Source organism: Vulpes lagopus, chromosome 22 (genome assembly GCF_018345385.1).
Source record: "Vulpes lagopus strain Blue_001 chromosome 22, ASM1834538v1, whole genome shotgun sequence".
In the NCBI taxonomy this organism is placed as follows: Eukaryota; Metazoa; Chordata; class Mammalia; order Carnivora; family Canidae; genus Vulpes; species Vulpes lagopus.
The window spans coordinates 4,610,406-4,682,494 of NC_054845.1; the positions used below are offsets into that span (position 1 = coordinate 4,610,406).

General features: G+C 34.9%; 1 pseudogene; it reads right to left on the reverse strand.

Annotated features, from left to right (window-relative positions):
* Nucleotides 1–35,538: 35,538 nt before the first annotated feature.
* On the reverse strand, nucleotides 35,539–36,297 carry LOC121480516 (annotated as a pseudogene).
* Nucleotides 36,298–72,089: the final 35,792 nt, after the last annotated feature.

Sequence of the window (72,089 nt, forward strand, 5' to 3'; positions counted from 1 at the left end):
CAAACGGAACCTAAGCTAAATTAAATGAATGTTTAATCTTTCATTCCAACACAAAGGTTATTAGTTGGTGCAAGTGTGTACATAGTTATAAACAGAAGAAACAAGCAGTTGATTACTTTAACTTTGGAAAAGTCTAAGCTTAACAATTTGAAATGTCAATAAGAAGAAATACAGAATTGCATTTTAAGCAGTTTGGAATATTTTTAAATGAATTTTTCAGTGCCTGCTTATGACTGTGTGGGTTTAGTAAAGAATGAGTATATCTGCTTGCAAAGAACTCTTTATTTGATGCTTTTCTGAGGGTTTTTCTAAGAACATAAAGTGTCTTCCTATTTAAATGAAACAAAACAGTAAAGGAGTTGAGCAAACTCTTGCCAAGGACAATATGTTCATGCTATAATTCTTTCAAGAACTACCTTATCATTTGCTGTGACAATTTCAGAGACTTTTAATGTGAGTTTTCTCAACTGTAACTTCATTTTCCCCATACCTGGATAAATTTATTTTTCCAACCCCAAATTTGCCAGAGGGTTAAACTTAACCCAAATCTAAGTTATTCACTTAGATTAAAATTTAAACCATGCTCGTTCTTTTCCTTCCAGTGAAGACTGGGATATCTCTTTTATTCCTTCTCCACGGAAGTATATATACATTTCAGGGTTTTAGGAGCATCAGGGAAAGGTGAGTAGTGATCCTTGGCTTTAAAGTCTGCACTAAGTTCTGAGACAGCTTTCAGTTTCACAACTTGGGCTCAGCTAGAGGGCTCAAGTGAAATGCTCTGGACTTGCCTCATCAGATCCTTCTCCTTAGGACCTCCATGCAACAGTCAATCACAGAATTGCTGACTTTCCTCCAACATCCTGGGAGCTTTCCCCTGTCCAGAGTGCCAGGTATGAAGAAAAGCATAAGTTTCTTCTCTTCTAGATCCCCACAACCCTGCGCATATATCCCCCCCGTCCTGAGGATCTGTATTCTTGGAACATTTTAGGACCAATTCAAACAGTTCTAGGCATGGCTCAAGAATGCAGCCACCAATTGTTGTGAAAAATGGTCAATTTGAATTCTAATAAATGCTAGAAAAATTTAAGTTGGTAGATATGATTAATGCAGAAACAAAATACTTAACTCTATGCAATTAAGTTGAATATATTTTAATATATGTGTTCACATGTAATGTACCTTATTTCCAGAATCATCTGAGGCAGGAACACTACCCAGAAATCTGTAACAAAGGGACATATAATACTAGTACAATGCAGGATTTCCACTCTGCAATATGCCTGATTGGAAAAACTCTGTGTAAGAACAAGATTTGTTAAATCTTGGACTTCCCTTTCTGCCATTCTAATTCCTATGTTTCAGTGTCTAATGTTGTGCCTAAAACATATCAGACACCAAAAATTATAAGGATGAATGGTCTCATAAATCAACAAATAAATGTTTAGTATGAAGGAAATAAGGTATACCATTACTCTGTATTTAGAGATAATTAAGAAAAAAATAGAGGGACGCCTAGGTGCCCAGGGTTAAGTGTCTGACCCTTGGTTTCTGGTCATGGGGTCAGGATCGCAGGGTCCTAAGGTTGAGCCCCATGTATGGCTTTGCACTCAAGTCAGCTTGGGATTCTTTCCCTCTTCCTCTCCCTCTGCTCCTCTCCCTGCTCTTTTTCTCTCAAAGTTTGTTGAATTTTGAAGAAAAGGATGGAGTCAAACACTTCTTTATAAAGTAGGTAGATTTTAAGTTGGATTGTCACAATGAGTCAGAAAAAAAACATGGTTAATAAACAATGGTAAAATCCAAATGTCTCAAAATGCTGGAAATGATAGCCCAGGATTGTAATAACACAGACAATTTGCAGAGTTGCTTTGGGAAAATCTTTCTATTAAGGGTACTTTTATTTTGTTAGTTTTATTTGCTGAGACATCTACCTAATTACAATGAAGAAGTGAGATTTTTCCAGAGTCCTAGAAGGACTTTGCATTGATCTGACTCTGGCTGGAGTACTTGGTTCACTTCTGAACATTTCATTTGGGCAAACTGAAATGCCCATCAGAAGAGTGAAAGGGAATAGAAAAAGTTGGCAAACAATGAAATTCAGGAAAGTTGCAGGAGGTTGAAAAGAAGCTTAATGGGAATTTGACAGACATTTAAAAACATCTGAAGAGCTGTAGTGTAGCAAAGGTTTATTAGACTTGTTGATCAATGTAGTGCTGCAGGACAAGCAATTGGCAATTTTAGGAAGGCAGATTCTAGCTAACACTAAGTGGGGTTTTTCAAAAATTAGAGCTGAACAATTTAAATGGAAGAAACTATGCTACAAAATATTAAATGCTCTAGGTAAAGGCTTGAAATCATCTATCCAAATATTTAAGAACGAATATTTACTGAGTAAAAATGGGAGTAGAACTCAGGCAGCTTCGAATTCTAAGATTCTACACAGTCATTATATAAAACTTTCTCAAAAGAAGATTTTGATGAGCTTGTGTTGATGCTCAGTGTTTTCATCAAAGTTAGCCCCGGGTACTCTTCATTTAATGGAGGCAGAGAATGGAGATATAAAAGAAAATCTATTTCTCTGTATATCTCTGCCACTCTTAACACATAAATTCCTTTTAATTTGAATTAATTTGAATCTTCAAATGTGTGGTCCAGAGAAAACAAGTACACACAAATCAAGGATTTAGGGAGCTTGTGCTCAGAATTTGGATTCACTTCTTCTACAATTTTCTAAAGTAAGCTATTAATTTTGAGAGTAGAACAAAGTTAAAGAATTTACACAATCTGACTACAAGTCTTACTATAAATTTACAACAATCAACAAAATTTGCAATTTAAATAAAAATAGATATAAAGGTCAATAGACTAGGGAATCTAGAAATAGACATACATGCATATACACAGCGAATTTATCTTTTATAAAGGTACCAAAGTAAAACAATGAAGATGATATCCAAATAGTGCCAGTGCTTTAATAGTGCCAGTGCATTTGTTAAAAAGCAAACAAAAAACCAACTAAGAAACCCTCTATCCTTTACTTCACACCATAAACAGAAATTAACTTGAAATGAAACATAAAGCTAAGCTTATGAGCTACAACTATAAAACTACTAGAGGAAAGTATAGGAGAATATTTTGTGACCTATAATTAAGCAAAGATTTCTAAAAAGGATACAAAAAGCAAAAACCATAAAATTAAAAAAAAATTGATAAATTGAACTTCATTAAAATTAAAATCTACTCTTTTAAAGACACTACTAAGAAAATGAAAAGACAAACCATAGACGAGGATTAAATATTTGCATAACCCTTACATGATAAATAAGTTGCATTAAAAATATATAAAGCACTTTTGCAACTCAACAATAAAAGATAAACAATCCAATTAAATAATGGGCAAAAGATCTGAACAGACACTTTATCACAGAAACTATACTGCTGGCAAATAAGCCCATGAAAAGATATTCAGAATTATTAAACTTCAGGGAAATGCAAATTGAAACCACAATAGGTTGGCACTCCATACTTACTGAATGGCAACACACACACACACAATCCCTGACTCTACCCACTACTAGGGAGGAATAAAAGCAAATGGAGCTCCTGGATATTGCTGGTGGTGATGAAAAATTCTAAGACCGCTTGAAAAATCTTAGGGAAGTATTTTATCTGGTTAAACTTATTGGGATGCCTGGGTGGCTCAGTGGTTGAGCTTTGGCCTTTGGCTCAGGGTGTGATCCTGGAGTCTCAGGATCAAGTCCCACATCAGGCTCCCTCACTTCTTCCTCTGCCTGTGTCTCTGCCTCTCTGTGTTTCTCATAAATAAATAAAAAAATAAAATCTTTGAAAAAAAATTCACTTATTATACAATCTAGAAATCTCACTAGTTGGCATCTACCCACAAAACATAAGAACACATACCCAAACAAAGGCTTTGATCTGAATGATCTGAATGTTAATATCAAGTTTACTCATATTTGTCAATGGCTTAAACAATTCAAATGTCCATCTACCAAGGGATGGAATAAACTCCCCATATGATGGAGTTCTATCAATAAGTAAAAATAAATGGGCTTTTAATATTTGTAACGGGATGAATGAATTTCAAATGCTCTGTGCTAAATGAAAGAAACCCACAAAATGATTCCATTATATGACATATGACATATGGAAAATGCAAACCAGAGAACAAAATTCAAATAATGCTTGAGGTGGGGAAAGAGAATAGAGGAAGAGAACTGACCACAAGGGCACAAAAAACCTTTTTGGTTTAACAGACATATTCTCTATCTTAATAGTGGTAGTTAATAGATATCTTAATTCTCTATCTTAACACCACTATTAGTTGAGTTGATGAGATAACTCATCAACCTGAATTCCAAAAAAAAAATTAATTTTACTGTATGCAAACCATAACCCAATAAAGCTTTCCTTAAAATAGCAAACATAGAGAATACACATTATCTATTTAAAAAAATACAAAACTGGGATCCCTGGGTGGCGCAGTGGTTTGGCGCCTGCCTTTGGCCCAGGGCGGGATCCTGGAGACCCGGGATCGAATTTCACGTCGGGCTCCCGGTGCATGGAGCCTGCTTCTCCCTCTGCCTGTGACTCTGCCTCTCTCTCTCTCTGTGACTATCATAAATAAATTTAAAAAAAAAATAAAAAAAAAATAAAAAATAAAAAATACAAAACTGATTAGTATCTTATAATGAGTAACAGCAGGTCAGAAGAAATAGATGAGTATCCTTAAGTGCTAAGGGGAAACACAGGTCAATCTATAATTTTAATAACCATCTAAGTTCTTTCTAAGAATAGGGGCACAACAAGAACATGATTGGATAAATGGAAAATATAGCAAATAGCAAACTGAACTGTAATCAAAGAACTACTAAAGAATGTGTTTCAGTAAGAAGAAAATTAAATGTAAGAGAAAGGAGTCAGTTGCAGGATATACATGCAAAGACTGCAGAAAGAGCACCTGGAATGACACTAAATATTGCTATAATAAGTGAGCATCACGAAACTTAATCATAAAAATTGGATTGTTTCTGATCCCTCCCTACATATTACTCTTACATCAGAGATAGCCTTAAGTGAATGCACTTTAGATTTAATTCCTTATTTAAGGTACATACTGAACCCGTTACAATCCATAATTTATCTCAGTGCTGTCACATTGTCCTACAATTAATTTTCTCTAACCATGTGTTTCTGTTCACCACAACCTTGCATATAACGTACATTGTCATCAACCATCAGTACACTTTCAAGAGTTAATTTACTCTTCAAGAATTTTGAAAAGATAATTCCTTTTTTTTTTTTTTTTCCTGGCCTTTCATTGTCTCATTCTCATCAAGCACACTCTAGCCTCAGGGCATTTGCACTTGTTATTCCCTCTGCCTCAGAGAGTTCCATGACTGGCTCCTTTGTGCTATTCAGGTCCCAGGTCTGACATCGCTTCCTCAGAGAAGCCTTCCCCAGTCACCCTATCTGAAGATGCCCCACACTATTTTTTCCTATCACATCTGTTTTTACTGTCCTCATACTTTTCACTGACTAAATTGGTTTACCTGTCTCCCATTCATCTCCAGGATGAGCTCCTAAGGGCATGAAGTTGCTTGTCTTAAATGCCATATGATTTTACTCATCTGTGGAATTTAAGAAACAAAACACATGAACCCAGGGAAAGATAAAAGAAAGGCAAGCAAACCATAGGAGCCTCTTCAGTATAGAGAACAAACTGAGGCTTGATGGAGGGAGGTGGGTGGGTGATGGACTAAATGGATGATGGGCATCAAGGAGGGCACTTGTAATGAGCCCTTACCTATAACACTATAGGTAAGTGATGAATCATTATAGTCTATACCTGAAACCAATTTTACCATATATGTTATCTAACTAGAATTTCAACAAAAGCTTGAAAAGGAAAAAAAAAAGATAATCTCTAATCAGAATTTTATTTTTTTTTATTTTTTTATTTTATTTTTTTTTTATTTATGATAGTCAGAGAGAGAGAGAGAGAGAGAGAGAGAGAGGCAGAGGGAGAAGCAGGCTCCATGCACCGGGAGCCCGACGTGGGATTCGATCCCGGGTCTCCAGGATCGCGCCCTGGGCCAAAGGCAGGCGCCAAACCGCTGCGCCACCCAGGGATCCCCCCTCTAATCAGAATTTTATTATATATTTTTATACTTAATTCTTTTAGTTTTAAGTAAAACTTCACTTGCCAGTGAAACTCTAAAAAGTTTATATTGGTGAACGATTGACTACATATATGTTTTTTTAAAAAATGATTTTAGTGTGAAATTAATTTTTGAAACTTTACTACTTCTGTCATTTACAAACATAGACTAAAAGCACTTTGACATTTGAAAGTTGTCAGATTGTCTTATCCTGTTTTTAAGATAGATAAACACTACTTAGTTCATGATTCGAAGCTATATTTACAGCATTTACAGCATTGCACAGAAGGCTTTCTCTTCCTCAAACCAAAAAAGTTTTAAGTTTTAATAGATTTCAAAGTCTGAGGATATAAAGAGTATTGTGACAAATTGCTTTACTGTTCCCAGATCTTTACCCTTTCATGTCCCAAGCCTTCTGCTACATCATCGTAGCAGAAGCATCTCCAACTACAGGGAGAAAGTATTTTGTGTCCTTGGTGATACTGGGCTTGACCACCTCACTTATGTAAGCCAATGGGATAAGGACAGAAGTAATTATTTCAGGCCTACACTTTGAACACATTGAAAGTTTCTGCTGATCCCCCCTGCATGACTTCTGCCACAGCTAACAAACTGGGCCAGGAAAGATGAGTCCTATGGAGTGGATCTGGAATTACCTGAAGCTTAGACTCAAACCCAGCTACACATAACCCATGTCTATCCACCGTGGCTCATCCACAGTTTAATGAGGTGAGAATAAATAATGACACTGAGTTAAGAAATGGTTCATTATACAGCACTACTGCATCAATAACTTGCTGATACAAATATTTATTAACAATTACTATTATGTAATAAGTCCAAAATTCTTACATCTACTGATTTCTGATTTTTTTATTTTACTCTTTCTATTCAATGTTAAATTTGAATACAGAATTTTCTGTTATTTTTTGGTAGCATGGACCAAATGCATTACATATCTGTCTTGTGAAGAATTGTAGCAGACTTGCTGTCATTTAACAGTTCTCAAAACCTTGCTTGAGAGAAAATATTTATGGACATTTGGCTGTATGGTATGCCACTCATGTGTTGTTATAGGTCCTCTAAAGCACATCCAAAGAGAAGTATATCAGTATCAGATGATAATATCCATCCAAAGACTTTGTATTACTCATCGTCAAGCAGGTAAAATAATTTGGAAGATTTCCAAAATATAATTAACTGACTGCTTCTATTGGGCATATATATAAAATACTGAACCTGATATGATAACTTCAGAATATGCATACTTTTAAAAAAATAGAATATTTGTGAAAAATAATCATACCGGACCATAAAATAATATATAACAAACTCAAAAAAACTATTATCATACAGGTTATATTTATTCAGCAAAATAGTATTATTTGGAATAAGTAACAAGAAAAGAAGCAGGAAAGCCCCCATATAATTATTGACTTCCTTAATTCCAAATATATTAAGGGAGGAGGAATCCATTAAATGAAAATTAGCAAGTATTTAGTAACTACATTAAACAACAGTACACATCAAAACTTTGATGGTGCAGATGAACAATACTTAAATGGGGGCATTTTTGATGGCTTATATTCAAAAAGAAGAAATACTTAGACTAACTAAACATCTATCTCAAGAATATAAAAAACGAACAGCAAAATAAAACTGAAAAAAGTTATTGGGTAAGTAATAAAGATAGGAGAAATTAATAAAACGGAAAATATACTACAGAGAGCTACAGAGAGTGAATTTGTTCAAAAAGATCAATAAAATGATAAAATTCTGGAAAGTTTGAAAAAAAAGCAAAGTTGCAACTGGTCAATAAAGTAAAAAGCACTTGGCTTTGGATGCCACGGATGCTAAAATGAAGTTTTATTATGAATAACATTATGTCACTATATTTGAAAACTTGGAGAAATGGTCAAATTCATAGAAAAATATAATATACAGAATTTATTCCAGAAGAAATGCAATACCTGAACAAAATACATTGAAAAGGTACTTTAAAATCTCTCCCAAAAGAAATATCCAGGTTCAGATGGTCTTATCAATGAGTTGTAACCAAAATGAAAGAAATAAACTTCCAAGCTTACAAACTACCACAGGTTATATAAAAAAAGTACACCTCAGCTTATTGTATAAGACTATCGTAATTTAACCATCACAAAGACAGGAAGGAAAAGAATAATTATTGGACAATCTCACTTGGAAATATAGATGCAAAGAGTCTAAACAAATCTAGGAAATCAAATGTAACACACTTTAAATATGCGGAGTTTATACCAGGAATGCAGGGTCAACTTAAATATCAGAAAATCAGTAAGTATAATTCATAATCTTAATAAATCAGACAAAAATCAATGATATCAAAAGTGCATAAAAGCAATGGATAAAGTTTAAAATGTATTCTTAGAAGTTTAGGAGTTTAAGGGGATGTTACTAACTTTGATGAAGATTAGCCATAAAATTTTTCCTTAATTAGGAAATGTTGAAACCATTTCTTTTCAGGTGAAGACCAAGGGGCGAGTGGCCCACTAAGGTAGATAACTTCTGTTCAAATGGTATTTAATGCACTTGTTATAACTAGAATTGTAGTTATACATAATATTTTCTTAAGATTAACAAAATTCTCTATATTTATGATCACTGATATTTTCTCTCATTTGTATTTTTATGTTTCTCTCATTGTTTTTGTCTTTCTCACTTTGATCCCTTCTTCATCATATTTCTTAGAATTTTGTCTGTTTTATTAGAATTCTTAAGAACTAACTTTTAAATTTATTAAGTTGTTTACTTATTTATTATATAGGTTTTCTGTATTATATTCTTAATATTCTCATGCATTTATTTTAATGTTTACAAATTTAATACATTTAACAAAAATTTAACATTTGTCAAATTGGGTTTTGATAAACATAATTATAAGTAAAAGCAATAGAAGTCCTAGGGAAAAAATATATATATAATTAGATACCACTTTTATAAAGTCCATAAACATTTTAAAATACATTGTTTAGACAAAGATATCTGTAAATTACAAATATTGTTTTTTTTTAGATTTTATTTATTTATTCATGAGAGACACAGCGAGAGAGAGAAAGAGAGAGAGAGAGAGGCAGAGACACAGGCAGAGGGAGAAGCAGGCTCCGTGCAGGGAGCCCGACGTGGGACTCGACACTGGGACTCCAGGATCACGCCCTGAACCAAAGGCAGATGCTCAACTGCTGAGCCACCCAGGCATCCCAACAAATACTGTTTTTAAAGATTAAAGAATTATGCAAAATTCAAAACAGTATTGCAATCATCTCACTTTTCAGATTTTTTTTACTTTAGTCAAACATATAATCAGTTTTATATATAAATTGCATATATTATCAAAATTAAGTAGATGAAGTTAACTATATTCAAATTTTAAAACTCGACTATCAGGCATTTATATTCTTAATTTATTCTCAATGTAACATACAAAAATTGTGTTGGAATAGTCTGCGAATATTATTTTTGTGTTTATTCCCATGTATCAGTCTTTACCTTGCATTCTTAAAAAAAAATATTTTATTTACCTATTTATTTGAGAGAGAGAGTGAGGGGAGGGGCATGGGGAGAGGGAGAAAATCCCAAGCAGGCTCTAATTATAGCTATGTATTGGCAGTTAAATTTTAAAATATGTTTCTAAAGAAATTTGAAAAAAAAATTGGTTGATCTCAAGTGGATTTTCTTGGAGTGTGATTTTCAGTCACAAAGAGGATAAGGCAGGTAAGAGAGGAAGCAATCTGAGGAATAAAGATATGAGCTGCTTACAGAGATCTCAGCAAGTCACACCAGCTTCTCTTAGAATATCAGATGCAACACTCCATCTTTTGTGTTTAACAAAATGAAACGATTTCATTAAGATGGCTAATATAAGACACATAGGACACAGGCTGCAAAGTTTTTGGTTGCTTTATACTGTTCTGATCTATTCCCATTATGCACCAACCTATTAATTTACGGATAGGAGAGCAGGCTTACAGAGAGTTCACGCCCAAGGTTGATCTCTTCAAAGGTCCTCATACCTGACAAGAGGATGCAGTGCTGATTTCCAGTTATAACAGGCCAAGGTGATATGATTGAAACAAATGGCCTCTCTAAAGAAGTTTTCCGACTAAAATCTATCAAGTAATATTGAACACTTTCAGAATACAGTGCCTTTTTGGGTGCTATAATTTTCATCGTATAGGGACAAAAATAAATTATAGCATTTTTTTTTTTCAATCCCTGACTCTCTGTTCTGTACAAGCAGAAAGGTTTTCCAGCCTCTGAATATGATAACTATCCCTGCTTGAAGCCAAATCCGTTGATTGTTGATTCTGGATTCTTCTGTTTTCAAAGCTAATTTTTCTCTGAAAATTAGAGAATGAAAGCCAACGGCAACGGGGGAGAAAAGAATGTGAAATTGGAGTGTGTAGATGTCAGGATTCTCAAGGGCCATGGCCAACTGTATGTATGTAGGTAAAGTTTTGCCTGTTCTAAAAATCTTTCAACAAAACTGACAGTGTTTGGAGATACACATGATTTAATAACTCTCGGATCCTGAGTCTATCGAAAGAAATAAAATAGAAATCTTCCACTGTGATATTTTATGCTTTCGGTGACCTAACTTTATGACAAAATTAAAGTCATAAAAATATATATAAAGTTAAATATAATTGGAACACCTGGGTGGAAAAATGTTTATAAATGGCATTACTGCCTTAACTCTAACAACATGAGCAGAACTACTATAATCATGTTCAGTGGTAATATGGAACCATATGTGGTGAAATAAAATACAGGACAAATATACAAATACATCTGCTGCTACAGATTTTCAGCCTTTTAACACTTGGAGATGTCTGTTTGGGGTCTGACTCTGACTATATCCTACTGTTTTATGTATTTTTCTGTAATTTTGTGAGATTAACAGGGCCAACTTACAGATATCTGCTAAATATTAATTCTTTTCTCAACTTTTAGAGTGTTGGGACTGAAGCGCTCTTTTTCTGAATGAGCAACCCTCAAAAGCAAACTATTTTGGCACTGTCTTAGGCACTTAGTTAATTGTTTTAAAGTCCTTTATTTCTCAGCCTAATGTCTGAGCTTCTTTATGGAAAATCCCATGTTTCTTTACATGTCTTACATTTTGTATTTCTTTTCTTTTCTTTCTTTCTTTCTTTCTTTCTTTCTTTCTTTCTTTCTTTCTGAATTTTAGATGATATAGCAACTCTAGATATAGATTCCTCCACTCTAGAGCTTATTATCATATAGAGACTTCACTGGACTAGTTCAGTGAACCCTATTTCCCCTGCAGCTTCTAATGTCATTCCTTTTTTTTTTTCTAATGTCATTCCTTAAAGAGCACCACCTTGGGTGTGTGAACAGATTTGTTGGCCAACAGGGATGGCTGCCATTTTGCCAGGCTCTTTTTGACTGTAGCTTTTTTTTTTTTTTTTTTGCTTTTTTTTTTTTTTTTGCTTTTCCCATTAACCTTCTGGTCTTCTGTTTTAAGGAATCTATATGGTAACATCTACTAACTGGTGTCTTCTCTCTCTATTGTATTTGACAGTGCCCTGGGTTATCAGTTGCTCCATAGTCAAATGCAATTAGAGTTGATCCTTTTTGCAAATGCAGAGAACAGCCAGTTGCCAAACATTCCTCTGACTGGAGGGGCAGTTTTCTTACTCGTCTCTTTCCCTGATTCTCTCTCTTAAGCGTCTAGATGATCTACCATTATTTCTATTGTGATAATATGGAGCTACCAATCTTGCTTCATTACTCAATGGCAAAAATGTTTCTTGTTTTCAACACAACATTTAAGAATAAGCTTCTCCATGCTCTTTCTCAGTCAGACTTCATGCTGGGCAAGCTATGGATTTAACCTGTTTCTACAGTCTGCTTCGTTCTCTAGCCTGAGCCTCTGAGCCACTGCACTGAAGCTAGGGGCAGGGACAGCAGCCACCTCTCCCTGTGTAACACTATTTCTCTACAGTTTGAGGGATAGAAATGGTAGCACTGTTCTCCATTTGGCCCTCCTAGCATAAAATTTGTGACCTATGAACAACCTGGGACGGGGCATTTGGGCCCAAATATTCTCAACCAGATGTACTTGGTTAGAGGTAGACATTCTCGGAATGGGGCTGGATGTTTCTGGTCCTTTCCCTCTCATCCATGCCTATCTAGAATAAAGCATGAGAGATGTCAGTGGCCTGTCTCTCTTGGAGTAACACCATAGTAATAGCCTGAAGGCTGGGGGGGTGGGGGGAAGACTTGTTTTCTTGACCACATGTATCCAGAATAGAGGTGCTATCCCATTTAGTTGGAGTAGAGAGGTGGGAATGGGAAAATTATTGTTCAAATGCCATAGATGCTAACTGTTCTTAATGAAAGTAGATTTTCTTTGAGTAAATCTTTACCCATTTACTGTGTGCCCTTAAGATGGTGTTAAATGTTTCAAAATTTAAATTATTTCATTTGTAAAATACAAGTTTTCAAAAATAATTTTTATTATTTGTTTTGCTAGGGAAAAAGATCCTTTGAACATTTTACACTGTCATTCTGGATATCCACAACTTTTTCGTGACTAATTCTTTTCCATTTTGTGGCCATGATTCCATTTATATATGAGACACAGGACCAGTAGAGCTAACCTAAGGGTGATATGTGATGAGAAGAATGGTGGTAGTAGCAATCTCAAACCAGCTAAAATCTGTATTCTCAGAGTCCCTAATTGCCTCAGTCAAGCTTTCTGGAGAATCCAACATTTTAGCTTTGACTTAAGGTTCCCTACTGCTGGTCCCTAGGTAGGCACTCTTCTGACCAAGGAGGAAAATATTGCAGGCCAGCATTTCCTACTCAGACCTCTCTAAACCAGAAACTGAGTCAAACTCTCCAGGTCTCATGGATCTGCCAGAGATACAAAGATTTCTATCTCAGAAGGGTATGCTGTAGAAGGATGGGAATTGGAAAATGAGAGGTAGTATGGACACATTCAAGCTGCCATAATGCAGAACCTCTTTGAAGAGTCTGTCCCTTTTGGGCAAATGAATATTACCATCATTTATATAATTACAAATAAAATTAATATACAGACAAAAATCCAAAGGGAGTATAAAGAAGAGGAAACATTCAGAAAATACCTGGCTCTAGATTTCTAAAGTGCATTTAGGATCAAATTTTTAACAGTAACTTTCCTATTTGCTTAATAGAAATTTATTATCTATTGTAGGTGATGAACTTCATACTCATTTACCCAGTGCACCTTCATTTTGAAACACAATTAGAGAAATGTGGATATAATTTAATTCCATGCTTAAAATAAGCCACATATACAATAATGTACCAACCACAAGTTTATGAGCAAGATCCATCAATTTGCTAGACAATAAGAAATCATTATATTAATATGATATTCATTTTCTAAAGTTGATACAATTCACATATTTTCCTTCTTGTGACCAGTAATGTTATCATATTTCTCAATCTATAAGTACATCAACTTGTTATTCAAATAATTCTACTACTATCGCCTGTCCTCTGAATGATTTAACTAAACAATAGAATTCATTTAAAAAAATACATATATTTAAACTTTTTTTCAGTTGTTATCAATACATACAATAAGATGTTTTTTTGGTTTTTATTTTGTTCAAATTCCCTGATCAAATCATCTTTTTGCATAATACATTTCTTTTCGATCTTCAGTTTAACATCAATTTTAACGCTTAATAACAAACAAAGCAAACAATACTCTCTAGCTCTACTATAAATTTCATGTTATTTTGTGATAATTTCTGTGCTGCTGTGAAAATAAACAAAATATTCAGCAAAAATTAAAGTTTAAACAGTAAACTATATGAAAAAATAGTGGAAAAGCAATTTTGGAATAAAACTAAGTTATTTCAACATATTAATCTAAATAATGTATTTAAAATTTGAAAACCAGCAATAGCAAATTTCTTCAAATAAGAGATTCTGGGATCCAGAATTATATTGCTGTTATAAATATATAGGAAACATCAAAGTAAATAAATTATCTAATTTGTTACCTATGTTTATGTGAGACAACACTTTGCTACCTATGTTTATGTTTTAATTTTGATTAGGGTTGCCAAACATTTGAAATATTCACTAAAATATTAAGACTCGTAAAATATATTTTTAAAGAAAACTGGTAGGTTGGTAAAAAAAAAATACTTGAAATATTTAAGTCATATATGGCAATGCTCCTTAATATTTACACATAAATATAATAGAAAGCCAAAAAGTAGATTGACTAGTAAAATCTCCAGATTTTAATCACATGATCGTAGACACTAAACAAAAATAAATTAAACTTCTGAATGTTATTAATTTGCATCATTGTCATACTTTTATGATAATGACTCAATATCCTCGTTCTATCTCTGATGGCAGCTGTTGTTTGAGAGACTATTCCTACAGCTTCCTAAGTACCTGTGCTTCCCTTGCTCTAGAAGCTACTGCAGGTGGGGCTTAGAACAGGCCAGAATAGGTGGTGAGTTCACATCCTCAGAAATAACTTTCAAAAACTGAGGACACACCAGCTTCCTTGCTCCTTGGTGGGACAAATTTGAAGTGTGTTCTGCAAATAGAGTTTTAGGATTTTCCTATAAAGATTAAACTCAGTTGGACATCCTGATCATGAATGCCAACTCCTCTGACTTTCCCTCCCTTCCTGGACTCCACCTCCATTTCAGCTCTTTGGAATAATCTCCATAATACACTCCTTATCTCTTATCTGAATTCTCGTTAGGGTGCTTTGTGATGAGGTACAAGTGAAAAGAAAAGCATCAGCATATACAGGGTCTAACACCTGAAAGACATGAAGGCCAATAGAGTTAAAATAATTGGAGATTCAGTTCTCTTTTTTAACTACTTTTTTTTTTAAGGCAATATTCAATGGTCAGCTTCAGCCAGCATTTAAGTCAAGACACACTATGAAAGTCAAAAGAGATCCATGGCAGCAATTAAAGATACATTATTTCCTGCTGCTGGTGTACAGATCATACTGGAAATAAAATTGAAAATTTAATTGTAAGAGTGATAAAAATTACATAGAAAACACTCACCACCTAACAATCACTTATGCTAGAATCAAGGCCTGAATAGTGAGGTAATGAAGGACTGATGTCCTGAGGACTGGGATGGGGACATTTGAATGAATTCACTTGAATAGCTAAAACTCCCCCCAATTTCCGTAATACTTCCTGGCTGTCAGTAGCAACCCCTTCCCTTGCCAATGGAAACTACCTCCCTGACACCACCACCACCACCACTACCACCACTACCAGTGGCTGGTTATAAAGGAAAGATAGCACCTGACATGAATGCCTCAAAAGATGATACTCATCTGCATCAAGTGTGTCTTTTCTTTCTCAAATTTTATTTCCAGACCAGTTACTATGGTCAGTATTCAGCGTGTCCTAAATCAAGATCGTGGTACAAGGAGAAATAGATTTTTAACTCAAAAGAGCTGCTGAACCTGGCAAATATCTATCAGCGGGAACCAAGAGCATATATAGGCATGTATACTGAGGGTGCTGAACCAACACAGGCCAAATATAACATTAACATTTGGCAGGACACTTGAAGCTGATCCTAGTATGGCGTTGCAATGGCTCATTTTAGTTCACAGAAGATGATACAACCATAGCTAATAAGGTGGAGTTGGAACTGCCTTGTCAGAGTATTAGGAATGAGGCCAGAGAGCTCAAGAAGTGGGCATACCAAAGTGGGTTAACTGTGTAAGACCAGGGAATCAACTGGGTCATAGTGTTCCTGGGTAACCCCAAAAACACTCTCTTCACTGAAGTGATATTGTATACTCTAGGTGAGTGGAATGTTGGCATTTTTGAGATTCTCAGTAGGGCTATCTTCCAGAGTCTGCATACAACATGCTTCTGTGAACTGGCTCCTTTCTTTCCATGGGGTAAGAGGGTTCTGGGGTATCAGAGGCCAAAGAGTGATACTTAGCTATCAGAAGCCAGACAGCAAGACCAGAAATGACAAAGGGTTTTAAGACCTGAAGGCAACTTTGGCAATGGCTGATGTATGGTTGTTTTCCAGAGGCAAATTATATGGGCAGCCAATGAAGATATTTTCTGGCTTATAAAGATTTTACTTATTTATTTGACAAAGTGAGAACAAGAAGGGGAAGCGGCAGGTAGAGAGAGAGGGAAAATCAGGCTTCCCACCCAGCAGAAACCCCAATGCAGGGCTTGATCCCAGGACTCTGGGATCACAACCCAAGCCGAAGGCAGATGCACAACCAACTGAGCCACCCAGGTGCCCTATATTGTCACTTATCAAACCAGAATGTTTAACAGTGAGCTGAACAATGATATCAAGTGTTATAATGGAAAATCATTATTCCTCTCCATATTTTCATATCTAAACCTATCAACTGAAGTGGAAACCAGATGTCCCTGAACAGGGATCCAAAAATGCCAAGGGTAGGACCACTTTATACCAAAGAAAAAAGGGAAGAAAATAATTTTGAATGTTAAAAGAACAAAGAGAAAGTCAGTGTATGACTGTGGAAGGCCTGGAAAAAGATGAATAAGGTAGGGTTGAAATTATGCAGACCTCTTTACAGCAAGACAAAAAGGCTGGCTGATATCTTAAACATGATCAGAAGGTCATCAGCAAATAAACAAATGACCTGAATTACATATCAAAATATTACTCAGGCTGCTGGAAATATTTTATGCTTTTGTAACAGGAAAGATCTTTTTAAGAGTTTTTTTTTTTTTAAAGCAATAATAAACTCTAAGTGAAGACAATAAAATACTGTCTTACTTTCTTTAGCTTCCATTATTTCACAATGCAGAGTAACTTAAAAACATATGATAGGTATCAGGGAACTCTAGAAAACTACCCAACCAACAAGAATTACTTATCCTTCTTATCAATGCATAAAAGCTGTGGTGAATGAAGTTGTCCCATTTTTTTTTCCAAAACTCTACTAACAAAGGTTTTAATTTTGTATTTGGGTGCATCATTGCGGGAAGATATTTTAGCTGTATCTGTCAAAATAAAACCAAACTTTTCACTTATCAATTCCATCTTAATAAATACGCTCTAGAATTTTATTTCAGTTTTGGGTGTACTAGTTGGGATTCAATAAGAAAAGCATAATTGCCATAAGTGATAAAGAATGTAGGAATTATTATAGGAATTAGATTCTATAAAATTACGGGAGCTGAAAGACAGTGTGTGGAGCTGTTAGCTCTGAGTCTAGTATCAATCCTGATGTACTACGGATTGGTCTGAGCAACAGTCAGGAGAGCTGGCTAGAAGAAGAGCAAAGATTCATAATGTCACCTGAAACATACTAAGACACACTGGGATCATCCATGAGGACAGCTGAAATCAGTTGGAATAGAGAGTGAAAAACCAGAATCTGTGTCTATTGCCAACGTAACATGCTGTGATTAACCTCGAGAAGAAGCTGGCATCCTTTGCCACAGAGCTGCAAGCACACTTAGCTCAGGTTTGTAGAAGTTGAAGTAAGATGTCTGGTGGTAGCTGGTTGATCTAGGCTCTTTCCCAAATACACTGGGTAAGCTAGTGGATCAGCAAAAATATAAACAAGAGGTTAGGCATCTAACACTTGGCGCCTTGCTTCATTTTTACCTTCCAAGTCTTGCACAAGGAAAGGGGTTCTGCAAACACAGTTCCAGATTAGCTAAGTAGACTCAGAACAAACCAGTACAATGATCCTTTGCTTTTTTTTTTTTTTTTTTGGTGGGGGTTGGGAAGTGGAAGGTAGAAGAGAAGGAAATGGCTGATCCTTTTCCAATTCCCCTGACTACACTGTGATGTCTTCCACTTGAGATAGAGCCTCTATCCAAGCGAAGCCAATCAGATGTTCCCTACAGGAAATGACTCTTCAACACCAGGGGGAAAATGGGGCTGTTGGGGATTTACTAGCCTTGTCAAAGTTTTCTTTCGATATAGTCTTGTTCTAGTTCCTGCTCTGGAACTGCATTAATTGCTGCTTTTCCTCCAAGCAGCTGATTGACTTCATGAGTCTTCAATATACTTCTAATAAATTCCCTTCTACGTATGGGAAGCACAGTAGGTTCTACTGAGTGAAAATAAAAATCCTTAACAAATATAAGCCCATATGTGCACAATTTATATATATATATATATATATATATATATATATATATATATATATATATTAATTGCAGTATGGTTTATGATTAATAGTAGACAAAATATATGCCTAACAATAGAATGGTAAAATAAATATACTACCATAAATTAGGAATATATATTATTCATCTATTGGTACATTAGAGCAAACACAATGTCTATGCAAAACACAAAAACAAGAAAACAAGCATCTATTTCTCCCTAACATGTCTGAGTTTGCTCATATCAGATCTCTGTTTCAGACTGAGGACCTAGGGATTATAAGGTATTCACTTCAACTGTGGGTCTACTCCACGTGTCACACTGAGATCAAGTAGAAGAGGCAGTGGGTCCCTGAGGTATGCTCTTGACATCACAATGGCAATGACATATTGGAGTAAGCCACACCACAAAAATGCTTTGCAAGACTCTGCTTTTCTCATATGTACTACTATCCCATCAGCCACAGCAAGTCACACAGTCAAGACCACAGTCAAGAGACTGGAGAGTACCTTATAATCACCGTGAGGCCAGAGCAAGGATGGGGACCCAAAATTCTATTTGAGGAGAGTTAAGAATTGAGATCAATAATTCAGTCTACCACAGATTACAACGAAGTTTTTAAAATTATGACATATGTCTACACATCCTATCACAGAAAAATCTCAAAGGTGGGTAAAGTGAAAAAAACAAGGTTCAGAAATACACGAATAATATTTTATGGAAAATATGTATATATTTCCTCTCAGATCCAAATACAAATAAAAAAGGTATATGCAAAAAATGTGCATAGTTATATAAGGATGTCTATTGACCGTGATTATTATTACGTCTGCCAAGGGCACAGTTGCTTTGAGTGGGAGTTTCACTACATAGTTTGTTATTAATTTGTATAATTTTATAAAGTACTCTAAAATTTTTAAAACTGAGAGTCTCAAACTCTGTCCTTCGAATAGACTCTGTCGACTATATTCTTATGCAGGTCACAGTGTCAATCAAGTGAAAATTGAGAGGAAATTATTACTCTGAAATCCTCAGGCTATCTGTATCAAAAATCACATTTATTAATTTATGGCTCCCATATTATTCCTAGGCCCAAGAATAAACAAGTTCAGTCATCTTAGTCACAGAGCCTTCTCATATATGCCCTGTTTTTCTTCTTTCATAACATTTTTCATCTTACTTTTCTTATTCTTAATCCACCTCCTTATTGTCATTCATCTGGATCTCAAAGAAAATAATCTTTAACCTAACAGTTCATCTGCCTCTGCTGAGGCAGAGGCAGATGATTAATTAGTCAATTAATCAGTCATATCATGACTGGAAGAAAAAAACAATACTATAAACTTTCATTGCTTCTATGTTATGCCTTTTTAAAACCAAGTATAATGGCTTGATATTCAAGTTTATTTAAAATTTGGCAAGTCCATCTCATTTCTGCAAATGTGAGAATTACATCTCTTTTTGTAAAAATTGTTAAATATAAATATGTATCTCCCTCTGCTCTCCTGCTTCTTAGCACACCCTTCTTTTTAATCAGGTATTTTGTTTTTGTTTTTCCTTATTGATGCATAAATATATCGTGTACCTTGCTTTAGGTTAGGGTCCTTTCCACAAATTCCCTCTTTTTCCCCTTCGTGTAACCTAAATTATCTTTTAAAGTCGAAATTAAACTTTATTTTTTCCAAGAGACTGTCTTGAACTCCAATGGCATAGTATCCAATGAAGTGCAATATGAAATTTGCCTGCAATTATATGCTAGTATTCTCTTTTTAAATCATTTATAAACTCACTGTAGGTAAGAATCACGTTTCAACTTCACCTGTATTCCTTATGACTGAACAATGCTGACTACTTAGTATATGCTGGATAAAATGTCATGGATCATCATTAGTCAGGCTAATTATTTACTTTCTATCAAACAAGAATTCAAGTTGTGATTTGCCCCTTCGGTGTCTTCTTGGGAATCATTCCCATAGTTATACTAATGCTGTGGACTGAACAGCTGTGAATCATTCTCTGACCATAAATCAACAGTGTTGCCATTTACTCAATATATGATAAGCTAAACAGAACTCCCAATTAAAAAAAGGAAGACTAAGTTGTTTTATATTCCTGACAAAAGAACAATTCCCTAGATTTCTAATAGCACAATAACTTCTAAAGAAAAAAAAAATAGTGTAAAATAAATCTAAACAATTTGTAAAATTTGTGCAGGTTCTAATCAGATGATTTTTCTTTAACTTTGAGAATTCTTCAATGAAGGAAATAAACTCAGGAATATTCCCAGATTTATTGTATTTGTGTGATCTAAATGTCAACATATTTGGTTGTATTCTTAACTGAAACAATTCATTAATATTTTCTTCTTTAGAAATGTTAAATGAATTAGGTAACCCAGGGTTATTTTCACATATGCCTGTTTCTGAAGATTTTTCCTCCACTTTTCTTGCTTGCAGAGCATTCTTTTTGGAAACAACTCATTTAAATCCCTAACCCTTTTCTACCTGAGTCTCTTTTCCTTTCATTTATTCTGCATTTTTTTTAATTTAAATTCAATTTGCCAATATATAGTATAAGACCCAGGGCTCATCCCATTGTTGTTATTAGTATTGAAGCTATCCTTTGTAGGATTCTTTTGTATCTCTTATTTCATTTGACTCAATTCACATTTTCTTCCCAGACATTTATCTGTCGTTTTAGTTAAATTCCTTGACAGTGAACTAGTCTATTTTCTGTTTAGTTTGTGGGATTTTTCCAGCAAATTTCAGTACTATTTATAGAAAAACAAGGTATTTGCGAATACCTTCTATTTTTCACAGAAATATAATCTTAATATTGCTTCTAGAGGTAACTGCAAATGTGATCCAGTTTTTACCTACGTTTTTCACACCATTTCACGTGTCATGAAATAATGGACAGTTTATTAAACATATCTACTTCTCCTAGTGATAACATTACTGAGAATGCCCCCCAAATAAATAAAACTGTACAGACTAAACGTTTAGCAACAATGATGAAGGAAAGATCAATCATGCACCTAAAAATATATGCCTAGTAAGGAACTCTTATATATCCTTTTAGTGCAATATTCTGAAAAAAAGGCAATACTATTTGATCTAAATTATGGGCTACCTTGGAAATGAAATGAGTTTTATTCATAATGATCGTTATTCTACTACATAAACAAATGTAACTTAAACAGGTGAGAAGCAATCTGACCGCTTCAAGCCATCTCACGGTGTGTGGGCCCACTGGTGCAGCCTCACTTAACCAGCCTGGGTCAAGTCCTCAATTCTGTCTGTCTGGAAAGACAAGTTCATTTATTCATCAAGAGTTATCTAGACACTATGAAACAACATTATGCTAACAAAACTCAAAAGAAACTGCTTTCTCCAGTCCTTTCTTCTGTCATTCTATTCCTCATTCCTCTTGTTCCAGTCAGGTTAATTTTCTCATTGCTTTACAAAATATAAGCACTGTGAGTCTATGACTTTTCTCATGCTGTATATTTGTCTAAAATATTCTTCTCCATTCTTTCTGCTGAACAAACCCTTACTCATACTTCCAAAAACCTGCCTAAATGTGAACCACACTGTGAAACGTTTTACTTCTTCAGAAAGATATATTATCTCTATTCTTGATTCTTCCCCAATATGGTGTTCATTACTTACCATACGGCTATTGGATATGTGATATGTGGCTAGTGCAATTTAACTGAATTTTCAACTTATTTAATTTTAAATAATTTTAATCAAAATTGAAAGAGCCATATGTGAATCATAGTTACCAAAGTAGAAAGTAGAGTCTATAGATTCAACCTTGGTGTAGCTAATAATATAATGTCTCAAAAATATAAGATGTTTCATAAAAGAAAACATTTACAATAGATGTGCAAGAACAGGAATTCAAGTAAAAAACTAAGCCATAATGTTTAGAAAAGGAATAGGAGTGCAAATCATTTAGCAAATATTGTCAATTAATCACCATAATGGGTAAAATACATTAAATACAAAATTTGTGCACGCACACACATATACATTAATACCAACAGGATTTTTTCCTTTAGGAGTTCATAATCTAAAAGAGAAGCATTTTTTTAGAAAAAATACTGATTTTGAGGTTTTCCATATGTTTATACATACTATCCCCAATTTACTCTTAGAGCACTTATTTAATTTCTGCCCTAAAAATTTTTCCAGAGGTAACTGCAAATGTGATTCTAAATTTTTCTGCCTAAATTTTTCTAAAAGGAGATTCTTTGCCTTAAGGGACCACTAAATAACATTATTTGGAAAATAAAACTCAGATCATTCACTAGTATACTGATAAATTATTACAATGAAGAAGTCTGAACGCACAAATGCTAAGAGAAGAATGGTTGTTCTCTTGCTAGTGTTACTACATCTGAACATTTTAGAGTATATCAGCTATTTAAGATACCAGAGGATCACACAGAATAACTTAATGGTTAATTTTCTGACAATTAATCTAAACATTTAGATTTTTGAGAAATTTTCTCTGGAATGTAAACATATAAATATATTTGAGCAATTGGGTATTTTCTAAAATATGTAACAACAAAATACATTTTGTTAATATTTTAATTTATGCATAACAGAATCATGCATAACATTTTTAATGAATACTAGTTTTTGACTTAAAAACCCAGAGCAAATACTTTTCTATATAATTACACATTTATAAGCTTCCTTTGATGAAAGTGTATTCATTTGGTATTTGGATCTTTTTTTCTAATTCTATTTTATAGTCTGCTAGATAAATCCTCTTATTCATTTGTTTCAATGGAGCTTGAATAAAGGTCATTTAAACTGGCTCACCTTTCTTATCCTCCTGTGCTTTCCTATAATCTCTACATCCATTGTAAAAGGATCATAGCTTCCTTTTCAATATACCTTTTCAGTATGAGAAGAAATATTAACATTTCATTAAATAAACCTGAGCCTATTAGACTTTAAATCCACACTTCTGTGGTTGTGTGTCTGTGTGTGTGTGTGTGTGTGTGTGTGTGTGTGTGTGTGTGTGTGTTGAATTATTGAGTTCTTTTGTAAACTCCAAGCAATCTTACTGAACTTGCTGGCTATCAATTATTTTGCAATTCTGATATGCAATAAATACAGCACATAAAGTTTAAAGTTTAGTATTTATGATGGAAAATTCTTCCAAAAGCAATGCTTTTAATATCATAAACTGAGATCTTCAAGTCAGGTCCCCAACCCCTGTTGAGTTCCCTGACTTCCTTCTTTACAATGATAATTCTTGGTAATATTATTTTTCCCAAAATATAAAATTGAGTTGTTAACAATTAAATATAATGTCACCAAGGCACAATAAATAACAAGACCCTTTTTCCCCACTTTAGCACAAGAAAGCAATATGATGCCTTTTACTTGTGATATTTATTTATTTATTTTTTACTTGTGATATTTATAATGAAATTCTTACTTGCTATCGTAAGACCAGTATATGCTCTCACTTGTTGTTATGAGAAACCAATACAGGTGCAAACTAATCAGTTCAGATAATTTATTGATCATGCATAGTGTGTGCAAAACTGCAATATATTCTAATGAGAATTTAGGCAGGAGCAGAACAAGTCACCCCTTCTCCTCATACTCAATTTCTAGGAGTGGCCTACAAATTCTATGCTGCTTTTATCACAAGAAAAATTTGCCTTTTAGCTGAATTGTATAAAAAAATTCCTATAAAGTTAGAACTTTACTCAATCAAAACTATCAGTGTCAGTTCACTTTATTGTTATCTCCCAGTTTTTGAATGCTATCTAGTTTCAATTCTCCTAAATACAAAACCTTGTTTAAATGTTTTATTATTAGCTATACTAATAATCAGATATCATTAAAAAAACCACTGTCACCTGCCCAATAATCATCTTACTCCTCATCTTTGCTAACAGAAGCTTGGTTTATTCACTTTCTTCTGAATAGGCTTGTCCCTCAGGGATGAAAAATATCCCCAGAGAATGAATTATGAATGGTTGAAACTAACATAGTTGGTTTTATAACTCTTATCAAGTTCAGACATATGGAATCGTTCTAGTTAATGACATACATAGAAAAGACTCAGACTGTTTCCTCTTTAACTGTCTTTGCTAATTGCTCTATGAATGTGGGATCCTGGGAGCTACGAAAGGCATCTTTTGATTCTGAGTAACTAAAACTAACATGCTGAGAATGGCAGAACAGAAAGATGGAGAAAAATAAACTTGTCACTTATGATTTTGTGAAGTTTATGAATCATGTAAAATAGTATATTGTCTTTGTTTAAGGTAATTGGCTTTAGCTTTATGCAGCCAACAGTATTCTGATATATATAAATATTCATTTGTTGTACACTGTAGGTATACCCTGGATATCCTGTCTAGTAACTCATCCATCTTCTAACCTAGAATGTTGACCATTTGAACCAAGTACCTTTGACTTAGCTTTGTATTCCAGAAATGATGTATCTAGTAGAAACATGGCTCCCTGGAGGGCACCTGGGTTAAGTCAGTTAAGCACTGGACTCTTTTGATTCCAGCTCAGGTCATGATCTCAAGATCATGAGATAGACCCTCATGTTGGGCTTTGTGCTCAGCATGGAGTCAGCTTGAGATTCTCTCTCCCTCCCCCTTTGGCCCTCCTCACCCCCTTGCTCTCTTAAAAGAGATGAAAGAAAAAGAAGAAAGAAAAGAAAAAAAGAAAGAAAGAAAAGAAAGAAAGAAAGAAAGAAAGAAAGAAAGAAAGAAAGAAAGAAAGAAAGAAGAAAGAGAAAAGGAAAGGAAAGGAAAGGAAAGGAAAGGAAAGGAAAGGAAAGGAATAAAGAAAAGAAAAGAGAGAATGCCTACTAGAGTATTAAAATACTGACCATGGAACTGTCTATATTTAAAGACATTTTAAAGTATTTCCAGATAGGATAAGACTTATAGCTCTAATGCTAGCACTGTCTTGAATATCTATAACAATGTACAACCACCTTTAAATTCAGATAAGTTTCTCTTTATCCATATCCTATACACTCTAATATTATGTACATTTTACTCCAATCTTAACACAAATGGCTACTCTTTGTCCCACATGTTGGTTGTTATAGACCTAATATATTATAATGAAAGATCTAAAATAAAACCCACTTTAAACCTCTAGTTATACACAAGTTATACAGTTTTAGGAAACAAAGTCAGTGAGTCTAAACTGATTTATTAGGTATATTTGAAAGTACAAAGAAATTCTCAGGCAGAAAACATTTAAAAGCTAAAAACTTCCCAATGTGTGCAACAACTCATATGGTGATTCCCCTTGATGACTTGTGGTAAAAACTTTTTCTGTTGTATTTATCATACAGGTGTGAGCTCACAACTGGAAATTCCAATTCAGAGGATTTAGCTTTGGCATCTGGATTCTAAAAATGCTACTTAGGTAATTGTGATGTAAATTTCATTTGAATACTACCCAATAAACCCTTATAAACATTGAGGGATACTCTATAAGCCAGCAGCACTGAATATCAAAAGCAACTATTCAGAATAAACAGAAAGGAGAATGATGATATTCTCTGAATAGGTTGCTAAAACTGAATTCAGAGAAGCTGGTTATGTTGTTTTCTTACTTATTTGTTCTGTTTCCTTTATCAATAATATATGCATTTCCATTTTGTTGGATATAATACATCTGTCTCATTATTCTTTGTTCTTGGAAAAGAAATGATTGAAAATATCCATAATAAAATCTATAGTGTCCCAGAACCATGTATATATATATATATATATATATATATATATATATATATATATGCATACACTGTTTTTATAGCCTGCTCTATTGGCTGCAGGTTTGTTTTGTTTTATTTTGTTTTGTTTTTGGTGAAAGGTAACAAATAGAGGACAAGATGCAATTTATATTTTGGGTTTAAATAAAATGAAGTGTCTAGGTTAGATTCACATCTTTAGAAAAGGAAACATTATCTTGGAAACAGACCTTACAGAGAGGGTCTAGTCAACATCCTGTCTCAGAACAGTCTATGCTGCAGAGTGGACAAGTAGTCCCATGCTGTTTCCAGATTGCTGATAATGCTTGCCAAAAGGATAGAGATATTTAATTGTTTTTAAAATATGCCAAAATCTTCTTTAACTAATTAGTTAATTCTAAAAATATTTCCTCAAAATATTTAAGAAAACAAAACAAAAAAAAAACAGAAAATAAATTCAATGCTGAAGCTTATAATTGCAGTGATAAAAGCAGTGAAAGAGAAACACAAAGCGCTATGAGCATGTATTATAAAAAAGTTAATCCAATTGAAGGGAGGTAGTGTCTGGGAGTGTTTTATCAGAAGGTGATATTTCAGCTGAGATTTGAAGGATGAACAAGAGATGAGAAGATAAGGATGAGGGTGAGGAGTGGGAAGAGCTTTGCAAAGGCAAGAGAAAATACAAAGGCTCTGAGGTAGCGTGAAACATAGATCTGAGAATATGAAAAACTGAGGAATAAACAAAAACATAAGGGATGAAGCAATGGGGATGAATTTCAAAGAGTAAATTTTGAAACCTGTTTATTCCAACAGTTTTTGGAACTCATATTGACTGAGAGAAGCATTTGGACAGGAAGAGGAGGAGATTTGAGGAGACCAGATTGTTAGCTACTAAGGTAGCATGAACTATGGTATTAGCAATAGAGAGAACATACAAATTAAAATCAACAAGAGTTTATTTAGATGGGATGTGAAGTGCAGGAGAAGGTCTCTTCCTTCCATAATTAGACAAATGTGTATGCCTTTCACTGAAATAGGGAACATAGGAAAAGGACATATTTGAAAGAAAACTTTTTTGGACACATTTGCTTTTGAGAGTCTTTTGAAACATCCAAGTGGAAATGTCAGGCCAACTTTTGGATATATATGTTTAAAATTCAGACAAGACAAAGATCCAGCTAGGACTGGCATATCAATAGGAAGTGAGGAAATGGCATGGATGAAATTGATAGAACACCTGGGAGGGGTCAAGGATCATGGCTGGATGCAAGATTTAAACTTATTAAAAGAAAGTTTGGCAAAAAAATATTACTTGAGGAGACTCACATATTCTATATGTGGAATTCAAATTGATTACTGTTTGGTTAAACTAAACAAAATTACCAACCGATTGTTGAAATATTTATTCATAAATGAAGGTGGATATGGTATTAAATACCAGTATTTCCGTACTGCATTGGTGAGAACTATGAGCAGGAAGTGGCCTACAAACTGCTTTCATTATTTTTGTCAGATCCACTCATACTTTTCCCAAACTGAACATACCTAAACTGCTTCTTTGCCCTGTATCTGTTCATGTCTGTCAATGTCAGATAGGTAACCTCATTTTACTGGAGATAGTACGTTGATGGAAGAAAAATATGATTCTATAGGTCTTCAAATGTTCTAAATTCATTTTTTAATTGAATGATACTATTCAATTTACTGATTGATACTGAATAGTATCAATTTACTGATACTATTTAGCTATTTCTATTTCAATGTGAAAATTCATAAATTTATGAAATACTGTAAATTCTGGAGGTGTTACTCTCCACCTATGCCTTCTAACTTGAAAGTGACTATAAGTATCACTCTGAAAATATCTTGCACCCAGAGCCTTTGGAAGCTTCACTGATTTCAGGTGGGTACAAGGTTATTGTTTAGATTAAACCCTGAAAAAGACTTCCTCATTATTCAGAAACTTATCTCACTATAAAACTATCATAATGTTATTTGCCTAAAACCAATAAAATGCTATATGTTAATTATTTTTCAATAAAAAAAGGGAAAAAAACATTCTGATTGCTTCCTTTCTCATGCACCAATGACCTTCAAGTTCAGAAACTGGGATGCAATCTCCTATTTGCTATTCCACAGGCTGTGAGAATTTTTTTTATGTGAGTGGAATAATATGTGGCCTATAGTAAGGATACGATAACTGTTCGAGAAAGAAATGAACAAACACTTCTCACACATTTTAGAGTTAGCTGCTACATCACTGCCACCACTGTTAGGTGTAGGTAAAATACAAAACTGCTCCATTGCATGAGAGCAGGATTTTTCTGTATACATGTCAATTAGCATACTTTTTAGATAACATTCATCCTGGTGTATGTGCAAGACGAATCATAAATCTTTGAGTCTGATTTTGGTTACTGTGATTCCTGAGAGGCTGTGGGAAATTTTATCACAAAGAATAACCACTCCTACCCACTGCTTCTTCACAAACTCATGGATATTTGTCTATCACCTCCAGTAGTCTAGATGTTAAATTTTCTTTTCATTCTAGCACAGTGGCACCACTCTTTAAAATTGCCATGAATATTGAATTAGCTAATACTGGACCATTGCTCCTAGGAGAAACACAGTTAGGTTTTGGAAGCCTCTGGTCACAATATTTTGCTAATCAATCAATATATAACCTTATTTTTGGTGTGTCTCTTATTACATGTGTATTGTTGATTCATTAACATTGAAATCATGGCCATCAACACACTTAGGCATAATGCATGTCTACATAAAGCTGACCTAACACATGAACCTTCTCTGTGGGCACATCACAGTCTTCCTATACCTTGGGACACCAGTCAACACGCCAGAGTATGCTTGGAGGACACCTCAAGCAATGAATCATCAACAGAAAGCACAAAAATGCTAAGACATCACACCACCACAAGGACACTCATTTATAGTGTAAGAGCTAACCCAAGAAGTCAGTGTCTCCCCGTGCCTTGCCTGACCTCAGCTTGAAATGTGCACATCAACTCAACTTTTGCCTTGCTCTGCACGTGTCCACACATATCCGCAAATGACCTCAAAAGCATTATGAATATTGACTTTGGGGTTACAAATAAACTTCAGTATGCAAGCTAATTCACATATACAGAATCCACAAGTGATGGGATCCACTATATTTTGGTGGGTCACAAAAGATGTATCTTCTCAAGAATATTAATCAGTGGCCATGTTATTGAAAGACAGGAACATGGTAACTAATGATTCATTTGTCACATAATGATGAAAAGAAAACATTTATTAAATATGGAAGAGTAAAACTCCCAGTAAAATTTAATTATATGTTGATTTTGATAGCTTTATATCAAATTGAGTAAAAATCAATGACAACCTTAAGGATTTCCTGAAATAGCAAATATAAGGTAAATAAAACTGCTGATTCCCTCCTGGTAGGCTTTCTACCAACTAAATGACTTCAGACTTCTGCCTTTGTACCTGACATTAATTTCCAGTCTTTTAATATTAAAATATAATGTTTCTAATATTTTAGAAGATTTGTCTGCTATGTTCCTAGACATAGGTATTATGTATTTTATATTATCCCTTTTGCGTATATTTAAATATCAGGCACAATATTGTATCTAGAAGGGTGTTGATGGGTCAACTAACCCTACTCTACACATCACATGAGAGAAAACTGAGTTCAAGAAAAGTTAAGTGATGAACATTCCACACAGAACTTTAAAAATTCATGACTAAATATGTGGCTAGCTTGACAATAAAACATTTTATGTTACATGGACGTTTTTTAAATTTTGTCTATAGAATATACTAAATTATCCTTGGTTTAAAAGCAAAACTCAAATAATTCAGAAGCCAAAAGCAATTCTAAGCCTATCATTCAGCTTTTGAAAGTACACCATGATTCAAATAATTCCCATGGTATTCTCTCGTTTCCAGGTTCTTCACCTGACATTTCTAGGTTTTTTCCTTTTCAATACACATTTCTCTCAGTCGTGTATTTTTAATGCAGAGCTTTCACTTTCAAAAAGCACAAACTGGAACAAAGCAAGTTCATACTCCCTAAAAGATTGGATGTGAAAAATAATCATGGGTGACTGCTTGGTTTACCTTGAAAATATACTGAGAATAGAGTTCTACTTTCTGTTCATTATTAGTTGCAAGGTGACTCTGAAATAAATACAGGTCTCTTACTTTCTCATACGGTCTGGTGGTGTTGCAAAGAAGTTTTTTGACCTTCTGATGCATAATAGTAAGTTGCAGACACACAGGAGTTATAAAAAATGTTTGCTAAATGATTGTTAAATGGCTGAATGGTGGCATTGATTTAAATAAGACCTTGAAGTACTTTTATAGGCACATCTGGTTTTCCTTCTCCATCAGCTTTTTTAATTCAAATTAATCACTTGAGCCACAACCTGCCCAAATTAGCAGAACGTCTAGTTTCCTATTCTTGAGACTTAAAATTAAAAAAAAAAAAAACAGTGCTGAAATTTTAATCAGCCCAAAGCCAATTTTGTTTCCAAACACCAAGAAGAAAGAGATCTGCTTCAGAACCTTAATAATCCTAATACATATACCCATGGTTAGTTGTTCTTGCATCTTGTACTGCCACACAGGTCACATTTAATACCAGTGCTACTCCTTTTGATATGTATCTATTCTTCAATAAAACTTTTACTAAGCCATATTCCCTGGGAAACACAGTAGTGAGTGAGGAATATGATCCTACTCCCTTGATTGGCTGAATCTTCTCTGATGGGCACTAAAGTAGGAACATGCCAGTGCATAGTTTCACATCTCGCCCTTGCTCCCGGGAACGGCCTCACGACGGGATGTCTCAGCCAGCCACGAGGAAGACCAGTGTTAGCCACAATCTGGGACAAACTCAGCTCACCTGTGCCGCCTTTCGGACTTTGATATGAAGCTGAGGACACCAGCCAGATTCCCCTTTCTGTCAGGATGAGTTCCCCAACAGAGAACTGGGTGTCTTTCCAGCCAGTCAACTTAAGTTGGGATCATCTCCATCAGAGAGATCATAAAAACACTGAGCTTCAAAAGGTAATGAGGCAGAGTCTATCTCCTTTCCTTCTAAGGAAGTTTCTTTGTGTCAATACAAAAATAACTAAAAAGACCATCACAAATCATAAAAGGTCCATCACAAAGGATTCCAGGGGCAACGGGATTGATCATCCTTAGATTTACACAACAAACGGGAGCATTCAAAATTGTTCTTCTCTGATCTGTCCTTTGGATGACTCCCTTGTGTCCAGCTGACAGGAAAAAAAAAATACTAGAAAACTTTTAAGTGCCAATCTCTTGAAGCCCTGCTTATCTCAGCACCCTTCATAAATATTATGACCCAGGTACTCAGTTGTTCTAAGTCTGATTTTTCCTCATAACATTCTCTCTTGTTCTCCTCCTCTATCTTCACTCTAGACCAAGTCTTCATCAGTCTGTACTAGCTTTTTTTGCCGGGGCACCTGGGTGGCTTTTGGTTAAGTGACTGACTCTTGATTTAGGCTCAGGTCATGATCTCAGGGTCCTGAGATCAAGCCCCACATCAGGCTCTGTGCTCAGCCAGGGATTCTGCTTGAGAATTCTCATTCCCTCTCCCTCTCTCTCTCTGCCCCTTCCCCACCACCTCCTCTCTCTCAAATAAATAAATCTTTAAAAAAAATTGTTGCTAATATCTATCTATTTCATTGATAACAAAGCATTTTTGTATATCTTACCTCACCATAATCTTCACCACCAAATTGAGAGAATAGAAACAATGACACTAAAAATGCTTCTACTTCTACAGAAAATCTGCAACCTACCTCCATCTGCAGCTACACTTTCTAACCTCCTTCTGTGTAAAATTGATAAAACCAAGCTCTAATAAAGCTTGCCTAAAAACTGAGAAGCATAAATTCTGTATTAACTATAACCTAGAATGGAAGGTGACACATGATTATTCTGATGGTAATGAAAAACACAGGATTTTAATTAAAAAATAAATAATATTTGAACATTTATGTCAGTCATTGTTATATTATTGTCTCATTTGATACAAGTAACCGTAGGAGGTATATGTCATTATATCTATATACAAATCAGAAAACACATATTTGAAAGTCAAGCCTAAAATTAGACCTTCCCTGAGGTTAGAGAGATTTTCCTGTTGCCCTTGATGGAGTCAGCACCTATGAGTTCTACAGCAGCAAGAAAATGGATTTTGCCAATAAGCATGTGAGCTATTAAAAAGACCCTGAGACTGGAATGAGTCCCCAAGCCAATAGACCCCTTGAGATTTGAACAGGGGACCCAAATAGTTTGTGCCTGGACTCCTGACCCACACAAAGTGTGATATGATAAATATATTTTATTTTAAACTGTTAGATTCGTAGCCATTTGTTTTGCGGCAATAGAATTAATACATCTGCCAATGTTCACACATCTGGTGGGTGTGGAAATCAGAATTTGAAGCCAGGGCTGCCCAGTCCAGATCCCTAAAACCAACTAAATGAGTAAGTGCTATCACTTACGTTTGATAAAAGAATGAAGAGAGAGAGAAAGATGACAGATAAATGATAGGTACATATGCCATTGGATAGATAGAGAAGATAAACATTGTTATCTAACCTAGAAATACAAGACTTCCAAGCCTCTAATACATTTAAAACAAAAACAAACTAAAGCCACCAAAGTCGGAGATGTAAAAGCCACAAAGGCTATTTTTATCACTGACATAAGTTCTAAAGGGGTCATTTATACTCTAGAATATGGGGGGAAAAAAAGAATGCAAAATTGCCGGTAATGGATAATGCCTGTGAGGACATTATATAATAAATGTTAAAAATGAAGTAGAAGTGAGAATCTCTTTCAAGTCATGCTTTGAAACCCTAAGCTAATTTTTCTCTAAACAAACCTGACTTGCTTGACATTTTAGTTTTGAGAAGTTTTATTTTTCCTAGGCAACTCGGATTTATTGTTTCTCTTTCCCTGAAAAGCCATTAATTCTTGGCTGGTGGCCCTGTTGCAGTGCTTATTGGATGTGAGCATGGAATTCGGAATTAGCCAACATAGGTTCACGTAATGCTAACACTCGCTGGCATATGAACTTAGAGTATTCTTTAGCTACCGAATTCTCACTTTCTCTTAGTAAAATGGAAATGATAATAACAATTCCTACCTGTCCATGTTGCTATCATTATCAAATGCCACGGTGTCTTTAAATTGCTTAGGATATGTCTATGGCACTGAATGCTCATAAAGAAGTTTCTTCTGGGTATTATTTTTATCATTGGGAGCTAATTAATGTTCAGACCCGAGGACTGAGAGCCATCGGCATGTGCAAGAACAGTTAGAACAAAAACAGCTGAAGTCATAATGACTTCAGTATCAGAAATTATCATACTTCTCAGGTAGATTTAAAGATCTCAAGAGCAGATTCATGTTTAACAAACATCTGCTATGTGCTAGGAACAGTGGCAGACATTCATATCTTGTGAGTCATTTTCTTAATCTGCACCCAAACTCTCAAAAGCGTGCATTAATGCTTCATTTTCGCATGGGCAAACACCTATAGATAAAGAGCCCCCGATGATCTAGGACAAAGTACAAAACTAGGTTTTTGTTTGTTTGTTTCTGCTGTTTACACATAGTGAACAGCAAAGCTCTCAACTAAAATTAAGATTTCTTTTCAGTATCACTCCTAAAGCAGTGTTTCTCAAACTGGTAGCACAAGCAAAGCAATTGAAGCTATTGCCAGGTTGCTGTGAAAAACGTGTTGGATCACTTCTCCGCTGGCAAAGCTCAGCAAGATCTGCTAGGCACTCAAAGGTAGCTCTAGAACTTGCTCAATCAGGGCTAGGCTCCCAGGCCTTCAGGCTGGTCCCACACTAGAGTGTTTGGACAATATGCAAATCAGCCAAAAAAGATGACATAGACAGATGGTATCAAAGAAAGGCAACCTGACATACAGAATTACACAAATGAGTGGTATATAACACCCTCGTCCATCAAGCAAGAATGAAAAATTGAAATTCAGGTGCATGTCCAAATTTATATTATCTACATGTCCATAAATGCAAAGACAGACAATGAATGGTTCGAGACTAAAGAAATAACTGGAACCAGTGAACAATAATTGAACGAGTAAGTGGGAAAGTATTTTGGAACCTATTTGAATGAATCTGTATCATCACAGGAAGATTGAGAATGACAAATGAAAAATGTCTATACCTGAGTATACCATGTACCATACCTTAGTATATATTGGTGTGACTCATACAACATGGCCTAAACCACATACCAAGCAAAACTCCGTGCTAGTCTATTCAAGACATATAAAAACAGTTATAGTCATTTCAAAATGCCTAATATGACCCTCACTCAGAAGTCACTATTTGGAACTGTGTTCCCTCTGCTGAGGTTTAGGGGCTAGAAAGCTCTTACCTCCCATAGACAATGTTCGTTCTTTCTGTACATCTTGAATGTAGTAACCTAATTCTTCATCCTTTGGATGAGTAAACCTTATTTGATTTATTTGAATAACACCTATGTCTGCTTTCTATCCATATATTCATGCCACTGACATTTGTCAAGAGAATCTTTGTTCAGACATATGATTCTTAAACTGGTTAATATTCTAATATCTTATATTAATCGACAAGGGAGAATTACTGAATACTTTTAAACACAGAGATATTAATATTTAATATACAGATATATACATATAATTAAACAGATACACACACAAATTTATTTTTCATTGAGTATCTTTTTTTTAAGATTTTATTATTTATTTGACAGAGAGCGAGACAGCACAAGCAGAGGGATCCCGACTCGGGGCTTGACTCCAGGACCCTGGGAACATGAAGGCAGATGCTTAACTGACTGAGCCACCCAGGTACCCCTTCCACTGAGTACCTTAAAAGCTTCAGTTTTGGAGAATAAATGTATGTAATGTTGGCTTAAGCTAATGATGTTCCAACTCTAGCTTTGGAATTCCATTCAGCTCAGTTTCAATTACAATTATTTTTTTTTTCAAAATGCTAAGATTTTATTTGGAAACCTTCTTTGTTGTACAGAAAGTAAAAAAGCTGTTAGTAGCCACAGTAGCCACAGATGGTTGACTCACCAGTCACAGCTCTCCACACTACACCAAGAGTCTTACATGAAAACCTAACAACACTTACAATTCTGTTGGAGTGAAGTCTTCAAGCTTGATGGTGAATTTCCCAGAGGAACTAAATGGAGGAAGGTGCAATGTCATAGGAACGATTTTTTTTTTTTTTAAGGTGGATAGGTGTCCTGGGCTTTGTATCACAGCTACATTTTTTTCAAAACAGCTACCAAATCCATATGAGCAGTCCAACCAAAACTGAACAGTTCCTTTTTCTACAGGTTATTCAGGGGCTTACTCATGTCCTCCTTCATCGTCTGTTTCTCTATTCCTCTTTTCATCCTTCCAATTTCTTCCCCCTTTTATCTGCCTCTTCATCTTCATTGACTCCACCTTCATCAACTTCTTCATGTTCAAGTTCTTCTTCCTCCTCACTGACTTCACCTTCATCCGCTTCCCCTTCTCCATCTCCATCTTGGTCCTTTTCATCATCAAATCCTTCCTCCTCCCCATCCTTATCCTCATCGTCTCCCTCTTCATCCTTCACTTCTTCATCCACACATCCATCTGGGCATCTAAGTCAGGAGCTTCCCGATCGTTTCGGCCAGAACCATCCACGTAGGTCCACTGGGACACGAGTTTGAAGACACTCTCTCAGTAGTCGTTCAGGTTCGTTATTTCCCAGTTAAACAGAGGCAGGCTTTCCAGATATTCCAACTTTTTCAAAGGCTCCAAGTGGATATTGATCTCCCAGTTTATTTCCACTTCAGTTGAGAAGGGTGAGATTTGAAAGTATTTCTGCCAGCATGTCCAGATCTCCAAAGATTCAATTGTCACTAAGCTCAAGTATTTTTTCCAATTTAGATAGCTTGGGGAGATGTGAACCTGAAATCAAGCCTATATTTATCAAACTAAGGACTCCTAAATTCAGACAGTCAGCTGCTAATCCCTCAATTTTCCTATCATATGATATACAATTGTCCAGGACAAGTTCTCAGACAGCCACCGGGGCCCAGTCCCTCAGCTCCAATGGATCTTCCTCTTCGTGTCCATGTTTCTTCCTTCCATCTCTTTTCAAACTTAACTTTCCATGGTGGGGGTAGAGCGACGAGAGGCTTCCTGGCCTGCAGAGCAATGGCCCTTGGGAGGGGTCCGCTGGCAGCAGAGGCCAGCTACACAGTCACAGGCAGTGTGCAGGCAGGTGAGGGAAGCCCCAAGAGGCCCAATTCACTTTTCTATTTGGGTTTTCTACCATATAAAATTGTGGGAATTACATTGTGATTATCTAAAAAGAAATGGCATATTTAATTTTTTTTCAAATGCTAGCATTTAATAAAATAGGATATATGTGTCTGGTTTCTGAAATGTACATCTTAAAAAAGTATATAAAAACCTTATTTCCACTGGGAATTTTAAGTATTTCTTTGGATCCTTATTGATTATTTTCTGCTAAATAAATGGATTTGTAATCATAAGGAGCTGAGCATTATTGTTTAACAAAATTGGGGACTACTTTAATGTTATAATGAATAGACAGATATCATCTGTAGTGTAAAGCAGAAAAAATTAAAATAGCTAACATGCAAAACCTTGTAGAATTTCAATCCTCGATACAGCAAAAACCTAATTGATTTTCTAACATAATAAATGTTTTTAATCTTTAGAAAAGAAGTGGTGGAAAATCCTTAAACATTATATATAAAAATAAAAAAGCAATGTAAGTATGATAAGACCATTAACAATAAAAGAAAAATATATGTTCGGCTTTACGGTTAGGTTTTATGAAATTTGAAATCGTTTTTGAATTAGACCAGATTTAGTACTATGCTAAATGGATCATTTCAATACAGTTGTAATGAACATTACCATGTACTGTATAGTAAGGAAATAGAGCTTAGCTTGCCAAACTATCATTCTTGGAAGCTCTGCCAATGCAAAAATAGCCTCCTTCTCTTGGTATAATATTTAAGGGGATTTTAAGAGGTTTTAAAATTCTTTAGAGAATTATTAGAAGTTACTTGATAAAAGAAGCAATCAGTTGTGAGTTTGAAATAGCATCACATTGCTTGTTTCCCATCTAAAAATCCTTCTGCTTTTGATGGCTGTTTGTCGCTTTGCTCGGCCATTCAATATTATAAAGGAACTATTTTGTGACCATCTGCCACTTATCTCTTTGGCCCCAAACTCCTCTTCTCAGATCACTATTGATTCTCCAAATGGACCCACCATAAACTAAATGTAGCAATTATTACATTTAGTTTAGAAACAGCCTTTGCCACTGTAAGTTGTATCTGGATTACTAAAGAATCACTCAAAAACAACCAAGAAAATGAAGGCATTTCCTGGAGGCAAAGATTTTTTAATTGCTACAATTAACTTTAAGTCTATATTATCATCATTAGTCCATATTTTCTATTTTTTAAAATAAATTAGCCACACAAATTTCCACATTTACGTCCTAAGCAAATGCTAACACAGCTGGTCCTCCCAAATGCATTCATGGTATAATTTTTTGAACTATGTGCCATTTCTATTCAAAATTGAAATATCCTTCAGGAAAAAGAAGCATTTAACATAAAAAGGTATTTGAATTAAAATCTTTTCTCTGGAAAGGCAAAACTGTTTGGACAATAAAATTATCATTGGTCGCCAGGGGTTGAGGGTCATGGAGAAGAGATGACTAGATGGAGTGCAATGGATTTTTAGTGAAGTGAAATGATTCTGTATGGTAACATAATGGTAGATACATGACTTTATATACATTTGGCAAAATCTCTAGATACGTACAACACAAAGAGTGAATCCTAATATAAAAAATGGGCTTTAGTTGGTAGTAATATGTCAATAATAGTTCATCAACTGTAACAAAGGTACCACACTGATGCAAGGTGTTAACGACAGAGGAAATTGGATGGTGTGGCAAGATATGGCAGGGTGAGGAGAGGCAATAAATGGCAATTCTCCAACTTTCTATTCCATTTTGTCTAAAACTAATAGTGATCTAAGAAATAAAATCTATTTGCTTAAAAACAAAATGAAACAAAATCCTCTCTCTCCCTTGCCTCTTTCTCCTTCATTGTGACTTTGTGTATCTGTCCTTAAGTTAATGTAGAAATATGTGGAGAAGAAAATTTTGAAAGTCTGCTATGAAATGAAATGGCCCAAATCTCATGAGAAACTCAAGTAGAATTTCTGTCAACATAGATTGTTAACAGACATCATGTTGGCCTGTCCGTTTAATTTCATTGTGGTTCGTGAAGCAGGGGTGATGAGCAGAGATCCCCATTTATAACTCCCTGATGGAAACCAATCAATTGATGATCAGACAGGTGTTCAAAAACCATCTTGTACTGACTGAAACAGTTGATGTCTACAGAGTACTAGTCCTCCAACATGTTCCCAGGCCGTGTATGACCAGGGACCCATAATGGATTTGAGGGGGCGGGGAGGTTGAGGGCAGGAATGTTGTTGTTGTTTAGTTCTTTCATATGTTGAATCTATGTATTTCAGATTTCAATATATATTATGGTGTTTGGCCCTGTCTTTTGGGGTTATTAGAAAGAAAAGGATAAGTGTTCATCAATGGATAAACGGATAAAGAAGACACAGTACACACACACACACACACACACACTACACACATACACACATGCACAGTGGAATACTATTCAGACACAAAAAAGAATGAACACTTGCATTGTAACAACATAGATAGACCTTGAGGATATATTTTTTAAGATTTTATTTATTCATTAATGAGAGACACAGAGAGAGGGAGGCAGAGACACAGGCAGAGGGAGAAGCAGGCTCCATGCAGGGAGCCTGACATGGGACTCCATCCCGGGTCTCCAGGGTCACGCCCTGGGCCCAAGGCAGGAGCTAAACCACTGAGCTACCCGGGGTGCCCAACCTTGAGGATATTATGCTAAATGAAGTGTGTCAGAAAGAAAGACGAATACCATATGACCTCACTGGTATGTGGAAGCTAAAACAAACAGACGAACAAAACAAATTCGTAAATACAGAAAATAGATTGCTGGTTTCCAGAGGCAAGGTGGGGGTGGGCCAAATGATTTAAGGGTGTCAGGAGGTAAAAACTTCTAGTTATAAAATAAATCATGGAAATGTAATATACAACTTGGAGACTATAGTTAACGCTATGTATTGTATATTTGAAACTTGCTAAAAGGGAAAAGTCTTTGTCACAAGAAAAAGTAAAAGAAAGGAGAAGTGATACAAAAAGTAGAAGATAGGGAGGAATCAAGTGGAAAAGATTGCAGGGGTCTTCCTCATTCTGGTTAGGCTATGTTGTTACTGATTGAATCTGTAGGAGTCCTCATTTATTATTCTAGAAAATGTGTTGATCCAAACATCACTAGTTTTTTTCACTGCAGATTGAAACCTAAGTTTGTAAAATTCAGTTGATATCAGGGCATCTTAGTGGCACAGTGGTTGAGCATCTGCCTTTGGCTGAGGCCGGATCCCAGGGTCCCGGGATCGAGTCCTGCATCGGGCTCCCCACAGGGAGCCTGCTTCTCCCTCTGCCATGTCTCTGCCTTCTCTCTGTGTTTTTCATGAATAAATGAATAAAATCCTTCAAAAAAAATTCAGTTGATATCATATAATGAAAACAATACATATTTAATAAGATAATTAAATAGTATGTTTACCGAGCACCCTCTTCTACTCTTAAATACTCAGATATTTGAAGGGAGTTGTTAACAATGTAATTCACTGTGCTTTTAGTGATGGGAGCAAGAGTAGGAGGTAAATAAGAAAAAAAAAGGTTAAGAGAAAATCAAGCCATATTCACTGACACTTCTAGGTTAACATGTGCTAAGCTGACATTTGAAAGAGACTTACTTAAAACACATTCATGAGGGATGCTACTGAACATTGGGAATCCCAGAAATGTGTCCTGTGTGTTGTTAACTCAATCCTAAATTCCCCATATTTGGAATAACTACTTTAACTCAAGGGTCACACTAGTATCTCACTTTCCCAATCTTCCTATTTTCTCTGATAAAGAATGTCTCAGTTCATCAAGTGGAAGAGAATAATTTAATGTTTCCTTAACCACTCAATTTTTTGAATGAAAAAAAAAATACTTTCAGTTTAACTAGGGACATGATGTGCAAGTGGGAATGAACAAATCCATTATCTCTAACCCAAGGACATTAAAAAAAAATCCTGCTATAGAAAGAGTCTCCCACATATTCATCATTCTCAGGGTGAACTGTGAAACTTGTTAAAGAACAGATATGAAAAGCATTGCCAATATGTCAACCACCTTAATACCATCCAAACTTCCTGCAATTGCTGCATTTTCTTCTGTAAGAAATGTCAAGATTTCATCAAAAAGTCTTTTAATTTGGATAGTCTCCATACAGTTGTCTGGCTATTTTCATTCTCTGGTTTGCAACTTCTCTTATACCAGTTGTCATTTCTGTAACCTTTCCAACAGCAACTGTGCAGTCTTGGGACCATGATGCAGAATATCTCACTCAACAATCCTCCCACAAACCATCTGTTTCTAGAGACATCAACAACTGTTGGCACTGGGAGATTCTATGCAAAATGGGGAAGAAATTGTTCAAAACGATACCGTGAAACTTTCTCAGAGATCTCAAAACCGTAGCATAAAAGGCAAATAATTGACATACAAAAAAAAAAAAAAAAAAAAAAAACCAGTATTATTTCAGTAAAAGACTCCAAGTCTGGAAAAATAAAATAAAACAAATAAAACCCAAAAGACCGAAAGTCCCTCACTCTTCCATCACATTTACACAAAGTTGCACATCAAACAATTTAAATTACAATAATAAATCTCTATAAAATTACACAATATGCAAATAAAACATCTACCCCAAAACGTGAAAACATTCACAAGACATTCACTCCACCAAACACGGCCATATATATATATATATATATATATATATATATACACTCTTTCAATATAAAATAATCAGCATCAATCTTTGTGCAAAATCATAAATGGAACTTTATTATCCTCCTGCATCTTGATTTGAAATCCCATTGTCCTTGAGATATAAATGATCACCAATAATCATTTTTAATTCACTTTTATAGGGCAACTGAAAAGTTTTAGACAGATTATTTTTTAAGACTTATTTATTTTTTTTAAATAAAGACAGTATGGAAGCACGGGGAGAGGCAGAAAGAGGAGAGAAGGCGACACCCCGCTGAGTATGGAGCCCGTTGGGTGGATCCCAGAATCAGAAATCATGATCTGAGCCAAAACCAAGAGTCAGACGCTCCAACAACTGAGCTATCCATGTGGCCCTACACAGATTCCGCAAGAAATAAGTGCCCCCAAAACACTAATTAGTTTTATAGTTGGCAATGTGATTTCCTATACATTTATTATGATTTCCAAAATAACCTTGTGAAATACAAAGAACAAATATTATCACCAATTTACAGAAAAGTATTTGTTGAGTCCTTCAAAGTCACATACCTCAGAAGTAATAGAGATGGGGAGCAGAAGGCATTTTTACAATTCAAAAACAGGGATCCCTGGGTGGCTCAGTGGTTGAGCATCTGCCTTTGGCCCAGGGTGTGATCAAAAATAAATAAATAAATAAATAAATAAATAAATAAATAAATAAACAAACAATTCAAAAACGGTTCAAATTCTATCCAAACATTATTGTTTGGGTTGAGTTTTTAAAATAAAATATGCTTTATTCCTTAATTTTCTAATATTACTTACCATCATATCATTGGGGTACATAGACGATAACTGGTTTGAATATAATATATAATTTTTAAAAAAGGATTTTTAAATGTCTAACACAAATGCCCAGATCTTAAAAAACTGAGAGGTCTTATGCATTAGGAACCACATCTGGTTAATCTTACATAGAATTGAATAGCAAAATTATATTATAAAGTTTAAGTCTTACGTTAAAGACTGTTCCTAAAGATCCAAGTTGCCACATAATATAACTTAATCCTGGAAAGGAACTCATAGACAAAATACCTTTCAGATTCACTTCCTTCTTTTTTAATGGATTCTTTTGTTACTTTTTGTTAGCTCCCAGCCTGTTAAATTTCATGTCATTAATGCCTAATAGTTAATGTTTTGGTCTATTTAAGGCCTAAAGCTTAAATGATTTGAGTTTAATGATTAGCAAGTCTGTAATAGTGCTGTGCCTCTCTTTGGATCTCAGGTCTGTGAACCAGAGTCAGAGCATGTTTTATCTCGTATGTATTATTCATCACTCTCATACTCAGAGGGAATTTCCACAGACATGAAAGCACTTTAATTTTTCTTTTTCTAAGGACACATTCATGTCCAATTGGACCAATTACCACAGCCAGTTAACTCTCAATTATGTGGGCAAAACAAACTGTATCACTTAAAAAGGTGTGATTGTCACTATGAGTGATCTTTTTGTAAACGGGCAACTGTGTCAAAGCAATACAGACTTTCCGTCAAAGGGCTGAGTAATTATAAATCTCCCAGATGTTAGCAAACTTCCCCAAAGTGATGTCAAACACGGGCATTCCATTCCAGTATTTTAGATCATTGGTTCTTGGAGGCAGTTTTGCCTCTCCGTGTAATACTCAGCAATGTCTGAAGCCATGTTTGGATATCACATTGGAAAGAATAGTTATTTGTGTCAAAAATGTCAATAGTGTCAAGGCTGAGACACCCAGACCCTACATGGGATCATACGTGCAATGGCTACTCCAAATAAAATCTGGCTACTCATTACTGTCATCAGCTTGTTTTAAATTGTAAGAACTGAATGAACTAGTTTAAGTTATTATCTCTTACTGTAATATCTGATTATTGTTTTTAAATTCTATTTTCCTATTACATGTGGTTCTAAACCCTATCTCGAGTTTCTCTTCTGTAGCTTTCAGTGCATAAGGAATTAGAGAAATGGCAATTATTTCTTTTTTTACATTGGGAGAGGCGATCCCTAAAGGCCTCGTTTTAGATCTGGGCTGTGAGAATTTCAGCAAACTGCTCTACCACTGCTCTCCACCTGAGTTGGTTTACATAATGGGAGAGAGAGAATAGATACATGATACAATGAGGGATGGATAGATAAACAGATAAACAGAAAAATAGATAGACAGAAAAAGAGATTAGATAAGAGCTTAAACCCTAGAGCCAGGCTCCCTAGGTATACATCTTGGCTTCACTACTTACTGGTTGTGTGTCCTTTGACAAATAATATACTAGGAGCCTAAGCTTTTAAATCTATAAAATTGGCAAAATATAATATTACTTTATTAAGATTGTCCAGAGGATGAAACACACAAAGCCCTTAGAACAGTTCATTATGTACAATAAGTGTTCAAAAAATATCAGCCTCCATGTATTTATTTAAATGTTACACCCTCAATAATAGTGCTTTAAACATAATAAATAAGTTTATTACTTAAAATGATTTTACTTTTTCTGAAACACTAGAAACTTCTGAAAATTACACGATTGCTTTCAATAGCTTCAAATGATAAACAGATACATATTCAACCCTGCACCTCTATAAAATTAATCTAATTTTCAATGTATTTTTGATCATCATTGGAAATGAAGAGTAAAAATGAAATTAGTGTATCACCAGAGAATGAGTAGATTTACCAATCCTGCTTTTTCATTTATATTGATTAAAGTACTTTTTGATCACCATTTCAAATGTAGAGTGAAGATGTTTGCATCATCAGAAAATAACTGGATTGACCAATGCTGCTTTTTCATTTATATCTATTAGTACTTTCATGCTTCTGATCCAAATTACCCAGGCTTCAGTAATTTATTTTTCCAGGCTTATAAAGTGCTTTGGGTGTTTTTGATTGAAGTTACTCATTTTTTCATCACTATCATTGATCAAAGTCTTCCTACACTTTTCTTTTTCTCCACAGTAACTTAAATATGTATCCTTATCTTCAACTTTCTGCTTTAATCTTTATCTTAAAATCTCTTATCTCACCATGTTTGCACTGGTTTGTTCCAAATGACTCTTACCTGAGGATTGCCCTCTGTTATGTACTCCCAAGGGATTGAATTCAGTAGGTACAGGGAAATGAGAGAGAGAGAGAGAGATAATAGATAATAGGTGATTAGATAAACTTTTATATGTTTATAAGTATATAGCTATAAATATATGATATTTATATATCTGTACAGCTGTATTTTAAATATATAGCTACAGATGATGACAGAAGTGGTTGGGTAAATCTGTAGGTTTGTCTTATATCGATTTTAATGTTTAACACAAAGGACATGATGATCCACAGTGTAGGTTTATACAAAGGAAGATCTAGAGTTTTTCTCCATTTAAATGAGATAGTCTCCAAATTATGTTGGTATGAAAACTGCCTTCTAATACCTTCAGCCTCAAAAAAAAAAAAAGAAAAAGAAAATGCCTTCCAATACCCTCAGTCTTCAAATGGAAGATTGAGGACAAAGGAGTTCTTGGTGACCCAGAGAAGGCATCTGGAGGAGTGAGAAATAGTAGCTCTATCCTATGTGAATTGACAATCACACAATTAGTTTTGCTGGGATGCATTATGTCAGGTTTTTAACAAACTATCTGTAAGGAAATAGAAGTGTATTTCTCAAATGTACAGATTTGTACGGAAATAACCAGACACAAGAGAGATAATATAGCCAATAAGCAAGGAGATATAAGGCATATTGTTTGTTTTTTTTTTTATATATATCGATACCAAAACAATGTTTTTTGGAAAGCTTTCTAAAACAGAACTTTCTATACCACATGCTGAGTAAATAAGGAAGTTTCACAAACCTTTCTTGAAATACCAGATATAATATTTTATGAAATAAGGTTGAGCTTGACAATGTTTTATAACATACCTAATTCTGAAGTAATATAATCTTATAATAATATGGGATATAAATTGAGAGCTGAAAAATGTGTACAACACTGTGCTTCATTAATGAGAACATTCATTTTTTCCTGGCTACTTTCACTTCTGACACATGCCCCATACTTTCAATCAATGGCTACTCCTAGGATGCTGGATTAAATCTACATGGTTTAACTACATGTCTAAAAAAGATCAGCCTGGTGCCTCTGGAAAAAGTGTCATTGGAGCTTGAAATGAAAAGTTGATTTTTTTTCTTCATTTTCCTGTCCTGCCATTTCCATATAATCAGCTCAAGTGAACACAGCACAGGAAACAGAGATCAAGGTATTGCTTCTTTCTCCAATGTTAACATATTAGTTGGTCTTAGGTAGGTTAATCACTTACCAAGGTGTTTGTTCTTTTCCTTTCTAAATTGTATATTATTTGGAAAGTAACACTATTCTTTCTCAGGCCTAAGTTTGAGGATTTGTAAATTAATGATTTTTTAAAGTACCTTGAGGGGTTTTCTTTGTTATCTTTTTAGGAGAGTAAGTAAACCACACAATTATAAAACAGAATTCAGTGTGACTTCGCCCATGTTTGATTCATGAAGTTTTGCAATGGAGCATTTAATGCATTTCAGTAATGCTTTGATTTACATATTCTTTTTACGTAGGACAGCCACTCAAATTCACGGCAGCTTCCTTAAGGTTCATCTTGGTCAAAAATTCCTAGATGATGCAGCAGAGGCTCATAAAATATCTCTGGGAATTCCAGAAAAATGCATCAAAGCTTTGGAAATCTTTTAGGGTATTATTACTCTCATTATTTTTTTAGTCACTTATAGGGTCAAACAAAACTTGCAGATGAGAAGAATCTTGTACTTTAAGGCATACACAAAATTTTGACTCTGCAATAAGGAAACCAAGGACTACTTATGCTTTTTATCCAGCATTTTCAGCAGCAACAACCTTAACAAATGTTCAGTGATTCATACAGTTAATTATTTCTGCTAAATTTTTGATCAATAATATAAATTCTATAAGAAATATTGTTTAAAAATCCAATTAAATTAATAGTGAAGTATTCCAAAACTTAGGAACATGGGTCAATGTTCATGTGACATATCCTAGCTACGCATGGTTGTAGGACATTATGATTTTTGTGAAGCCAACATAGACCAAAGTGATAATTATATCAAGCATCTTACCACTAACCTTGCTGGGAAATTATTATTGCCCTTAAGCAGGTTCTGGTTTGGGGACACCTGGTGGTTCAGTTAGATAAGCATTGGACTCTTGATTTTGGCTCAGGTTATTAGCTCAAGGTAGTGGGATCAAGCCCTACCTTGGGCTCTGCACTCAGCATGGAGCCTGCTTGTCCCCCTTCCTCTGCTCCCCTCTTCTGCACTTGCTCTCACTCTCTCTCTCAAACAAATAATAAAAATAAATAAGATCTTTAAAAAGAAGTTTCCATTTCCCCCTGTCTTTGGTGATTGAGCTCTAACATGATTTTGGTACCTCATGAAATACTCTTAAATATTGTAATGTAATATTTAACACATACAAAAATATAAATTTTACATACAGAATGAATTTTACTTACATAGAAAGTGTACTTTTTTAACTTAGCATGGAAAACTATTATATTACAGGTATTTAAGACCATTACGTTTACCTTCATATGAGGACAATTGATTCTACCATGGATAGCTCTTATATGTCATTAAGGTGCCAGAAATCTCCTTTTTCATATCTGACTAAATGCTCCATCTTGCCCATTCCTGTCTATTTTTCTCCACCTACTTTTTTCTTCATCTCACTCCATATAGTTTCCATCTCTACTTTTCCAAATTATGTTTAGGGGATCCTTAAAAAATGACATCTCTTCTCTGCCCATTTCAGAATCTATAGAGAAATAAATGTCAAAGTGGGATTTCCAGGTAAATATCTGAATAATTTAGAGAAAATTTTTGCAAATTACCTTTTTTTTTTTATCCCACAAAATCAAGCAACAATAAAATCTGGGCAAAATATAAATTAACAGGCATATTTCTGTCAGAAGCCATCAGGGAGATACCAAGGAAGCCAGGACTTGAGGAGCCAGAATTCTGAAGAGAAAGAAGTTTGTTGAAATGAGCCTAATGCTGCTTTTCCATCACAGGATAATTCTAAGTGGCAAGAGGTGAGAGGCTAAGAAGATGGAGCAGAGAATGTCAGCTGAAGTAGGGGCACTTTGAGTTCAACAGTAGGCAGCCTCCATCTCAAGAGTTATGAGTCTGAACCACAGAGCATATCATGTATTCCCTTATATATAAATAGTAATGGCCCTATAAAACTTTAGTTGAATTTTAGATCTTCCCCTTTATGCTAGAGCTTCTAAGGCCATCCATGAACCAGTTCTTCTGACTTCCACATTCTGATCCAGATTCATCTGGACACTCCCAAGCGAAACCTCAAAGTAGTTATAAAATTGAATAAGTGACAGAACCTTAAGCTTATTTCTCTTAGTTTTCTAACTCATGGCACATAAGAGACAGATGTTTTGCCACACTTTTGTCCACTGGATTCAGGTTACAATAAACTGAAAGTAAAAAAAAAATTCTGTTCAGGTATTTTTAGTTTTTATTAATAAATTTAAACTGAGAGAATTTACTTTTATGTAAATAGAAACCTCTTTCTCATATGTAGATTCTATGAGAAATGTCCTTAAATGATAAAAGTTTTTCCCATATCTTCCAAATGATCTCCTTCAAATTTTATCACTACTAACTGCAGAATTCAGGTCAGTTTAGTATTTATTTAGAGTGACTAATTTGTCAACTAGTGAAGATAATGTCAATCAAAATTAAGAAAAATAGCAAAACTACATTCCAACATCCAGAAACTGTTTATTAAAAAGTCTACGCTTATTATAGGCACATTCTTATATGCTATGGCTTCAGCACATTTTCTTGTATGAACAATTTAATAATAAATGCAAGTTTTGTAATGAAAGCTTTCACTTAGAGTTATTATTTTTCAAGTTTAATCATGCAAATAATACAATTATCTTCTATTTTGTGTGAAAGTTCTATATATCATGGAGTTCTTAAATTCTAGCTTATATACTACTACAGGAGCAAATGAAACAAAGAAATAGAATACTAAAACTTATATTTACATTTATTTTCACCAAAATATAAATAAGAAAATTTAGATTTGCTAATATTTAATATATAAATAAATATCAGAGCTCTTAGTCAAATAGCATATGCCAAATGGAGTAAAACCAAAATATTTGAAAACGTCATAACTACTAAAGGATTCATACTGCCAGAGACTGTAAGTACATTTGGAGTTAATTAAAGTTTGAAAAAGACCAAGATTTTAGAATAAATCCAGGTGTAATTTTCAAAAATGTGAGGGTTTTTTTTCCCTCACTTGATCAGCCTTTTAAAAGATTAGGTTCATAGTTTGGGTATACATATATAAACATCTGCATTACAATTTCCGTTTCTGGAAATGGGATGAAACCAGAGAAATCTGTGGAGCGTCTGATTAGTGCTTAACACAATTAATTGGATGGCTAGTAGATTGGAATTTAGTCATTTCAGGAATTAAATCCTGTGGGGCACAGCTGCCAAAAGTGTCCTATTTTTCACCGATTAGACAATGTTTAATTAATAGATTAAAGGTAAGCCAAGCAAATCATAAGCAGTACTCAGATTTATATTTTGACTAGTCAGATATAATGTATAGCAGAAACCTATTATGCTTATTTAACAGAGAATCACTCAATTTCGAGCTAAAAAGCATTTGCTGGTTTTGGTCATAAATCATTCTATTTGAGTCACCATCAGTTTGGTTTTATATCCAATATTTATTTAGCTCATTATGTAATACTATTCATGATACATAATACAGGCCATTATTTTGTACAGAAGTATTTTGCCATGGGATTTGTGGAATACTTATTGAAAAATATTTTTTAAATGAAAATTATAGAGGAATATTTATGGATACTTGACAACAAACACGTACAACATTATGCCCCTTTCCGGTCTTAGCTACTAGATGATTCCTTTCTAACAGGCAAGTTCTATAGCTCCATATGCTTACATCCTATTTCTTGGAGAATCCTGAGAAGTTCTGAAGATGAAAATTACATTGTGGAAGGAACCGTGTATATGCATGCCCAGTCAAATGACTGGGAGATATGTCACTGTCAAATCTTGACACTAGTCAAAATTTGCTATGCCTACAATGGAGTCAGCTCCATTACAAATGCTAAGGACAGTGACCAAGCACAGACTGTAAAAAAAAAAAAAAAAAAAAAAAAAGCCTTAAATGGGATGTTTACTGTTTAAAACCCACAACCACAAAACCACAGCTAATACTCCTCATCTTCCTTCTCTACCACTCCTTCTAGATTTCCCTCACCTTCAGCCAACCCTTCCACAGGTCTGCATCTCTTTCTGGGAGGTGTCATCAAAACTCTTATCAGTGAGGTGTGAGTCCTCATTTGCCTTGCCCTTACTAGGATACAGCAGATGTAATTGCCTATGTATATTTATTATCACATACGGAAGCACCAAGAGCTTCCTGCATGAGTCTTTTGAGTTTCAGATATATTCCTCCTGGATCCCTTTAGGTCACAAGAACCCTCACTTCTCATGATAATTACAATTTTCCCCATCCCACTATAATCACTCCTTTTTTGCTTGCTTGTATATTAGTATGAGGAAACCAGAATTACAAGGTGAAAATTGGAGCTCTAAACTCACCAGAATTTTACTGGGGCCCTAATGGAATTATACTCCCTTGAAGGCCAGCATTTTAATCCTTTAAAGATCAAAATTCTGGAGATAAGAATTACAAAAATTATAGCTCCCAAGTGAGTCACTTGGCTAAACAAGAAGTTCCACGCCTCTTTCCACCTCTGATTTCTTAGACTCATTTAATCTGTCAGAAACTTAGCATATACAACAGTTACTGGTTCAAAATATGTAAGATATCTTAAATAATAGGACACCAATCTTGCAAAGTATCATTCTCAAAATAGTTTCTTAAGTGTGTTTTTAAAAAAGACATTTCCATTCTTTCAGGACAGCAGCTAGTCAGTGACATCACATATGATAGAACCCAAGGATCCCATAATCATAGGTTCATTCTCAAGCTCTCTTTACTTTAAAAGCATCCCTTGGTCCAGTATAATTCTAGCAGGAACCTATGTAAGTAAATAAAAAACTCTGAAAGTCTTAGCATAGTGATGCCAAAAAAGCCCTTAGGGCAGAGATAACAAACCCACAGAATACAATTCAAATCTCAGGGGTGATAAATCACTGTTCCCTCCATATAAGAGGAATTTAGGCAGTCGACCTATCACTGAGTGGGGCCATATCAAAAACTCAACATCAGTTAAGCAATGGCAGGAGACAAGCCAGTCTCAGCAAAAGGAACCCCATGTTTTTGGTCTTATGCCTAGACTCTACTTACCTCTGTCATCATGTCTACTCCATTCATGGGCCCATTGTACAAGTACTAAGGTGGCTGAAGACAAAGCCTATCAGATCTACATGAGTCATCTTGTTCACCTAGTCATGAAGTGTCTCTATTGATTGAGGTATTAATGAGACCAGAAGAAGAAGGATGAGGAGGAGGAGGAGGAGGAGGAGGAAGAGGAGGAGGAGGAGGAGGAGGGGGAGGAGGAGGAGGAAGAAGAAGAAGAAGAAGAAGAGGAAGAAGAAGAAGAAGAAGAAGAAGAAGAAGAAGAAGAAGAAGAAGAAAAGAAAAGAAAGAAAGAAAGAAAAGAAAAGAAGAAGAAGAAGAACTGCACATGTGCCCACTCCTATCCATCCATCAATACATTTCTTCCTTCTCCAGAGCTTAGTCTCTGATCTTTCTTGCTCCTTCCAGACTTCTGTCCAACAAACCAATTTATCACTTCTCAAAATTTTGAGCATACCCTACCTCTAAGAACTTCTCTCATGATATTAAGGTGATATAAACATGTGTACTACTCACAGTTTAGACTGTTGAGAAGATTCTACAACTACCCTTATGGCTACACATGCATGTAGCTATGGTTTGTTGGCTGTCCATTTTCAGCTTGCATCAATGTATTGAGCTGAACCATCTGTGAACCAGATACTAGACTTCTTATCAGCTCTGAAACAATAACTGCAGTTATTCCCCAGCTGTTGGGTTGGACAGCTTAGTCAAAATGGGTTTATAACCATTAGAAATCACTGCACAGTTTATTTGGCTGTATTTTGTTTGTGTCTGTTTGAGTACCCTCTCCCTCACCCCATAGGGTTCAGATGAGCGATGGAGGAAGTGACAGCTAACGATGCAGTTCCTGCTGTGTTGCATTAGAACGGGCATTATATAGCAGAAATCAACTACTGTACAATTCTTGGCTTTAACCATCTGTATTTAGTTCAATGGAGTTTTAATTTAAATGAAGCTTTGCTAATTTTAAGTGTTAAGCATTTTTGCATTAAAGTATTCATATAATATTTTGAAGAAAAAAAAAAAAAACTAAGCTTTGGGAAAAGCTTTCCTACCCACAAAATGGTTACCTGTTCATAAAACTTGATTGTATCTCTGGACTAATTGCAATTGGGTTCCAAATAATTAATTTCCATGGCATGTTGGCTCAGTGCTGCTCCTGCTCAACTTTGTGACTTAGTAGATCTAATAAGACCCATCACTTGATCATTAGGACTGCTCATGTAGCCTTACTGTCCCATGGTTAGTCACTCAGTCTCTAGTAGAGCCCAATGCAAGTTTAGAAGCTACTTTTTGAAAGTTAGTTTTTTTTTTTTTTCAATTTAAATTCTATTAGCCAACATACAGTACATGATTATTTTCACTGTTGACAGTAATTCTCTGCTGCAGAAGACATTGCCTTCCTCCAGAACATGAAAGGTCTATTATGTCTATGGGGGGTCTAAATAGTCTATGTGCCTTTTACCTAAAGATTCCAAGAGACCCCAAAGAATTGTATCTACTGGGTCGTATAGTCTGAGCAGGAAAGAAACAGGAAAGATACAAAAACTTGATATGCAGACCTGTCCACTGCAGCTGCATGTGAGCTCAGAAGATTGAACAGATACGGAATGAGTCATCAACAACCAGCATTTATCTATGTATGCATTGTGCTAGCATTTGTCTATGTGTGCACTGATTTATCATGCAAATTTTTTTTACTCCTACATAAAATACAATCAAATAAAATAGAAGTTGAATGAAATGTAGAAAATAAGGTAAAATAGCAGAAAGAAAAGGTCAGGAATGAAATTTTGTGTGTAAAATCATGTAAAGTTTGCTGCAATGAAAAAACACACAGCAGCTTTTAATGCCAGAAATGAGGAAAGCAGTAAAACAAACAAACAGAAACACCAAGAGAACAACAACAAAAAATATTGGAAGTGTATCAAAGGGATTCAGGAGTCCTGCAACAGCCTAAATAAAGTGGAATTGGAGTATAAAATGAATTATAAAATAATAAATACATAATATTAATATTGATATCCAATACATTTCCATATTAACAAAATTACTAAACAAAATATGCATAAGAAAAAAATTAAATATCCTGTGTAGAAAATTCCAAATAATTTATGAAGATATTTAAGAATGGAAAGAAAAATTCTCCACATCTTAGGTGTAGACTGGCATGGTGACCTCCTTCCAAAGTGTATAGTACAATACTTTGTTATAGGAAGTAGCAAGGAGGAGAGTAACTGTACAGTGGGGAAACTGAAAAACCACTACCTCATCCAGGTGATTAAGGTCAACAACAGTGATGAACAATGTTGACTGTATGTACCTTTGATATGATGTAATGAGAATAGCAATTTACCTGAGTGTTCTTCTTCCCAAAACCTTTAATTATAACTGAATAATAAGAAAAAAACATTAGATAAATGCCAGCTGAAGAATGTTCTAAACTATCTCACCAGTACTCAAAACTGTTCAGGTCATCAAAAAACCAGCAGAGTCTAAGAAGATGTCCCAGCCACAAAAAGCCTAAGAAGACATGACAATTAAATGCATTGTATTATCCTGAATGGACTCTTGGAATAGAAAAAGGATATTAGATAAAAACTAAGGAAATCTGAATTGAGAATAGATTTTAGTTAATAATGTATCAATACTAGTTCATTAATTGTGACAAATGTACCATCCTACTGTAAGCTGTCAATAATAGGGAAATCAAAGAATAAAGTCTATATAAATTCTTTGTACTAGTTTCACAATTCTCTAAATCCAAATTATTCTAATATAGGAGTGCATTAAAAATTAAGCATATTAGTACAAAGATTAAAAGGCACAATACTAGAATATATTATATAAGGTAATTAAAAATCCATTAAAGATAAGCTACTATTTCAGAATAATGAGGGATAAAACAAGATATTAAGAATGAATAAAGAAATAATTGACCTATGTAAAATATGAGGTAAAAACTTGAAAATCAAAAGCTACAGGATAAAAATGAGAGCATAAAAAAAGCTCTGGAGAAACAAAGATCTGTGTGGGAAGCTGAGAAAGGAGCTAAAGCTTAATGAGGTAAAGTCTACACTTAAGGAGAAATAGAAAACAGATGAAGGAGAGGCTGAGATGAATGGAGAGGGGAACAACATCTACGTAGAAACAAGCCACATTTTCCAGCGACATCAAATGTATATAAGAAGATCGCTGTGCATCACGGTCCTGGATAGGAAATCCATCCTGGCTAAGACCCTTAGCACAAAGGACTGTTTTTATACTTTTTCTCTCTGCCTCTTCCTTATGCTCAAGTCTTTAGAAATGAGCTAAGCTTTCCAAAGTCCTTTGCTTTTATACTTCAGATAAAGTCGAAGAGTAACAAGGGGTTGTGAGCAACTAAAGAAGCTATGCATGTGCTTGTGCCATTAAAATAACTTTTAAAAAAGAAAGGAAATAAAAAGAACTTTGACAGGTTGAAAATATACTTAAACGTTTAGATCTGGGGAGCAACTGGGTGGCTCAGTCAGTTAAACATCAGACTCTTGGTTTCAGCTCAGGTTGTGATCTCAGGATCATGAGATGGAGCCTGGCACGCCCCAAGCTCAGCTCAGAGTCTGCTTGACACTCTCTCTCTCTCTCTCTCTCTCTCCCTCTACCTCCATCCCATTCTCTCTCTCTCTCTTTCTAAAATAAATAAAATCCTTTTTCAAAAAGTTTAGATTTGGCATTTCTTGAAAACAAGATTGTATGAAAAGTTAGGTGACTGTAATTTTCAATTACAGATGCTATATACATACCATCTTGGAGATAATTAATTAGATACATCAAAGGTATACATATCTTTAGTTGAAATAATTATTATAACTGAATATATATCAATCATACACATTTATGCATGGTCTTCTTAAAATTAAAAATATTCAGAGAGATATGTTCATCATTTTGAATAATCTGATTTAACTTTCAGAAATGTTTTGTTTTTTTGTCTTTACATTTCTCCTATACTATCTTCAACATGTTTTAATAAACTTGTAGGAAGACACATTTTTATAAAATAAGTACATCTTTTTCTGAGCTTACCATGAATACAATCCCTTTTCTCAGAAAATGCTTTCAAGTCAAAATACCCCCTGAATGGCAGAGCTCTAAAAAAAGGCAAATGGGAATCAGGGTATCTGCCATATATATCTAAATACCTTAATAATTCATTAACTTACATGTGCCTGGGTGGCTCAGTTGGTTAAGTGTCTGACTCTTGATTTCAGCTGGGGTTGTGATCTCAGGGTCATGAATCTGCCCCAAGTCAGGCTCCATACTGGGTGTGGAGCCTGCTTAGGATTCCCTCTATCCCTCTCCCTCTGCCCTTCGTCTCTTCATACATGTGCGCGCTCTCTCTCTCTCTCTTTCTCTCTCTCTCTCTCTCTCTCCCCTTCTCTCTCAAAAAAATATTTAAAATTAACATAATTTTTTCATCCTTTTCATTATGTAATACAGCAGTTGTTTAGAGAACTAAATATTTTATGTAAATATGAAAATAATATTTTTAAATAAATGCTTGAAATATTTGTTACAAAGGAGTTGTTTTACAGTGATTAACTGAAATTTTTGAAAGCAAATTATTCATCTGCATATTTCAAAAAGTATATTAATATTGTTATTGGATCAAATCAAATCGTTTTCACATATTCCACTTTTTATTAATATTGACTACTTTTTGCATTTGAAGTAGAACTTATGACTGAGAATGTGTGAGAAAGTAAATCAAGATTTGGAAAGAAGTATGTTAGACATTATTTTTACATATGAGAAATTTCCTTGTTATAGTTACATTAAAAATTTTACGATAGTTGACTATCAGAAATAATATGCAAAAACTTGTCGTGAAGGTAAGGTTTTTTGTTATTGAACATACTTAACTGTAGTTTTTTTTACAAACATCTTACAATTTCTTTTACTATCACATACCTAGTGAATTTTTTTTCACTTTTAACTAGATTCTATTTTAATCTGATGGCAGACTAAAGACTGTGTTAAGGCACAAAGTTAAATTATTTTGGAGCTGTAAGAAGGACTCCAGTGTTCATATAATAAATTTCTCCTTGTACAGAAAAGAGTAAGTCCAAATCAACAAAGATAGCTATTAGCAGAATCAGAATCAGGTATCTATGAGTAATTTAATTACATCAAAGGAGATAATGTATGTATATGTCACATGATGGATGAATATTCTAGTTAATAAGGTGTACACTCCACTGGAATTTTTAAATAACCACAAAGAAATTCTATTTGTAACTTAGAACATATAATTATGTTGCTTGATGGTTTTCTAATACATCACATAAAAAGGAAAGACTATTGCCTGCTTATCTCAATAATTGGCAACATATCCTAGGTCCCTCAAGCAAGAAAGAATAACAATTTTTCTGACCACATTTTTTATACAAAGATTTACAACATTAAGCACATACATATACAGACATGCGCAAGTACATATGATGTATCTAAACTACATTAATATTTTAAAGTATAGTTTTTATATAAATAGATATGAAAGATGCATAGAAATAGCAAATGGAAATATATGGATGAAAATAGTTAAATGTTGAATGAACAAAAGGTGTGGTTTTAAGCTCCTTTTCCTTTTTTCCCCTTAAACTCTTCTATATTTTCTAATTTTTCTAGGATAAACTGTTTGCCCAGTGAAACTTTCTAACAATAAAAATTATTTTACAATGAAGCTGTATTTCTAAGCATAAATATTTCTTCATGAAAGCAAATCCAAGTCATATATTTTTCAAAAACAAAGTGGGGTAATGACTAATGATATATTTTAAATATATGTTTCAGCATAATAGAAAAAAATAGTAAAGGATCATTTATAAATGTCTAGGCTTCAATTCTTAGTGTTTAGTTTGTCAAACTCTAAAAGTAAAGTATCAAAGCATAATTCATTCCAAAGTGCTTTTTAAAAGATTTTATTTATTTGAGAGAGAGAGAGAGTATGAGCAAGGGGGGAGAATTAGAGGGAGAAGCAGACTCCCCACTGAGTAGGAAGGCCAATGTAAGAGTAGATCCCAGGACCCCGAGAACATGACCTGAGCTGAAGGCAGATACTCAACCAACTGAGCCACCCAGGCACCCGCAAAATGCTTTTTAAAAATTGCGACATATTTTTACTATATATATATATATATATATATACACATATATATATTTTTTAATTCCAGTGTAGATAACATGCAGTATAATATTAGTTTCAAGTGTACAATATAGTGATTCAGCACTTCCACACAACACCCGGTGCTCATCACAACAGGTTGCTCATCACCCATCACCTGCTTCACCCATCCCTCCACCCACCACCTCTGTTTTTTAATGTTTTTCTATAATTTTTTTACCAGCAGTTAGATACTTGAAAATTGGAGTGGATTAAAATAAACAAAAAACTATTTCCCAAATGAAAACAACTTATCACATGTTATAATTTCTGTTTATTTAGAACCTTTCCACCTCCAGATGCTTTTTAAGATCAGTTCATAAAATTCCTTGAACAAGAAAACATTTCATCACGTGGAAATAAATGGTAAGTTACATTTTTCTATTTGTATTCTGTACTTTTTTAGTTTTATTCCAAAAGAATCATTGTCTACTAAGAAAGTGACCCGAATTGGGATTTAGAGGAAAAATAAACACAATTAGAGAAAATAAGAAAAAATATCAACAACACTAAAAACTGTAACAAAAAGACCGTGGAGAAATAAAGGAGTGAAAAAAAATAAAGAGGACTTCATATGAGTGTTAAAAGTAAGAGTAAAATAGTACCTACTCACAGGACATGGAAGGCATAAATTCTATGATAATGATACACGAGAGCTTGGTTCTTGTCTCACAGAGTCGAAGAATGAATCTCGAGGACACAGGAGAGTGAGTAAAGTGATAGAAGTTTATTAAGGAAAGATACAGAGAAAGCTCTCAGGAGTGAGAGGGGTCCTGACATACTGCCACTGAGGCCTTGTAGGGTTGGCCTTGTGGGGTTGGCCTTCTATGGGAAGGCAACCAGGGAACCTACATCCTTTTAACATTATCTACTGATATCACCATTGAGTAAGGCTTAGTGATAACACCTTTAATGGCTTACTTCCCTTTTTAGAGTCTGGTGATTTTTTGTTGGCTACAAGTAGCTGTTATCACAAGACACCCTCCCCGCCCACACCTAGGGCAGGGTGGTCTGGCTTGTTCCCTCATCTCTGGTTTCCTTACCCCTCAGCATTTTTGGGGATTTTTGTGAGCCTGCTTCCGTGGCCCCCTACCTACCCCTGCCTAGGCCCATTTATCCCTAACTCAATGAGTCATGTAAAAATGGCTATTTACCACTTTTATGCCTCAAAAGCCTGTTCCAGTAAGCTTCTCATTTCTCATGGTGTCAAAATTAAAAGAAAAAAATTCAATCATAATTTTTGGTTTTATTCCATTTGACTTTCCTTTAGTTATTGAGCCGGTCTGAGCCATATTTTCCTTAAGCCACATTTCCTTTATATTCCTTTATATATATACAGAGATAGATAGATAGAGAGAGAGAGAGAGAGAGAGAGAGAGTCCATTCTGAAGGCTTGACATAAGAATCACTTTAGCTTATTACCTGAGCCCACTGAGAGCAAGTAATCCATCCTATTTGCCTGTCTGTTCCTAGTACCTACCCTGGAGCTTGTGCATGGTACATAATTGATAAATACCCATCCCTTTCTACATAAATAAAGTTTTTCTAAGCAGATCCTTGATTTTTAGGCATATCGAAGTGAAAATATTTTAGACTCATATAGGCAGGAGTTTGAATTCCAGCTATCCACTTTCGGGTTACGTAACATTAAGCGCATAATTTGATCCTCATTTTCATCATTTATCAGATGAAAATTTAAAAAGAAGAAACAGCAAAACAGAGAAAAAAGATCTTTCTACTTTACAGCATTATCGGAAATATGAATAATGTTTATTGTAAGGCTGGCTTTCCTTTTTCACTTGATCAAGTCAGATTTTGCTGTGCAGACTTTCGAATCTGATTACTATTCTCACCAGTTTCCAGAGGAAAAGCAGCCCATTCCCTCCCCTGGCCGACCACAGAAGGTACTTTGCTTAAAATAAGTGAATAGAGCTAACACAATTCATACCACTCTATGTCCTCTCCTGGCTTATGAAACAAGCTGTAGACTCAAAGTCAGAAAAAGCAAAGCCTGTTGTTTAAGGAAAAGTAAAACAGCAACAAAACTGTCCATTTCCTCCTACAGGAGCTATATTATGGGCTGTAGCTGTACTCTCCAACTAAAATTAGTCTTGGTATAGCTCTTTGCACCTCAACAAAAATGGCTTTTTTCCTTCTTCTCTCTAAATTCCTTGATGTGGAACGGGAGTTTGTAAGTTGAATTTCTTGTTTCTGGTTTCTCCATTGCTTATGACAAATCTGCATCAGTCTTTCAAACAACCTTGCCAAAATGTACTGGAAAACAGGGACTCATTGAGAGTTACTTGGCAATTTTAGTTTAATCAAATCCAAGTCTCCTAACACTTCCCTTCTCATTGGAGCAAGTCTATCCTGCTAGGAACAAATACAACCCGGTGTTCAGCCTTGTGAGTGACACACATTTAGTAACCTTGCAATGGGTGACTGGCTATTTGTGAGGGACCAAATGATATATTTATAAGCAGATTTTCTTTTCCTTTTAATTTCATAGTTTCTCTGCTTTCGCATATTTGTTCCGAAAGGGAAGATACATGCCTCTCCTAATATCCCCGCCTGGGGAATAAAGTAGAATGGGGAGGAGGAATGCTGAGTGGTTCTGCAATCCAGTGAAGAGAGAAAACAAAGACAATGTGATAAAGAAAAAGAGGCCTTGCACTGACTGAATGCCCTAACCTGAGGGCTTTGCAATTGCTTAGTCCATTATCTACATCCCCAGGATCAAATGTGAGATATTTAGAGATATTTATCAAAGAAAGGAGGAAATAAAGCCGCAAAACAAGGTGAATTAATGTAGGAAAACCATTATGTTAAATGCATTCTCAGGATAGGAGAGCAAATTCAAATAAATGGGTAAAATACATGTATATATAAGAAAATATGATTTTATAAAATTTCAGAATAAGCGTGTTAGCAAAAGCATGTTGGCCGGCAGGATGTTTCCACTCTTATCATCATGACCACATCATGGCCGTAAAGTGAAACAAAAATAGGACTTATTATTAACATATCCCTCTAGCAATGAATTTTATGGTATCATCTTTTTTAGTGGCAATCTTTCTTATTCTCTAGATGAGATGAATCTTTATGCTGTCTCCTGTGTTCCAGATAAAAGGAAATGATAGCACATTCCCTACTAAGTGAAAAGTTAGCTCTGCACTTAACTGGCTTTCAACTGCAAACTACACAGAAAATATTGATGCAGATAACATAACAGGCTTTCATAAGAAACACACAGATTTCATAGGTAAGAAAGAAATTAAGATTAATGATGCAATAATGGCTGGTTTAGTGTGTAGAAGATAGTTCCCTGTGGGCATTGTCTGTCTCATTTTTATACTTTATATATGGCCTTATTTTGAGAATAACTCTTACTTACCATAGAACCATTTTCGGCACGAGCTGTTATTGTCATCTACAGATCACTGGTAGCCTATCACCATGTGTTTCTTTTTTACACAAATAAATGAACCTAACATGTATATGATTCCACTTTATTCTCTGGTTTAGTCTTAAATCAAGAGAAGTAAATGCAAATGTACTCAAAGAAAAAAAATACTAGATATATAGACTTTTAAAATTCTACTCTATCTCAGGTTTAAAATGGAGTAACAGTCAATTCTACAATTCTAGATAAGACTATGGAAAAACAATCATTTAAGAAACAATGGTTTTCCTAGCATACAGCTATATAATTATGGCCTGGTCATTCTTAGACGCATTGTTGATGTTGTTTTGCTTTTAAAAAATTGAAACAAGGCAGGTGAAATGTACTAAATGGTTGTGTGCTGGAGGTAGGAAAGAGATTGGAGGAGAGAGTGATTCTCAACAAAAATGTCAAAACTGAGAATATTTGCAAGGTGGAGATTTTGCCCAACTATGAATCAATTTCACTTCTTTATGCCGTTTGGGCTTACTAAATGAATGGATTCTCAAAAATTCATGGCAATGGTATCATGTTTTTGTAAACTGTAATTTGTAAAGTTACAGATGTGTATATAAATCCGATACTGGTTTCAGGATTTTTTTTTCCTTAAAGCTTGAGATGTCTGCAGTACATTTGAATGAATCATTTCAAAACTAACTAGCATTATATATATATATATATATATATATATATATATATATATATATGTATCTTGAGTACAAGATTCAAAGTGATGACTCTTCTTATTTTAAAATACTAAAGAAGAGAGTCCTTAAATTTATGAGTGGTAGGATGATACTGCTTTTCTTAGGATAGTGCACTAAAAAAGTGAACATGCATTTCTATTGCTTTATTATTGTGCAGTGGCAGTATGTTTGCAAAGCAAGAAGAGACCACAAATGGCCACCATTTCCTTCTTCAGCCCCCTAACTATTTATTTACCTATAATTATATAATGTGTGTGTGTGTGTGTGTGTGTGTGTGTGTGTGTGTGTGTAAAATTGTCTTGTTGATTTACACCATACAATGCCTTCCACTCTCTTTTACAGGTATAGAGGGTAATGGATGTTCATGTGCAAATAGTCTTCCTTTCTTTCCACTTTGGGAAAATCCTCTAACCCTTGTGTGTGTGCACGTGCACGTATGTATGTGTGCCTCTGTGTGTGTGTCTATGCATTTGTATTTTGTTAGATTATGTTTAGAAATTAGAGAAATGATCAAGTGCATGTCTTCTACAAAAATATTGCCATTCATGTTATTTTCTCTCAGTTCACAATCCAAATCAATTACTAAAGTTCGAGTACAATCTAATCACTGCTGTGCATCTAAACTGTTATTCCACCATTTCTCCCTTTACTCCCCAGAGTAACTTTTCCCCTTCCAAGGCTAATGTCTCTCTCAACATTTCATGAAAACCTCTGCATATTTCTTCTTTTGTACATTTTCTACTCTGATTACTACCTAATTCACTTGGTCTTTCTTTCCTTTGAGATCTCAAACAAGTCTAACTTTTTTAACCATTCTATTGATAATTAGGATTAATCAGGATTAATCCCTGATTTCCCATTAGTCATTTATTTGACATGTTACTCATACTGTTTTGCATTTTTCTCTTTCTTTTTGTGAATATGTCTTGTCTCCATCAAATCTGTTCACATATGTGTTAGGGGTGGACAACATGTCTTCAACAAGTAAACTATGGGGCAGCCCGGGTGGCTCAGCGGTTTAGTGCCGCCTTCAGCCCAGGGCCTGATCCTAGAGATCTGGGATCAAGTCCCACATCAGGCTCCCTGCATGGAGCCTGCTTCTCCCTCTCCCTGTGTCTCTGCCTCTCTCTCTGTGTCTCTCATGAATAAATAAATAAAATCCTTTAATCACCCCCCCCCCAAAAAAAAAAACCAGTAAACTACTGAGCCAAAAGATGCTCAGATTTAAACCTGGCTCTACTGCTTATTAGTTGAGATAGATAGCAATTAAATTATCTTAGCTTCAGTTTTCCCATGGGAAAAATGCAAATGATGAAACCCACCTCAGGACATTATGATGAGAATAAAATAACTCATGTAAATAGCATGGTCCATCTGTGGCTCTGGAACAGTGAGATTTGGCTCTAGTGAATCCACTTCCCTATAGGTCAACAATTGGTTGGAGTTACCATATTTAAATGGGTACATCTCTTGGTTTGCTACCTCCCTTACCTCACTCCTTTCTTCTCTTTTCTGCTCCTGCTTGGTCCTTGTAGGTATTTCAATTTATAATCCTTGGACCACACCTCTCTTCTCTTACTGTTTACCTCTCCAAATATTACCCTCTCCCAAACACCAGCACATCACATACACTCTAGTATATATTGGAGTTTCCTCATTAACCTGTAGATAAATCCAAGCAAAACTGTAACTTTTAAAATGTTTTGCTATTTTATTAAATGAAGTTTTAAGGTGGATAATTTGTGTTTCAAATTGCAGCAACTTAAACATTGTTTTGAGTCTTGATGACGACTTTATCTTTTGATAAAGATAAGTAAATTATCAAATCAAGAAGGTTTTACTGAATACTCTGATGCTGTAACATACTAGAGATGACTCTGTGAGGCAGATTATCCTGCTGGGCTGTTAAAATAAATCGTTTTAAGAAAACAAAGATATCAAAACTTCTTTTTACAGTTAAATTTATGAAGAAGGAATTTAAAACTATCACTGGTTGTTAAGAGAAACTTCAATTGGGTAACTTGCCTCAGTAAACCCAAAAGTCCAAATAATTTCTTCTGGAAAGAATTACTTTAACCTAGTAAATATGGTATTCTTATACAAAAAAGTTGAGTATTAGAAGTATAACTGTGATCCCATTTTTGCTCCAAGAAATAGATTTACTTGGGGCGTCTGGGTGGCTCAGTGGGCTAAGCAGCCGGCTCTTGGTTTTCGTTCAGGTCCATCTTGTGGTTGTGGGGTCAAGCCGCACATGGGGCTCTGTATTCAGTGTGAATCTGCTTCAGATTCCTTCTTCCTCTCCCTAGGCCCCTCCCACATACACACTCTCTCTCTAAAATGAATAGATAAAATCTTTAAAAAAAAAAAAAAAAAAAAGAAAGATTTCCTTATTTGATTTTGGTTTTCAAGCATATTTAAAAGGACCAAAATATTTAAAACTAACCATAAAATCATTTCAGGACAATTAAAGTTCTATCCACCTGGGTACAGCTGAACATATTTTTCTTTAGAAAAGCAGAAGAGTGGAGTGCCTGGGTAGCTCACTTGGTTAAGTGTCTGTCTTTGGGTTTGGACATGATCCTGGGGGCCTAAGATCAAGCCCAGCATCAGGCTCCCTGCTCAGCAGAGACTCTGCTTCTCCGTCTGCCTGCTGAGAAATTGTCTGGGTTTGAAATCTGGATCCTCTCTTTACAAACTGTGTAGTTACTTAACCTCTCTGTGTTTTACTCCTCATATCTGTAAAAGAAGGATAAAAATAGTACCAAACTCCTTGGACATAGGATTTGAAGTATAATACATGCAAAACACTGATAAGTAATAAATAATTATTAACTGGCACTATTTTTCTTCGAAAGGATTTAATAAATTTAGACTGAGACCAAATACTATGTCCATAAAATCTCCGTGCAGTTTGAATTTTTAATAACTTTATTTCTGTGTAGCATGGAGCAATAAACAAAATGCAAGAGGAGGAATCTACTCAAAATGTAAATAAAATTGTGAATGATTTATCTGTTCTAACTATGTTTATTTTCCAGAGAACACATTTACTTTATGATAAATAGCTATATTAAAATGTACCCAAAATTGTAATGAATAGTTTGAAGTCTAAATATCTGCAATTAAACATTGAGTAAAAGTTTCTATTCATCCAAACGCAGAAGGCTGACAATGGCTTCAATTCAGGTTATAGAGCTGGGGAGGACAAAAGTAAATAAATTTGCATTATGCAAGTTATTCCCTCCTCTTACAGAAATAAATTGAGGAATCTGTGGACATACTTACTATATAACAAAGATACTACATAATATAATCAATATCAATGTGTTTGCAATAAAACAGTTCTTTATAAGAATTTGAATAAGAGTTTTTGATAAACTTCTTAACAATTATTTTATTTACTATTTCATGTAAGGTTATATTACAATTTATATATGTTGCATGATTTCAAGACCCTGAAGGTATAGGTAAAGGGTAGATAATTTATTTTGTTGATATGATTCTTCCTTGTACTCTATTATATGTTGGTATTATATGAGTATTTAAATGTCATGATAGCAACTATATTTATAGATAATCAAAGCCTGGACATTATTAATAAAATAAAGATATTCACAAGGGCACTCTCTTAGCAAACCAAACTACTGCTCATTGGTTATTTCCTCACTAAAGATTGCCACAAATAAATTCCAACTGGCCATTAGTGATCTAGCAGGATGGAGGAGACCAAAAAACTACATTGTATTTTACAGGAAAAGATAGGACAATTATTCATGATCAAGTAGGATTTTCTAGGGGATGAACTCATCTCACCAGTACATAAAAGCAATCCATTCAACTATAACACAATAAATTGCCTAAACCCCATTAAAATCTTGGAACTTGTTATCCTCTCCAGAAAATGACAGACACACTTCAGAGAAAATTGGAAACTGAAAATAAGTAATCAGGGATTTTTTTTTCTCAAAATATGGCTTAATTATTTCATCTGGTCAAAAAGGTGTGTGTATTTTTGTGTGATGCATGTGTGTGTGTGTGTGTGTGTGTGTGTGTGTGTGTGTGTGTACAATAAGCCAGACACAATTCTAGATGTTGGAAATACAACAAGGAATTGGATCCAATTCCCAGGCTCAAGGCACATACACTGGATGAGGCAAGGAAATCAAGCTGAGATTGGTGTGATAATTGCTGGATGACTGATTTAGGAAAGGTCACTGTGGAGTGCCATGGAAGGGAAACAAATTGGCCTCAGCATTTCAGAAAATAGGCCTTAGAGTCAGGTAAATGTTGAAGATATATATATATATTATATATATATATATAATTTTTATATTATTATGTATATCATTAGACATATAATTGACTTAAAGTGCATAGATAGAAGGTTTCCCACCAGGTTTCTGGTGAGGACAAGGATAATAGTGACAGAAATAAGAAACACCAGTATTAGACGTATGTATGAAAGTTCTATCTGCCGTAACCAAAGAGTAATAAAGCTAGGTGGGCATTAAGTGAATAAAGAGGCTTTCTACAGTATTGATACCCCTTTCTGTATGTCATATAGTACCTGCTTTGGGCCTCTGTTTATGCTGTCAAATAACACATATCTCTAAGGTAGGCGTTCTCCAACCCTAAGAAATGCAGATTCTCCGAGATAGAAAGTATACTTCTAAGAACATGGCGGAGCACTGCAAAGAGCTCTGAAACATTTGTCCAAAACCTTCAATTCTAATCAGGATTCTAATATGATTAATTGGATGAGTTATAGCAAGTTAGGTAATTGCTATGTGGCTCATTTGACTCATCTAAAAGCATAAGAATTGAGTTTGATGGTACTTAGTACCTCAACCAAGTCTAACATTCTTTGATAACATATACATTTTTGATGAACTCATGAAAGTAGGCATATTTCCTATTGGAAAAGTTCCTAAGTTATCACTCATCTATTAAGCTGTTTTTCATTCTTTATATTCAATTTGGACCAACACATGCCTGATAGAATTCAAAGGAACAGGACTGAACCATATGTGAATTTTAATATCACCTTCTTCTACAGCTCTTTCATTTGTGTTCAATGAGTTTTACTTAGAGTTATTATGGGGAAATTATGAAATATAGATTAATGGTTGCATTTTTATGCTTTTGATGTGTTGTTTAATGAGGTATGTGCCGTTTTATATCTTACATCAAAGAGACATCTGCTAGAAACCTTCTTATCATACACATCAAGTGACTTTTGCACTAATAAGCATAATCATCTGAATAATGGAATATGGTATCTCTTTTTTTTTACACCGATGAACTTACCTTATATATTTAGTTTCCATTTTGAAACCTTGGAATTTAAATTTCACTTGTTATTGGACATACCTTTCCTGCAATAAACTTAAATGCTATTTAAGATTAGAGGAACAATCAAAAGATACAAACATATAATAGTCCTATAGGCCACAGAATATAGTCAGGGAATTGCCATAATGGTGTGGCCTGCATCATTAGTGGTTTCTGCAGAAGTTATCGATCACTTTGGATTTTTCCTGTGCATTTCTAGTCACAGAAAAATCATTAATTTGATGAAATAGTCATCATATTCTAAAGTTAAAACGAGACATCAGTTCAAGTTAAATAATAGTTCAAACAAAATCACCATATTGATGATCAGATTCCCTGCACCACCTGCTCTCACAGCATCTTTCCACCAAGGCCTGCATGGTTTAAAATCAAATTGCCCTTTCAGTGAAATATGAAGTGTGTCAATATTTTCTGCATTGCTAAGGTAAATCAGCAAGATGTAAGATGTTTTTGTAAGACATAATACCATAGAATAAACTATAAAGTCAAAGAAATCAGACCACTACTATGCAATTTACCATCCTGGGGTTATGTTTTTTGTTTTTGTTTTTGGGTTTTGTTTTTTTGTTTGTGTGGTTTTTTTTTTTTTTTTTTTTTTGCATGTAAACACAAAGATTTTACACAAGCCCATAAGAAACAGACAAGGGCTCTGGTGGGCAAATTCCTGATATCCCTTAATAAGCAAGATGGAATGTAGTTACTAACCAATTAATTATAGTATATTAAGGCTGAAATACCAAGTATTAAATAATTTCTCAGGGAAGATGAATAAACTATTACTAGCATGGCAATTACAGACAGCTCCCAACTTAATGATTTTTTGAGTCTATGATGGTGTGAAGGCAGTACGCATTCAGTGGAAATCATACTTGGAATTATGATCTTTTCCTGCACTTGTGAGATGCAGTATGACATTCTTGTTAAATTGCAAAATGGTGGCCACACAATCACAAAGGCAAATGACTAACATAGTTAAAACTATTCTGTACCCATATAACTATTTTGTTTTCACTTTCAATACAGTATTCAAGAAATCACATGAGATATTTAGCACTTTTGAGGCACTTGTGCGGCTCAGTCAATTAAGCATCCAACTCCTGGTTTGGAGTCCAGCTCAGTCATGAGATCCAGCCCCAAGTTGGGATCCGAGCTCAGCTCAGAGTCTGCTTGAGATTATACTTCTCTCCCTTTCTCCTGCCCCACCCTCTCTTCCTCTCTCTCCTTAAATAAATAAAATATTTTTTTTTAAAAAAAAGGATATTTAACACTTTTTACACTTTCTGAAACCTTATGCTAGATTATTTTGTCCAACTCTGTAGGCTACTGCAAGTGTTTTGAGCACATTTAAGGTGGGTATGGCTAAGCCATGACATTCAGTAGGTTTAGGTGTATTAAATGCATTTTTGACTTACCGTATTTTCAGTTTATGATGGTTTATCATGATGTAACTCCATAGTAAGTCCAGGAAGATCTGGATTGCATTATGGCTGTCGTTCCCATATGTAAAATTCCAAGTAAAAGTATTTAGTGAGTTTTTCACCTAAAAGAGAGTAAAACATAAAACTTGTTATAGTATTGAAATAAACAGCTCTATTTAAACAATGAAAAATCACAAACACTGTCCTTTAAAAAGCTTAATTTTATATATATTACAAAATTGATGCATTAATAGCTGTTTATAAAACTAGACTATACAACAAATTAATGGAAATATTATATTGGATTAAAGAAGCTTTTCCAGAAAATGAAATCAGAGCCTGAGGTGCTATTAAGAACAAACAACAGGGCAGCTCTGGTGGCTGAACGGTTTAGCGCCGGCTTCAGCCCAGGGCCTGATCCTAGAGACCAGGGATCGAGTCCCACGTTGGGTTCCCTGCATGGAGCCTTCTTCTCCCTCTGCCTGTGTCTCTGCCTCTCTCTCTCTCTGTCTTTCAAGATTAAATAAATAAAAATCTTTAAAAAAAAAAAAAGAACAAACAACAACAACTACACATACAACAGCAGTGCTCCATCAAACTTAGGATCAAGTTTCAAGTTTCTGGCCTTCTCTTAGGTTATTTTCTAAGCTCACTCAAAACCAAGCCTTCTGGGCTTCATTTTCCTTGTCTTTAAAATGAAAGAAATTCAGTGAAAGGAACCTAAGGTCACAATAAAATAATACATATTTCATTATTTAACAATATATTTCAGTTTATTTACAATTTTAATTTTTAAAATATTATTTTTTAAGAATTAATCATTTATATTATTTTTGCAGGAGAGAGAGAATGCACCCATTCCAGGGGGGGAAGGGCAGAGGGAGAGGAAGAGAGGGTCTCAAGAAGACTCCCCAGGGAGGGCAGAGCCTGACACAGGGCTTGATCCTATGACCCCAAGATCATGACCTGAGCCAAAACCAAGAGTTAGACACTTAACTGACTGTGCTACCCTGGCACCCCTATTCACAGCAACTTTAAAGATGTAGCTTCAAAGCTATTGTTGTAATAGAGAGCTCCTGTTTTTCTCCATTTTTAAAATCCTGCAAAGCTTGCTCTGGATCACTCTTCTCGATAAAAACTACCTAATGTGGGGCAGCCCACGTAGCTCCGCAGTTTAGCGCTGCCTTCAGCCCAAGGTGTGGTCCTGGAGACCCAGGATCGAGTCCCACATCAGGCTCCCTGCATGGAGCCTGCTTCTCCCTCTGCCTGTGTCTCTGCCTCTCTCTCTCTCTCTCTCTCTCTCTCTCTCATGAATAAATAAATTAAATCTTTAAAAAAAGAACCTACATAATGTAAATATCATATTGTTTTAAATTCTAACTAAGCAAATATATCCCTCACCAGTAATCCATATGTGTTGATTAGTTATGAGACAGTTCTATCAACTGTCTGAAGTATGCTACATTACTGTAACTGTGTTGATCTTTTTCTGTATCTCAGCATTTCAGATAAATTACTAAGTCTCAGTTGACATTTGAATTAAAATTTCTCTGTGTCTCATTCCTACAATTTTTGGAAAAGGCTTTGAGAATCCAGGGCATAACCATTTAATCTTACTTCTGTTTGACCTTGGTTGCCTCAGCTCAGAACAATATACAACATGTCATCCATCTCAATTCCTAAACTTTATGCCCTTTATCTCATTTAGTATGTAATAAATTGCCTTTTATATGTATAGCTCTGAAAAATGACTTGAGAAGAAGAGAAAGATTAGGTTTTAAGACTAAGAATGGTGGCAAAAAATCCACTTTTAAGCAAAAAGTAAATGTCCTCCTAAATGTAAGGGAGTATGCTGAAGATGCTTTTGCTAAAGCAGAAGGTAGAAAGACTATGAGGAAAAATTTTCAGAACTTTTTTAAATGGAAAATTATAATTGAAAGAGCTCACTGGGTATCAAATAATATCTGTGGGTTGTTTCATTAAGGAAGATGATTCCCCAAATATGTGTGTATATATGTATATATGATTGTGTGTATATATATTCTCATATTTTACAGCAATTCTGTTTTCGATGTTGAGTAAAACACTCATTTTTAAAATTATCTGTAACCTTGCAATCCTCATAAAGTATTCTTAAAAACAATCAAATGAATCAGAAGTTTCCAGATTTAATTAAAAAAAAATTCATGGGCAGAGTGACAACTTTTAAAGTATATTACAAGTATGCAATCAAAACAACCGATAACAGGAAAGTTTATAGGAAAAAGAACTGAGTTCATCAATAAAAAATTATAAGGAGGAAAAGGTAACCAACAGGTTAAAAGAGAATTAAAGGAGAAATCAGCTAAATTTGATATGTGAATTTTATTTGGATTATGATTCATATAAACCAACTATAATCTCCCCCCCTCCATATAAAGAAAAATTGAAAACTCACTGAATATTTAATAATACTGGGGAATTATTGTTGTTTCCTTAGGGGGAAAAATCTGATATGTGATATGTGAATTTTATTTGGATTATGATTCATATAAACCAACTACAATTCTCCTCCCCCATAAAGAAAATTCATTGAAAATTCACTGAATATTTAAAATACTGAGGAATTATTGTTGTTTCTTTAGGGAAAAAATATGATAAGCCTGATATGTTTCACTGGTCACTAATTCAAGATGGGTCACCTAAGTATTGGTATACTGTCCAATAAGTAGTTACACAGCAAACTTTTGTTGAATGTTATTTTATTTTATTCATTAATATTTAAATATGTAGAGTAAAAGTAAATAGTGCAAAGTCATAAATTGCAAGTACATAAAAATCTTAAAAATCATATGCTGTCTGAGAGTCATTACAAAGAGTTCAGGACACATTAATTTATTTAAATTTGTATGCTACATCAAAATAGTTTAATTTCTCTCTCAGACCTTGTTCTTTATGGTGAAGGTCAAAGGTTTAAATTTACATGCTCATATCTCTTTTTGAATTCCAACATAGTCCTAATTGAAATTTGACATATATGCCTATTAGTTGAAATTATTCCTTTTCCATGCTTCATTAACAATGCACTTTACTATACTACAACGATAATGCTCATAATAAAAGTCTCCTATGCAATGTGGATTACATTGAAACATGATTGATTATCTCGAATGTAACATGGAATTCATATTATAAAATTTCATATGGTGAAATTGAGTCTGTGACTAGAATTTAAATATATACTGAAAGAAGCAAAAACAGTTATCATTGCATGAAAATGAACAAAATTTTGAGAAACAATTCTTTTTCTTTCTTTTTTTTTTTTTTTTTTACTTGGCTATATACCAGTTAGAGATAGATATGACATTCAGGAATTTAGTCAAGACATTTTATTTTTCAGTATTATTTAGGGAGTGATATCACCAAGATGGCAACACAGGTCATTCCTGACTTTGCTTCCCCTCAAAGAAGAGCAATGGATGTCTATTCAAAACAAGACACCACTAAATCCTAGAATACGGGGCTGAGTCTGAAGTAACCCCTCCAAGACACACGACAGACTGTATTAGAAGGGTAAGAGAATTTAGCCACACAGTGACCACATTCCCTCCCCCAGGCCAGCACCCCACCACCCAGACAGGTTTCCTGAGCCTTAGCTCCTCCCCTGGGAAAAGAAAACACAGAGGACAACCAGCCTCCCCCTGCACTGTGGGTCACTTTAGGTGGCCCTACTCCGACTATGCACCATGGGGACTGTCAGGGAATCTTCATATCCTCCCATTGGGAATCTGCCTGGCAGGTGAGGGGGAAGAGGGAAGTGTTCCGAAAACCAGTACTGGGATCCTGGCAGATCAAGTTTATAGCTTTAGGGCTCAGGTAGTTCTACCAGCAGCTTCACCCATCAGCAGAAACAAGTTGTGGGTATATCCTGACCAGGGAACTCAGCAGAATGCAAATCTGCCTCATTTGGATCCTCAAATAGAGAGTTTTGTCAGCCCAAGAGTCTGGTTTGTCCATATTCAGGCAAGGTGCTGAGTCACAGTACCACTCATTGTGGAAAGTATCCCCTAGCCCCACTTGAACAGAAGAGCTTGTGACAACTCCTCAAGTATGCAGTTCAGTAACCCTTGAGCCAAGAGGCGGACAAGCAGAACTGATATGTCCCAAAGCAAAGCCGGTACTTCACTTGGAGACTCCTGTACTCTGCACAGGCAGGGGGATTAATTCACAGCCAAGGCTGAGAGGAGCTCCTAGCCCTTCCCAGCAAGAGAGACTTTGGAAAACTAAGAGTAGCCTGGAGTGTCTTCTCCCTCTGATTCCTAGGCAAGGCTGCTGAGACATAGACCCACCCGCAGTGGTGAAAGTCTTCTGGCCCTATCTGATGAGAAAACCTGTGACAAT